General features: G+C 43.8%; 4 protein-coding genes and 3 long non-coding RNA genes across 8 annotated transcripts; 3 read left to right on the top strand and 4 right to left on the bottom strand.

Annotated features, from left to right (window-relative positions):
- Positions 1 to 31709: 31709 nt before the first annotated feature.
- Positions 31710 to 37116, top strand: LOC100383280 (uncharacterized). Its single transcript, NM_001367237.1, is given in 4 exon segments — positions 31710 to 32618; positions 34436 to 34617; positions 35974 to 36320; positions 36493 to 37116. Coding segments are annotated over 4 exon segments (1623 nt in total). The 5' UTR covers positions 31710 to 31770; the 3' UTR covers positions 36739 to 37116.
- A 9739-nt stretch (positions 37117 to 46855) lies between these two features.
- Positions 46856 to 47458, bottom strand: LOC103653990 (uncharacterized). The gene is made up of 3 exons (XR_565854.2): positions 47392 to 47458; positions 47096 to 47210; positions 46856 to 46986 (listed from the first exon to the last, which is right to left on the bottom strand). It is a non-coding gene; the product is annotated as an uncharacterized lncRNA (long non-coding RNA).
- Positions 47459 to 47508: 50 nt separating this feature from the next.
- Positions 47509 to 49813, bottom strand: LOC103655653 (UDP-N-acetylglucosamine diphosphorylase 1). Its single transcript, XM_008682369.2, has 8 exons — positions 49709 to 49813; positions 48986 to 49022; positions 48672 to 48898; positions 48295 to 48369; positions 48099 to 48138; positions 47923 to 48005; positions 47765 to 47842; positions 47509 to 47671 (listed from the first exon to the last, which is right to left on the bottom strand). Exons 1-8 carry the CDS (start codon positions 49811 to 49813, stop codon positions 47522 to 47524), a joined length of 795 nt encoding a protein of 264 aa, XP_008680591.2. The 3' UTR covers positions 47509 to 47521.
- Positions 49814 to 50183: 370 nt separating this feature from the next.
- LOC103653988 (uncharacterized) lies at positions 50184 to 51087 on the top strand. The gene is made up of 3 exons (XR_565852.2): positions 50184 to 50307; positions 50487 to 50584; positions 50689 to 51087. It is a non-coding gene; the product is annotated as an uncharacterized lncRNA (long non-coding RNA).
- Positions 51088 to 51308: 221 nt separating this feature from the next.
- On the bottom strand, positions 51309 to 53765 carry LOC103653987 (fructose-bisphosphate aldolase 3, chloroplastic). Its single transcript, XM_020552221.2, has 7 exons — positions 53659 to 53765; positions 53479 to 53570; positions 53317 to 53360; positions 53198 to 53233; positions 52937 to 53017; positions 51776 to 52051; positions 51309 to 51679 (listed from the first exon to the last, which is right to left on the bottom strand). The coding sequence occupies exons 1-7, from the start codon at positions 53763 to 53765 to the stop codon at positions 51500 to 51502; spliced, it is 816 nt and encodes a 271-aa protein (XP_020407810.1). The 3' UTR covers positions 51309 to 51499.
- Positions 53766 to 62234: 8469 nt separating this feature from the next.
- Positions 62235 to 64544, top strand: LOC100384452 (AT-hook motif nuclear-localized protein 29). The gene is made up of 2 exons (NM_001322106.1): positions 62235 to 62665; positions 62945 to 64544. The coding sequence occupies exon 2, from the start codon at positions 63129 to 63131 to the stop codon at positions 64080 to 64082; it is 954 nt and encodes a 317-aa protein (NP_001309035.1). The 5' UTR covers positions 62235 to 62665; positions 62945 to 63128; the 3' UTR covers positions 64083 to 64544.
- Positions 64545 to 66270: 1726 nt separating this feature from the next.
- Positions 66271 to 69134, bottom strand: LOC103653985 (uncharacterized). 2 transcript variants are annotated; one of them, XR_004857868.1, is made up of 7 exons: positions 68947 to 69134; positions 68618 to 68854; positions 68304 to 68412; positions 67695 to 68218; positions 67495 to 67621; positions 66906 to 67420; positions 66271 to 66809 (listed from the first exon to the last, which is right to left on the bottom strand). It is a non-coding gene; the product is annotated as an uncharacterized lncRNA (long non-coding RNA). The 2 variants fall into 2 exon arrangements; XR_002268820.2 differs by having other exon boundaries at positions 68618 to 68851.
- Between the last annotated feature and the right edge of the window lie 2208 nt (positions 69135 to 71342).

Genomic DNA, 71342 nt, shown 5'->3' with positions numbered 1-71342 from the left:
AACGGCTCGCGCAAGAGCCGAGGGGTTGTGAGGTTTATCTAAACTCACTCAACTAACTAGGATTCACCTAGAGCAAGCGCTAAAGCGGTCTAACTAACCTAAGCACTTCGCAAAGCACCTACGCTAATCACCGAGTGATTCTATTAAGCACTTGGGTGTTTGAGCACTTGGAGATATGCACTATGTGTATTGGAATGTTGCTTGGGCTCTCACACAAGAGAATGGCCGGTTGGGGTGGTATTTATAGCCTCCACACCCTCAACTAGCCGTTGGACAGAAAGCAGCAGCTTTCTGTCGTCGGGTGCACCGGACAGTCCGGTGCACCACCGGACACTGAACAGTAGATGTCCGGTGCACGCCACGTCAGCCGACCGTTGGCGCCTGTAGCAGTCGACCGTTGGATCCGACCGTTGCCTTTGTGCCCGTTGGCACACCGGACAGTCCGGTGCACACCGGACAGTCCGGTGCACACCGGACAGTCCGGTGCTACAGCCAGAGAGCGCCTTTCTGCGGCCTCTCTGCGCAGACTGTCCGGTGCCTCACCGGACAGTCCGGTGCACACCGGACACCGATGTCCGGTGCGCCACCAGGCGCTGGCTGACAGCCCTTTGTCTTGGATTTCTTTGCTGATTTCTTCGGGCTTCTTTGTTCTTGAGTCTTGGACTTCTATGCATCTTTTTATGTCTTCTTTTGAGGTGTTGCATCCTCATTGCCTTGGTCCAATTCTCTTCGCATCCTGTGAACACAAACACTAGAAAGCTTATTAGTTCACGGATTGTGTTGTTCATCAAACACCAAAACTCAATTAGCCAAAAGGCCCGGGGTCCATTTTCCTTACAATCTCCCCCTTTTTGGTGATTGATGACAACACAACCAAAGCAAGCAAATAATACAAGTATTTGAATTAAAATGTGCAATCTACTTGCTAGGATGCATGATTGTCCCCACAATGTGACATTATGGACTTAAGCCTCCCCCTAACTCCATAATTCACTTACTTCCTATTTTTGGACCAAATAACCAAAACCACTTAAAAAGCCATTTGTAGATCTAAAAATTTTAAATTGGTGGTGTTTGGTGTTTGATATAGTTTTCATTGCTTTGGCCCCTAAACTTCTCCCCCTTTGGCATCAACCACCGAAAAGGAAGACATTAAAAGCATGTAGGAAGTAAATAAAGGCTTGCCCTCAACAAATGATATCACTAGAAGGATATTAAATTAAGCCATGAAAGATACCACTTGTAGACCATGAAAGATACCATGTATAGGAGTTCCTCAAAAGATTATTTCCCCTAAATGAGTATTCTCTTTTAGAAAGAGTTTTTCTCCCCCTTTAGAGATGAAGAAATACTCCCCCTGACAGAGATCCTCTACTTAGGAAAAAGCATGTGAAAATTAGAGGTGCAAGACATGATTTGAAAAGACTAACTTCCTTTATGCATAGGTAACAGAGTATGAGTTAACCACTTATGCATTTTTAGCAACAAGGAAGTATATGATATGAAATATAGTCTAATCAAATATTGGAGAAGACATGTAAATGATACTAAATGTAGTCTCAAAAGATACCAATTGAAGACCAATTGTAGGTCAATGGCGAGCTTGAGAGACATGAGAGATCTTGGAGATTTTGAAGTGGAAGATTGTTGTCTTTCTCCGGGGACTTCATTTTCCTTACAATGAGACTATCACATGAAATAGACTTGAAAAGGTGTTAGTCTCAAAGTGTTAGATTATAGAGTAACCTCCCCCTAAAGGTGTGCATACAAGTTTTGAATACTTGTAGGAGACATGCACTTTGATTTGATATCAAGCGGGGCAAATTATCCATAATCCAGACTTTGGCACATATAAGATAAATGATACACTTTATAGAAATCAAAATTTTCAATTGATGCATCATTTACTATGGAGTGATATAGAAGCTATGTGCCGTGCTTAAATAAACATTTTAAGCCATGTAGGTTTGCTTAGGTATATGAATTAAAAACAAGCAATCCTACCATATGATTTACCTAGTATGCATGATTTTGAACAAAAGTACATAACAAATGTAATACTAGGCAAGAAAGGTAAACTAGATAAAAGATGAATAGATACCAATTGTAAAAACACAGAATACAATAAAACTAGTTACCTTAGTCATGGGTGGGAAATTTGGGTCCAAAGTTTTCACTAACCCACTTGGCAATAAACTTGATCCAATATGATATATCCCATGATATACATCCCAACTTTGCCAAGTCTCCAAATTTCCCGATGACCTTCGGTCCACTCACTTCCCTTTCGGGATCCAAACCTTCTTGGTCCTTTTCATGGTTGAAATTATTTCCTTTGGCACCCAGATGCGTTTGGCCCCCTTTCCTTTGTTGGCTTGCTTGTTGGCCTTGATTGCTATCACCTTTCCATTCTTTTTCTTCTTGATCAAATATGGTGTAGCATCCTTTTTGTTCACCTTTTTGATGTAGGTGCTGGAGATTTTGCTTGATGGCTTTTGCTTGAGCTTTTGCCTTTGTTTATCCCCGGTCATCGCCTTGCATTGGAAAGACTTGTGGCCTTCCTTGTGGCATAGCCTACAAATCACAGTTTCTCCCTCTACAGGCTTGTTCACTCCCGCAGTGGTGTTATCCTGTGGAGGTCGGATTTGTTTGGCTTTGCCTTTCTTGTCATACAAAGCCTTGCCAAGACGAGCCACTTCTTGCTTTAATTGTTCATTTTCCTTTGCAACCTCATCCGAACATGTCTCTACAACAATATTCTCAACAACAACTTGGTTGCAAGGGTTAGAATCATCAATTAAATCAAAGCAGGAAGTAGAAGCATCTTTCTTAATTATTTCAGGCATTTCAATTAAAGATGCTGCTGGGGTGCTACCAATGTTTTCTAGCTTAGTAGTTAGCTCATTATTGTGTATGCTAAGAATTTCCATTTTCTCTAGCAAATTTTCAATAGCTTCTTGGGAGCTAGCTAACTTAGCCTTAAGTTTTTCATTCTTTTTGATAAGGCTATCATCGGTAGCAGTGGATGGAGCACTAGATTCTAATAGCTCAATTTTAGTTGATAGCTCACTATTTAAGTTTGCAAAAGTTTCAAATTTTTCTAGCAAACCTTTGTAATCATTTTGGGAGCTAACCAACTTATTTTTCAAAGTTTTAAGTTGAGCTTTTTGCTTAGTGCAAACATCCTGGAAAAAATTAACGGCTTCCGCAAGCTCTTCTAGAGAGGCCTTTCCCTCACCTTCATCATCACTACTACTTTCATCACTAGAGGATGGAATGCTTTTGTTACCTCTTGCCACAAGGCATTTATGTGATGACCGTGATGATCGTGACGAGGACCGGTGGCTGCGCGTCCTTGGAGGTTCATCTTCACTTGAAGAATCATCCCAAGTTCTAACACTCGTTAGCGCCTTTCCTTTGCTCCTCTCCTTTTTGGGTTTGGCCATATTTGGACAGTTGTCCCTGAAGTGGCCCTTCTCCCCACATGCGAAGCATCCTCTCTTCCTTTGCTTTTTCCTGTCAATGTTAAAGAGAAGATCCTCGACATGCAGGGGCACACCCATTAGATTAATCTTGCGGATCATCCTCATTACCTTTCCGACGCGTCGGATTGTTTCTTCGTCCTCGGAGGATGATGTGCATGGTTGATTATCTTCATCATCATCACTTTCTTCTTCTTCCTCCTCTTCTTCGCTTGAGGAACTTGGAGTGGGAGCCTTCTTTTTGCCCTTCCTTTCATCACATGCAAAAGCATATGGTCTTGAGGTAGTTGGCTCCTCTCCCCGACTCATTTTTCGCGACATCTCAAAGGCCGCGATTTTCCCAATCACAATGGTCGGGGTCATGTTGCTCAAGTCCTCCATGTTGTGAAGAATGGTGATGATGCTCCCATATTTTTGTTGTGGTAGCAGGGAGATAATCTTCCTCACAATGTCCGCATCACCTAGCTTATTAATGCCAATAGAGTTGAGCTCATTGATTATTAGATTCAAACGAGAATACATGTCTCTAACAAGCTCATCATCTTTCATAGCAAAAGAATTATACTCATTTAAGACTAGGCAATGTTTTTGCTCACGGACATTGGATGTGCCGTCATGGAGCTCATGCAATTTTAGCCAAATCTCATTAGCAGTTTTCAAGGTAAATACTTGATTGAAAATATCCATGCTAAGAGATTCATACAATCAATTTTTGGCTCTAGCATTCAAATGAATTTCTTTTTCCTCACTCGTGGTGGGTTTCTCGGGATTCTTGAGGGGTTTCATCCCGTCACGAGTGACTCTCCAAACACCTAGATCAACGGCCTCTAGGTAACAAGCCATTCTAGCACTATAATATGGGAAGTTAGTGCCGTCGAAGTGTGGTGGCCTATGGGTATCCATCCCTTCCTCTAAAAAGTGTCGGCTCTTTTAGCGGTGAAGCTAAAGCGTTTCAAATGAGCCAAACCGGGCTCTGATACCAATTGTAGGAAACGGGTGACGCCTAAGAGGGGGGGGGTGAATTAGGACTTCTAAAACTTTTACTAAACTAGGCCACAATTAAAACCCTAGAGCAAAACCTATGCAAGTAATCAAATCTAGAATGTGCAAACTAGGTTTTGTCTAGGTGTTGCTATCTCTACCGCAAAAGGCTAAGTTCCAATCTACACTAAATAAGTATGACTACAAGATTGAAACTTAAATGCTTAATATAAATGCGGAATGTAAAGAGCTAAGTAGAGAAGCAAACTCTCGTGGATGACGCCGGTATTTTTACCGAGGTATCCGGAACCGCGCAAGGTCCCGACTAATCCTCGTTGGTGCCCCTACGCAAAGGGAAGCCCACACGAGGGCCAAGCACCACGGTCGAGTAACTCCGTAGAGAGCCGCGGGCCTTCTCCACACGCAAGTGGTGCTCCGCTTCCGGCTCCTCTCGGACGCTCCCCGCCGTCTCCACTATCGAGCTTCCGGCCGAAACGCCGCGGGCCTCGTTCCCTCCGGTACACGGTGGCGGCCGTGACACAAACGCGGTTGTCACGGTCTCGCAAGACTCTCGCCCCACTCGGTACAATTACAACGGCTCGCGCAAGAGCCGAGGGGTTGTGAGGTTTATCTAAACTCACTCAACTAACTAGGATTCACCTAGAGCAAGCGCTAAAGCGGTCTAACTAACCTAAGCACTTCGCAAAGCACCTACGCTAATCACCGAGTGATTCTATTAAGCACTTGGGTGTTTGAGCACTTGGAGATATGCACTATGTGTATTGGAATGTTGCTTGGGCTCTCACACAAGAGAATGGCCGGTTGGGGTGGTATTTATAGCCTCCACACCCTCAACTAGTCGTTGGACAGAAAGCAGCAGCTTTCTGTCGTCGGGTGCACCGGACAGTCCGGTGCACCACCGGACACTGAACAGTAGATGTCCGGTGCACGCCACGTCAGCCGACCGTTGGCGCCTGTAGCAGTCGACCGTTGGATCCGACCGTTGCCTTTGTGCCCGTTGGCACACCGGACAGTCCGGTGCACACCGGACAGTCCGGTGCTACAGCCAGAGAGCGCCTTTCTGCGGCCTCTCTGCGCAGACTGTCCGGTGCCTCACCGGACAGTCCGGTGCACACCGGACACCGATGTCCGGTGCGCCACCAGGCGCTGGCTGACAGCCCTTTGTCTTGGATTTCTTTGCTGATTTCTTCGGGCTTCTTTGTTCTTGAGTCTTGGACTTCTATGCATCTTTTTATGTCTTCTTTTGAGGTGTTGCATCCTCATTGCCTTGGTCCAATTCTCTTCGCATCCTGTGAACACAAACACTAGAAAGCTTATTAGTTCACGGATTGTGTTGTTCATCAAACACCAAAACTCAATTAGCCAAAAGGCCCGGGGTCCATTTTCCTTACAATCTCCCCCTTTTTGGTGATTGATGACAACACAACCAAAGCAAGCAAATAATACAAGTATTTGAATTAAAATGTGCAATCTACTTGCTAGGATGCATGATTGTCCCCACAATGTGACATTATGGACTTAAGCCTCCCCCTAACTCCATAATTCACTTACTTCCTATTTTTGGACCAAATAACCAAAACCACTTAAAAAGCCATTTGTAGATCTAAAAATTTTAAATTGGTGGTGTTTGGTGTTTGATATAGTTTTCATTGCTTTGGCCCCTAAACTTCTCCCCCTTTGGCATCAACCACCGAAAAGGAAGACATTAAAAGCATGTAGGAAGTAAATAAAGGCTTGCCCTCAACAAATGATATCACTAGAAGGATATTAAATTAAGCCATGAAAGATACCACTTGTAGACCATGAAAGATACCATGTATAGGAGTTCCTCAAAAGATTATTTCCCCTAAATGAGTATTCTCTTTTAGAAAGAGTTTTTCTCCCCCTTTAGAGATGAAGAAATACTCCCCCTGACAGAGATCCTCTACTTAGGAAAAAGCATGTGAAAATTAGAGGTGCAAGACATGATTTGAAAAGACTAACTTCCTTTATGCATAGGTAACAGAGTACGAGTTAACCACTTATGCATTTTTAGCAACAAGGAAGTATATGATATGAAATATAGTCTAATCAAATATTGGAGAAGACATGTAAATGATACTAAATGTAGTCTCAAAAGATACCAATTGAAGACCAATTGTAGGTCAATGGCGAGCTTGAGAGACATGAGAGATCTTGGAGATTTTGAAGTGGAAGATTGTTGTCTTTCTCCGGGGACTTCATTTTCCTTACAATGAGACTATCACATGAAATAGACTTGAAAAGGTGTTAGTCTCAAAGTGTTTGATTATAGATACTTAGGCACCAAGGTTAGCTAATAAATACTTAGGCACCCAAATGGCCTTTGTGCTAGTTTTAGGTGAACTACTTACCTTTCTAGCACAAGTGTCATTTTTGGGTCTCCTAAGTGAATATGAATGAATTGACATGGTAGACTTAGGATACTTACTCATGGGACAATCCTTGCAAAGGTGTCCCTTTCTTCGGCAAGTGTAGCAAATATGATTTTTAATTTTGCAAGACTCCTTCTTGCCTTGCTTCTTGTTTGCTACATGGTTAGTGAGCCTCTTTCTTTCCAAAGTTAAACCACTATCTTTTATGTAAGGACATGACTTAATCTCATGTCCCTTCTCATGACATTGATAACACTTTCTAGTGCATCTTCTCTTATTTGGAAGAGTGGCTTGTTTGTTACCTTGTGTGGAGCATGTGGAGGCATGGTTGAGGCACTTGTCATGAGCTTTGGCATTCTTCTCTTGATGTTTGCTCATGCCTTTCTTAGGGAACTTAGCATTATTTTGATGCGGGTTTGTGCATGCTACGGTTGTCCCCTTCTCAAGCTTCTTCACCATGTTATCACGGTTATCGTGAGAAGGTTGAGCATGGCACTTTCCCTTCAAAAGAGTTAAGCTCCTTCTTAGCCTTCCAACTTCTTCCTTGAGCTCTTTATTTTCTTGTGTGATAAAAATATCACTAATTCCTGAAATTTCTAGCTCAATGGAAGATTGGCTTGCTTGATAACAACAATTGTTAGCACATGGTAATATAGTTTCAATTTCAACACATGTGCACATGTGAGGTTGGTATGATTTCAAATTAGTTAACACAACCTCATGAGCCATTTCTAACATGATATGTGAATCCAAAAATTTATTATGGGAGCATACAAGCATATCATGTTTTTCTTGCAAAGCTAGATTTTCAATGTTTAGCTTTTCTACCGTGTTCTTGAGCATAGCATTTTTATTTTCTAATTGAGCAATATATGATGAATGATTAATAGCTTTAATTTGCTCAATTGAAATGTCTTCATACCTTTGGACCAAATCATCATGAGAGCACTTTAGCTTCTCATGCTCTTTGGTCAACTTCTCCAAGTCTTTGATTTTTTCGATGAGGATATCTTCTTGCTTATGAAGCATTTCCTTTTGTTCTTCCGCTCTTTTCATGAGTTTGAGCAAGCTCATCCGGTTCTTCTTACTTAGTTGAGCGAAGAATTTTTGAAGATCATCCTCATCTTCACTATCACTTTCATGCTCCTCCTCATCCTCACTTTCGCTTTCACTGTCACTCTCATTAGCAACAAAGCACATATGAGAAGTGGATTTGAAAGACGAACCTTGTGAAGAGGTGGATTCGTCGTTTGGTCTCCATCGATCATTTTCTTCTTCTTCAATAATGTTCTTCGCCTCATCTTCCTTCATTTTGAGGAACATCCTTTCGACGATTCTCATGGCAAGGTCTATTGCCCTAGAATCAACATCTGCACCAAAAGATGAAGTCGAGGCAACCTCAACTTTTTCAAGCTTAGAAGCACTTTCGTTTCTTAGTCCCCCCGACATGATCTTTCCTCACGCGGTTAAGCGTTAGAACGAGGATTAGGCTCCGATACCAATTAAAAGTTGCCTAGAGGGGGGGTGAATAGGCAAGTTAAAACTTTTTTGACAAAAACTAGAAGCAAAACTGGGTAAAACTGAATTGATCTCGAAATTCACCCAGTTAACTTTGGAAATGAGATGTTCTAAATGATCCACAGGGTTCAAAGTAGTAGATCTGAGAAGGGCACTTCTCAAAATCCACACAACAAAAAGATATGAACAAATCTTCCACGGAAGGGTGAGAGAACGAAAAACACAAACAAACACAATGAGCAAGAACACAAGAGACACAAGATTTATCCCGAGGTTCGGTCACACCACCAAGGTGCCCTACTTCCTCGTTGAGGCGCCCACAAAGAGCCGGGTCTCTTTCAACCCTAATCCTCCCTTTGCCGACCACAAAGGTCAAGCCCACACACTAATCTTTGCTCAAACGAGCGGGTAATACAAACTTTCTTGTGGTCTTCCACAAGATTTGGAGACTCACAAGAGACACCTAGTCGTCTAGGAGCTAGAAGCTCCAAGAGTAATGAATCCACAAAGAACTCGATGTAGTACCAAAGCTCGAATGAAGAAGAGCGAGAGAGATTTAGAGATGAAGCACAAAAACCGCAGCTCTCAAGCTCACTCAAAGATTTCTCTCTAAAGATTTGAAATGGGAGAGGCAAGAGATGTGTGAGAGAGAGTGGGAGGTGTTTCTCAAGTTGGAAATGGAGTTCAAATTGTGCTCACTGCTTTGGGGTGAGAGGTAGGAGTGAGTATATATAGGTGGAGCTCAAAACTAGTCGTTGGGCAGATTTTTCTGCCTGAGACCGGTTGAACCGCCCCCTAGGGCGGTTGAACCGCCCCTGGCAGGCCTGGCAGACTGACGCGTAGACTGACCTGCAGACTGGTCAAGTTGACCAAGACCAGTTGAACCGCCCAGGGGGGGCGGTTGAACCGCCCCTGACAGCTCCTGGCGACCTGTTTGCCAGTCTGACTGGCAGACTGCAGATTAGAGGTCAGAGGGGTCAGAGACCAGCTGAACTGCCCCTCAGGACCAGTTCAACCGGTCTTGACCAGTGAGTTTAGGAGAGAAAACCCCAGCTCAACTGCCCGGAGGCAAGTTCAGCTGGTGTATGGTCAAAGAGGTTCACAGCTAAAGTTGAGTTCAGCTGAAGTTGAGAAAGCTCAACTCAGCTGAAGTTCAGCTCAGCTGAAAAGCTCAGCTGCAGCTGAAGAAGCTCAACTCAGCTGAAGTCAAGTTCAGCTGGAAAGCTCAGCTGCAGTTGAAGAAGCTCAGCTGCTTTTCAGCAAGAACACTCTAGGTTTCTCAACCCTAACCACGGTCAACCATAGAACGTTAAAGAGATTTTTGCTTTTCAAAAATAGCTTTTGAATAGAGAGGTTTGAGCTTTGGCAAACACCAACCTTCTTTTTGGATCCTCCTTTATAGTACGACGATTCCTATACTCAAGTTAAATAAAATAAAATGAAGTAAACTCCTTGAGTCATTGGTGTCTCATGTGTGATTTCTCCATGGTGTTGCTTCATAAGGATCACAAACATCTTTGTCTCACCTTTTGAAGTAAACACAAATCAAACCCTGTGACTTGTACCATATCACCTTATATGAGTTCAAATCATGGCTTCAAGTCACCTTACTGATGCATCAACATGTTATAACTCTTCATAGCTGATTAGTTCATCGACTTAGTGCAAGTACTCTCTTCTTCACCTTAGCCATGGTACCTCGGTCTACAAGTCGTCGCTTGGCCTTCACCTTCGCTTAGTTCCTCGAAGCCCTTTCCTTGCTATCTTCACCCTATCAAGCCATTCTTGAGTCATATCATATTGAGCATCCATTGAGAGAATCATTTCTTCAATATTGTGAACCTTGCTTGAATGTCTTCTAGATATAACTGTCAAGATCAATCAAGCTCTAGTTTGATTCTCATAGAAGCATATATGGACTGACAGTAATATGGTCAAGCCAATTCACGATTCCTCATATCTTATTCACTTTGGCTTGACCAATCCTCTTAATCACTTCAACCTCTATTATGATCATATTTATGCATAGTGATTTCTGAGGATTTGTCCATATATTCAAACCAATATAGAGATCATATTATATCCATTTGCATTGTCTCATTAGTTATTTAACCTCGTGTTGAACCTTTGTTCACTGATCATTATACACTATTCAAGTATGTTCATTATACTTAATTTCCTGTTCAACACTTAGCAAACTTGTTAGACCTTTAAATGTGTTGTTATCCAAATCACCAAAACTCACAAAAAGGGATGAATGCACTTTCAATGCAATATGGGATATAATTGTCTATTCACAAATGTAGATGTGTCTGTCTTTAGAAGGTGTGATGGTTCACTAGCTTTTAAGGGTGTACTAGACGACAAACTTTATTTGGTTGATTTTGCAAAGGAAGAGGCCGGTCTAGATGCATGCCTAATTGCTAAGACTTGCATGGGCTGGCTGTGGCATCGCCGCTTAGCACATGTGGTGATGAAGAACCTCCACAAGCTTCTAAAGGGAGAACACGTGATAGGTCTAACTAATGTGCATTTCAAAAAAGATAGACCTTGTGCAGCTTGTCAAGCAGGGAAACAAGTGGGAAGCTCTCATCACACCAAAAATGTGATGACCACATCAAGACCCTTGGAGATGCTTCATATGGACCTCTTCGGACCCGTCGCCTATCTAAGCATAGGAGGAAGTAAGTATGGTCTTGTTATAGTTGATGATTTTTCCCGCTTCACTTGGGTATTCTTTTTGCAGGACAAATCTGAAACCCAAGGGACCCTCAAGCGCTTCCTAAGGAGAGCTCAAAATGAGTTTGAGCTCAAGGTGAAGAAGATAAGGAGCGACAACGGGTCCGAGTTCAAGAACCTTCAAGTGGAGGAGTTCCTTGAGGAGGAGGGGATCAAGCACGAGTTCTCCGCTCCCTACACACCACAACAAAATGGTGTGGTAGAGAGGAAGAACAGGACGCTCATCGATATGGCGAGGACTATGCTTGGAGAGTTCAAGACCCCCGAGCGCTTTTGGTCGGAAGCCGTGAACACGGCTTGCCACGCCATCAATCGGGTCTACCTTCACCGCCTCCTCAAGAAGACTTCGTATGAGCTGCTAACTGGTAACAAACCCAATGTGTCTTATTTTCGTGTATTTGGGAGCAAGTGTTATATTCTTGTGAAGAAAGGTAGAACTTCTAAATTTGCTCCTAAAGCAGTAGAAGGGTTTTTATTAGGTTATGATTCAAATACAAAGGCGTATAGGGTCTTCAACAAATCATCGGGTTTGGTTGAAGTCTCTAGCGACATTGTATTTGATGAGACTAATGGCTCTCCAAGAGAGCAAGTTGTTGATCTTGATGATGTAGATGAAGAAGACGTTCGAACGACTGCTATACGCACCATGGCGATTGGCGATGTACGACCACAGGAACAATTGGAGCAAGATCAACCTTCTTCCTCAACAATGGTGCATCCCCCAACCCAAGATGACGAACAGGTACCTCAAGTGGAGGCGCATGATCAAGGGGGAGCACAGGATGTTCAAGTTGAAGAGGAAGAAGCACCTCAGGCACCTCCAACCCAAGTTCGAGCAATGATTCAAAGGAATCATCCCGTCGACCAAATATTGGGTGATATTAGCAAGGGAGTAACTACTTGTTCTAGATTAGTTAATTTTTGTGAACATTACTCCTTTGTCTCTTCTATTGAGCCTTTCAGAGTAGAAGAGGCCTTGCTAGATCCGGACTGGGTGTTGGCCATGCAGGAGGAGCTCAACAACTTCAAGCGTAATGAAGTTTGGACACTGGTGCCTCGTCCCAAGCAAAATGTTGTGGGAACCAAGTGGGTGTTCCGCAACAAACAGGACGAGCACGGGGTGGTGACGAGGAACAAGGCTCGACTTGTGGCAAAAGGTTATGCCCAAGTCGCAGGTTTGGACTTTGAGGAGACTTTCGCTCCTGTGGCTAGGCTAGAATCAATTCGTATTTTGCTAGCATATGCCGCTCACCATTCTTTCAGGTTGTTCCAAATGGATGTGAAGAGCGCTTTCCTCAACAGGCCAATCAAGGAGGAGGTGTACGTGGAGCAACCCCCTGGCTTCGAGGATGAACGGTACCCCGACCACGTGTGTAAGCTCTCTAAGGCGCTCTATGGACTTAAGCAAGCCCCAAGAGCATGGTATGAATGCCTTAGAGACTTTCTAATTGCTAATGCTTTCAAGGTTGGGAAAGCCGATCCAACTCTTTTTACTAAGACTTGTGATGGTGATCTTTTTGTGTGCCAAATTTATGTCGATGACATAATATTTGGTTCTACTAATCAAAAGTCTTGTGAAGAGTTTAGCAGGGTGATGACGCAAAAATTCGAGATGTCAATGATGGGCAAGTTGAACTACTTCCTTGGATTCCAAGTGAAGCAACTCAAGGACGGCACCTTCATCTCCCAAACGAAGTACACGCAAGACTTGCTAAAGCGGTTTGGGATGAAGGACGCCAGGCCCGCAAAGACTCCGATGGGAACCGACGGACACACCGACCTCAACAAAGGAGGTAAGTCCGTTGATCAAAAGGCATACCGGTCTATGATAGGGTCTTTACTTTATTTGTGTGCTAGTAGACCGGATATTATGCTTAGTGTATGCATGTGTGCTAGATTTCAATCCGATCCAAGGGAGTGTCACTTAGTGGCCGTGAAGCGAATTCTTAGATATTTATTCGCTACGCCTTGCTTCAGGATCTGGTATCCAAAGGAGTCTAACTTTGACTTAATTGGATATTCAGACTCCGACTATGCTGGATGTAAAGTCGATAGGAAGAGTACATCGGGGACGTGCCAATTCTTAGGAAGGTCCCTGGTGTCGTGGAACTCTAAGAAACAAACTTCCGTTGCCCTATCCACCCCTGAGGCCGAGTATGTTGCCGTAGGACAGTGTTGCGCGCAACTACTTTGGATGAGGCAAACCCTCCGGGACTTTGGCTACAATCTGAGCAAAGTCCCACTCCTATGTGATAATGAGAGTGCTATCCGAATAGCGGAAAATCCTGTTGAGCACAGTCGTACAAAGCACATTGACATCTGGCATCACTTTTTGAGAGACCACCAGCAAAAGGGAGATTTCGAAGTGTTTCATGTTAGCACCGAGAACCAGCTAGCCGATATCTTTACCAAGCCTTTAGATGAGAAGACCTTTTGCAGGCTGCGTAGTGAGCTAAATGTCTTAGATTCGCGGAACTTGGATTGATTTATAGCATACATGTGTTTATGCCTTGATCATGTTCCTTATGCATTTCGTTGCTTCCTTGTGGTGCTCAAGTTGTACAATCACTCCCCGGACCTCACAAGTCCTTTTGCAAGTGATGCACATATTTAGGGGGAGTTGTGTTACAACTTGACCCTTTGAGACTAACCATGTGCTTGAGTTTGCTGGATTTAGTCTCAAAGGAGGTTTGAAAGGGAAAAGGTGGACTTGGATCATGAAAGACTTCCACTGCACTCCGATGAGAGGGTAACTTATTCCAAGTTCATCTCATGTACTCCTACTGCCTTTGTATTCTTATTTGAAGATTTTGGTGAGGCAATGGGGTTAGTGGGCCAAGATTGATCCCGTTTTGGTGCTTGATGCCAAAGGGGGAGAAAATAAAGGCCAAAGCAATAAATGGATCAGCTACCACTTGAGAAATTTTGAAAATAGTAGAATAGAGCTTTTGGTTTGTCAAAACTCTTTTATTGTCTCTTTTGTCAAAAGTTGGCCTCTTGTGGGGAGAAGTGTTGATTATGGGAAAAAGGGGGAGTTTTTGAAATCATTGATCAATTTCTTTTGGAATACCTCTCTTTATGTCTCTACAAGTGAATTTGACTTAGAGATAGGAAATTGAGTTAGATTTGCAAAAACAAACCAAGTGGTGGCAAAGAGTGATCCATATATGCCAAATTTGATTCAAAACAACTTTGGGTTTTCATTTGCATTGATATTGCACTTGTTCTAGTTGCTTTATGTTGTGTTGGCATAAATCACCAAAAAGGGGGAGATTGAAAGGGAAATGTGCCCTTGGGCCATTTCTAAGTATTTTGGTGATTGATTGCCAACACAAGTGCTTTTGTGTTAATCTATGCAAAGTGGTGGACAAAGTGCAAATCATGTCAAAAGGTATGTTTATAGACTTAGCACATTGTTTTATGAACTAATGTATTGTGTCTAAGTGCTGGAAACAGGAAAAATCAAGTTGGAAAAGAGATGGCTCTGTTCAGCCAAAGTCTGCTCAGTCTGGGTGCACCGGACTGTCCGGTGGTGCACCGGACAGTGTCCGGTGCGCCAGACCGGCTCTGGCGAACTTGCTGCTCTCGGGAGTTCGACGGCGGTGTACGGCTATAATTCACCGGACTGTCCGGTGGTGCACCGGACTGTCCGGTGAGCCGTTCACAGGCGAACTCGTCGCTCTCGGGAGATGATTAACGGCGTACGGCTAAAATTCACCGGACTGTCCGGTGGTGCACCGGACTGTCCGGTGGTGCACTGGACTGTCCGGTGAGCCAACGGTCGACCGGGCCAACGGTCGGCCGCGTGATCTGCGCGGGACACGTGGCCGAGCCAACGGCTAGAAGGAGGCACCGGACTGTCCGGTGTGCACCGGACAGTGTCCGGTGCACCAACGGCTCTCAAACCCCAACGGTCGGCTTCGCCAAATAACGAAGGATATCCGCACCGGACAGTGTCCGGTGGTGCACCGGACTGTCCGGTGCGCCAGGCGACAGAAGGCAAGATCAGCCTTCCTGGAATGCTCTCAACGGCTCCTAGCTGCCTTAGGGCTATAAAAGGGACCCCTAGGCGCATGGAGGAAAACACCAAGCATACTCAAAGCATTCCTAAGCACCAAGACTTCGATTCCACGCATTTGTTTCTTCGTGATAGCATCTAGAGCTCTAGTTGAGTTGTGAACTCGTCGGGTTGTGTTGCGAGCTCTTGTTGCGACTTGTGTGCGTGTTGACATTCTGATTTTGTGTCTTGTGTGCGTTGCTCATCCCTCCCTTACTCCGTGCTTCTTTGTGAACTTCAAGTGTAAGGGCGAGAGGCTCCAAGTTGTGGAGATTCCTCGCAAACGGGATATAGTAAAGCAAGCAAAACACCGTGGTATTCAAGTGGGTCTTTGGACCGCTTGAGAGGGGTTGATTGCAACCCTCGTCCGTTGGGACGCCACAACATGGAGTAGGCAAGCGTTGGTCTTGGCCGAACCACGGGATAAACCATTGTGCCATCTTTGTGATTGATCTCTTGTGGTTATTGTGTTTTGTTGAGACTCCTCTCTAGCCACTTGGCGATTATTGTGCTAACGCTTAACCAAGTTTTTGTGGCTTAAGTTTCAAGTTTTACAGGATCACCTATTCACCCCCCCCCTCTAGGTGCTCTCAATGGAGAGGAAAATACTATAAACAATAGTATTGAAATTGAAGTAAACATTTATTTTTGAATGATCTTTTATGAACGATCAACATCTCTCGCATCCCTTTTAGAATTGTTGTTGTAAATATTGCATGAACTAGAAACTCATAAAGAGTAGACCTATTTGGCAAATAATTGCCAACTCTTGAAGAAAAGGCCACATTTTTCTCATCGGCATATATGAGTCTTTATTTAGTATATATTTTAAAGTATGACCGATATTTGTTTCCCCTTTAAGAAACCTTGCTTTTATTTGATTGCTATGGAACATGAAAGTAACATAGAAGCATATGTGTCATATCTTGAATACTATGAAAAGTATCCGATTGATATAAAACGTCGAAAGAGATATCAACACACAAAAAAAGAATTTTAAGAAGAGCACTGTTGGGGGCCTTCGGCTTCCGAAGGTCCTCAAAAACATAGTTTGACAATGTTTTCCAAGTTTAATATGTGAACAGGCACCTTCGGAACAGGCACCTTCGGAGTCAGGTCGTAAATATACAAGAGCATGGTTAAGACGAAGCTTGACTGGAATGAAAAACAATCATGATGAAGGATAAGACGATCACGAAGCTATGTGCAGAAAAGCTTCGGCATAATGACAGAAAAGAGGAACCGACTTAAAGATGAAAAGCCAAATTGGACCTCGAAGAATTACTATAGAATTATTGATAAATGTAGAGGGCATCAATGTAATTTTACATGGGCTGCGTCCCGTGCCTATAAATAGGTGAACAGTACTCCCGTACTGTTCACGCTGACTTGGCATACGCTTTTTTACATCACGTCTGTACCTCTTCTTTACATCAATCTGAAGGTACATTTGTAATTCTATTTTATGAATTTAATGATAGAAATACATTAGTAATAATATTGGTATTATTACTCGCGTATTATATATGGTTGCCTTGTTTTACCATTTGACAACCTTACGAAGGTCTTTTCTTTTGTAACCTTCGTCCGAGATTCATTATATCCGAAGGGATATATTGTTTTTAAGGACGAAGGAGTTTAACATTTAACACTTTTATGTTGTCTTGTTCTTAATTCAATAGCATTTGAGAACAAGCCCCCAACATTGGCGCCCACCTCCGGTGAACTCACTTCCACTTTTTGAGTTTTGAAAACCTTCGGCAAGCATCACCTTCGTCATGCCGCCGAAAAAAGCTTCAGCGACAGGGGCTGCCACTCTGCAGCCGCTGGACCCCAATCAGGATGTCGTTTCTCTTAGGGAAGCCCGAAGCCAGAAGAGGAAAGCCACCAGTCCAACGCCTCCGGAAGACGACTTGGACCAAGAAATCCAAAAAATGGAGGTGCTCCATCAACAGGTTCAACGGAAGAAGGAGAAGATGGCTCGTCTAGCTGATCTTCAAAGGCAGATAGATGAAGCCTCTGAAGAGCTTCGACACCTTGCTCAAGATGACCAGAATCAAAGGCCCCCGCGCAGAGAGCTTCATCAAGAGGGTTTCTACAACGAGGACGACTGGTATGAAGATTTCCATCATGGAAATTTTGCTTTTGATGATACTTCTCCTCTGTCAACAGAACTGCACGCTACACCTTGGCCACAGTCTTATAAGCCACCTCAGCTCCCCATGTATGACGGTCATTCAGACCCGAAGCAATTTTTGATGAGCTATGAGGCAACTATATCTTCGTATGGTGGCAACACAGCGGTCATGGCAAAGTCCTTTGTCATGGCTGTCAGAAGCGTGGCACAAACCTGGTACTCCTCCCTTAGGCCAGGAACAATTACCTCATGGCAAAAGCTGAAGGATATGTTGATAACTAGCTTCCAAGGCTTTCAGACGAAGCCAGTCACTGCTCAAGCTTTATTCCAGTGCACCCAGGATCACGAAGAATACCTTCAGCCATATGTCCGAAGGTTCCTATGTCTGAGGGCACAGGCACCAACAGTGCCCAATGAAATTGTCATTGAGGCCATGATTAGCCCTGGGCATAAAAACCGAAACCGAAGACCGAAACCGAGAAAAACCGAGACCGAAACCAAAAATCCCGAAACCTGAAGCCCAAATACAATTTTTGGGTATGTAATGTGAAATCCCGATCAAATTTCGGATCTTTTCGGGTACCAGATCCCGGTACCCGATTCTCCTGAATACCCGAAATACTTACGGGGTCACTGGGTGCCTGACAACCTTAGCTATCAATTCTCACGGACCCGGTCCCGGTCCCGATCCCAGCCCAACTCTGACTCCCTCGGGTCTGGGCGTCTGGCCTTGATGAGTCTTGCTTGCCCACAGGCTACAGCGGTACAGCCCAGCCCGGCAGCCCCAAGATCATCTCTCCTCAAGTCTCAACCGGTCAACCCTAGCTAACACGGGAGCGATAGCGAAGTCTGGCGACGCACCGCCGCCAACTGCAAGCTATGGCTGGCAAGCGGCTGCCACAGCACCACCCCCACGCATCCTAGGCGACCAAGCGGCGACACGGATAAGGCACGGCCAGCAACAACCGACGACCAAGACGACATGTGAGTCCTTATCAAACTTCTGCTTCCTGCTTGCTTGCTTGCCTACTTCGTTGTTCGTTCCCTTCTAAAACTAGTAGAGAATGGTCCATATACTTGAATAATTGAATATACACCGTCAATGCACTTGTAAATGGTGATTTTTATTCGATGCAAAAAATAGTATTAGCTTATCTATGGACTTTGGAATTTTTGTGCGTGTGCTACAGCAGTACAGCTATACGGCTATTTTTGTGCGTGTGCTACAGCTATATGGCTTTGGTATTTTTATTCGATGCAAAAAATGATAGCCGATCAGGCTGAAAAAAGCTACGTCCAGGAATTTACCCTTTTCAAATATTGGAGCTAGAGTGAAGGGCACACATGTTTTTCAATTGTAGAGGCACACATGCTGTTGTTAAATGTTCTATACTTCTATCAAAAAGTTGTTGTTAACTGCTCTATCAAAAGCTGCTGTTAAATGTTAATAGCCTGAATAGATATGATTGTTCTGTCTAATTATCCTTTTGGGGTTTTTTCATATAGATGGCAAAACCTAATTCGCGCACGGAGATGGAGGTTGAATCACTACCAGTGGGTACTCAGACATCGTGGATTAATCAAAATTCAGAGAGGTTAGTTATTGAACAAGATGTTGTTGAGTTGGACAAGGATGGAGATCTGAGTGGAAGGAAGGCGATGGCACCAAGGTCTGAGATGTGGAAGCACTTCATTAAGATCAAAGATGATAAAAATATTCTTAAGAGTGCTAAGTGCAAATATTGCCATCGTATCATGAAGGCAGATGCAAAGGCAAATGGTACATCTTCCTTAAAGAGACACTTCAATGTATGTAAGCGCAATCCACACAAGTTTAATCAAGATCCAACACAAGGTACTCTACAAGCATTTCAAGGTGAAGCCATTAGCACGTGGAGGTTTGATCAAAATGAACTTAGGGCTGCTTTTGCTGAGATGGTGATAGAAGATGAGCAACCTTTTTGCTTTGGTGAGAAACCAGGATTGAGAAAATTTATGGCCAAAGCTTGCCCATGTTTTCAACTTCCATCTCGAAGAACATGTACTAGAGATGTTGTGCGTTGTTTCTTCCAAGAGAAAGCCAAGCTAAAGAAATTTTTTAAAGATTCTTGTCAAAGGGTTTGCTTAACAACAGATGGTTGGACTTCTCAACAGCTAGATAGCTATATGACAGTGACTGCTAGCTTTATTGATGATAATTGGAGATTTCATAAGAAAGTTATTGGCTTTTTCATGGTGAAGGGGCACAAAGGTGATGACATTGGAAAAAATGTGATGAGATGCATGGCTGAATCGGGAATAGAGAGAGTAATGATTGTAACAGTCGACAATGCAAGTGCCAATGACACTAGTATTGGTTATTTGAGGAGGCATTTGAGCGGAAATAATATAGCTAATGGCAAGTACTTGCATATGAGGTGTGCAGCACACATTGTTAATCTCATTGTGCATGATGGCCTAAAAGAAGTCGACCTCTCTATGAAGCGTGTTAGAGCTGCTGTTAGATATATTAGAAATGGTGGTTCGAGAATAGTGAAATTTAAGGAAATTGTAGAGGAAGAGAAGTTGACCAACAAGCCATTTTTGAAGCTTGATGTCCCAACAAGATGGAACTCCACATTTCTAATGCTTAAAGTTGCGCTTGTTTATGAGAAAGTTTTCACTAGGTTGGCTGATGAAGACATGAGTTATGTTATTGATCTATCAGAAGGAAGAGATGGATTTGGTCATCCGGATGAATTAGATTGGCAAAATGCCAAGAAGATGGCAGATTTTCTAGAGCACTTCCATGATCTTACAGTTCGTATTTCTACTACACTTCAGATCACGTCCCATACATTCTTTCATGAGATTGGAGAAGTGCATTTATTAATTCAATCTTGGTTGAACAGTACAGATGATTTGCAATGTGCTATGGGTATGAGAATGAAAGATAAATTTGATAAATATTGGGGACTTTGGCACACTAGCAGTGGAAATGAGAATGATCGGGGGAGAGGTAAGGGAAAAGAGAAGGAGAACCTTAACTTGCTGATTTTTGTTGCTGGCTGTCTTGATCCAAGATATAAGTTATCTATGTATACAAAGATCACAGTCGAAGAGATATTTGGTGAGGCAAGGGGACAATTAGTTTGGGAAGCAATTAAAACTTGTGTTCATGAGTTGTTTGATGAATATAGGAAGATATATGCTCCAAGTGAGGAGACAACTGATATAAGTGATCCAATAGCGACACAAGGAGGTAGAGGAGGCAAACTGAAAGAAGTTATTGCTAAGAGGATGAAGTTGGGACATGGGTCAAGCATCAATTCTAAGTCTGAACTTGACAAATATCTTTCTGAAGAAACTGAAGATACAGAAATGAAGATTGATCTTTTAGTATGGTGGAAGGCCTCCGAGCAAAGGTTTCCAGTTCTCTCTCGCTTGGCTCGTGATGTGCTTGCTATACCTATTTCAACAGTAGCTTCAGAATATGCATTTAGCACAAGTGGACGTATTCTAGATGACTTTCGAAGCTCTCTTACTCCATTCATGCTTGAAGCACTAGTATGTACACAAGATTGGCTTAGATGGTCTGTACCTGTGGACATCATAGAGAATATTGAGGAATTAACGATGCTAGAAAAAGGTACAAGTACAACCTTTCTTCATTTATTTATTTTTCTTCATTATTTCACTGCTCACTTCAAATTTGACTTGTTGCAGAATTATTGGAAGAATTTGGTGCCAAAGGGAAGGGGAAAGAACAAGCTTCCACTTCAGTTTCACATGCAACAGCAACAGGAAGCAATTCACTGGAACATGGAATATCCAAGTCCTAAGCATTGCTTAATTGTGTCAGGCTTCTTCTACTTTGTCTTTTGTTCACTACTTCACTCATTTGGAAACCATATGCTGCTGTCACGTGCTAGAATTTTAGTCTGTAATGTTGTCCAATTGGACTGAATTGACTCTGGTATAATGTTTTCCAGTTGGACTTGGACTGCTGTAATGTTGGCACGTTGCTGTAATGCTGTCCAGTTGGACATGGACTGAACATGTGATGTTTTGGGGGGCTGTATTCTGAGCAGAAATGATGTCAAAACTGCTGTAAAATGTGCTGCCATATTGTTCGGTCTGAGTATTAATATGCATGAGCTGCTCCTGTCTTGCTAAATTGTTGCGTGTATTGAATGGGTTATGGATATGACTATATGCTTGCAGTCTTGCACTGATTTTTTGTTGTTTCGTTGGAAGATTACATGGTTTGGTGTGCACTGAAATTGGGTAAAATGGGTTACCCGATACCCAAACCCGAATTTTTGGGTACCCGAAATGTTGGGTACCCGTAATTTTGGATATAATTTCGGGTACCATTTTTAGAAACCCGAATTATAAAAAACCCGAATAACCCGACCCGAAACTTCGGGTAATCCCGAACGCCCAGGGCTAGCCATGATCAAGGGGCTTCGGCCAGGACCTTCAGCTCAGTACTTCGCTAGGAAGCCTCCTCAAACTTTGGAGAAGCTGCTCCAGAAGATGGACGAATATATTCGAGCCGACAATGATTTTCGCCAAAGAAGGGAGGAAGCTCTCAGGTTCTCTGAAATGACTAGGGGCTTCGGAGGAAGGTTTTATCCGAGGCATGTCAGGTCAATTCACAATTCTACTCAAAATGATGACAAAGGGAGTCAGCAGCAAAGGCCACAGTATTCCTCGCAAGCTTCGGGACAACAGCAAAGCTCTTTTCGGCCGCCAGCGCCAAGAGGCAGAGGCGCCAGGGGCTTCGGAGGAAGATTTGGAGACCAACCAAGAAAAATTTACTGCTTATTCTGCGGTGAGGGCAAGGGCCATACCACCAGAATGTGCCATATTACCATTCAAAAGCAAAAGGAACTAGCAGAGGCTGCAGCGCAACAGAGCCAGCCGAAGCAGGTTATGCATACTGCTTCGTACCATTCGCCTTACATTCCAGAATATGTAGGCAATCACCCTGCAGCCTCTATTGCTTCGGCAAGCCAACCCCAAGCTTCCTGGCAACAGCTTCCACCGCCACCACCAATACAACGAGCTCCGCAGCCAGAAGGGAGCCAGCACCCTCACCCCCAGAGGGACTTCAGAGAAGAATCCGAAGCTCGCACAGTCAATAGCACTGTGCCAGAGTCGAAGCACATTTACTGACAAAATATCCTACCTCAACACCAGCTTTTTGCACTTTCGCGTTCAGTTTTACTTTCTTCGTAGTAAAGAACAATTATGGGAAGTTTAAGTGTTTTTTGTCGTTTTCAAATTCTTGTAACAGTTTAGCTTATTATCATAATGAAAATATATCTTCTCCATAGGCTTGAGTTGCCGAAGCATAAGAATCTATGGTGGCACGGAGAACCTTCGAATTATCAAAAAATTGTTCTAAGGAACGCAGTGCAATTTCTTCAAAGTAGTAAAAAAAAAGTCGTTCCTAAGGGAGCGCAGTGTAAGTTTTCTGCTCAAAAGTCGTTCCGAAGGGAATGCAGAGCTTACAGCGAAAAATAAACGATGATTCCGCTGAAAGTAAAAGGCGAAGAAGCTCCTAAGGGAGGCTTACAGTGAAAAATAAACGCTGATTCCGCTGAAAGTAAAAGGCGAAGAAGCTCCTAAGGGAGGCTTACAGCGAAAAATAAACGCTGATTCCGCTGAAAGTAAAAGGCGAAGAAGCTCCTAAGGGAGGCTTACAGCGAAAAGTCAGCGCTGAGATAAAAAGATTATGTGCTCTGTTGCAGAGATGTGTGTATCTTCAGCATAAATATCATTTTGCATAGCATAACATCATCCCACCATTTTGCATAAGCATCATACATCATATTGCATGAAAAACGAGAAGGGGACACAGTATTAATCTTCGAAGAATGTTTCGAAGAATGTATTAAGAAGAAGTATAGATTCGTCAGAGAGGCAACATAAAACTTTTTTATAGCTTCGACGAATGTTTGCACGAAGCTTGGATATTCTTCATCAGGAGAAGTATGAAAATTATTATGATACGTAAAAGATTTTTCTTCACGAAGCATGAAAAGAAGGGAAGGCGTTTTTTTCGCCGAAGGCTCAAAAGCGGTATGTATGTAAAATTTCATGCATCGTAAAGAATTGAGCCGTAAGTAGATTATATATTACATTCAAAGTTGCAAAGTTTTACACATGTCATGTTCCAAGTGTTTTTTTACATTAACACTTAATCTTCCCTAAGAACTACTTCTGCAGCTTCGTTTAATAGCTGATTGACAACTTTGTCCATAATGGCTTCGGCCATTTGTCTAATTTCGTCGTCCCCCTTCGGGGGGGGGGGGGGGGTCCGGAGCTGCCCCAACAGATTCTGAGGGAGGAGAGGATACAACTATATTACTATTACAGAATCGCGAACAAAGCTTAAAAATAAAAAATCACAACAAAATAAAAACCACTAACTAATACCTATTTGCCCTTCGGGCCCTGTGTCTTCTTCAACAGCCTCCGCTACCTTTCTAGCATCATGGATGCCTTTTTCGCTTCTCTGAATAATTTCTTGAGCCATTTCTCGACCGCCATTGTCCCAAATGTCTGTGAAAAATTTTCCACCGACCTGGCTTGCTTCGGCTGAAGGGTCTTTGATATCTTCAGAGGATAAAGCAGTTCCAGACTGTGCTAAAGATTTCACATGTTCGCATCCCTTCTTTTCCAAAATAGTAACAATTCCTCTGGCGCCTGAAAAAGCACAAATGTCCCTGCGACTATTCAAGATTTCCTCGAAGGCCTCAGCTTCGCGACTGATCCATTCAATCGGGCCTTCTGGATTCCCTCTTGTGAAATTTTCTTCACTAGAAAATGCGCCGACACTGGCGAAGCTGGATTTTATCTTTTTAACACACTCTATGGATTTATCATAGCACCTTTTCTTCGAAGCACGAAGCTCTTCGACATTTATTTCCAAATGATTTGCCCATTGATCGCTTAGTTCTCTCTTTGTTTCTTCAAGAATGCGTTCTTCTTTAGCTCGGGCTAATTGTTTCCGAAGATCTTCGATTTCCCGCTTCTGAGCTTCGGTTTGAGTTTTAGAGCTAGCTTCGTTTTCCTTCATTTTATCCACCAATGTAACTAGAATCTTGTCCTTTTCCATGGCTTCGTTTCTTAGCCTTATAACCTCTGTGCGGAGGTTGTTAAGAGCAATAGTGCAGCTCTCGTCTTCAGCATTCTTTTGTGCCCTTAAGGCATTGCTAAGTATTAAGCCCTATTCAAAAGAATGAATGGATTAACACAACAGTAAAGGACTCATTCAAAATTCACAAAATTCAAAATTTACAATCTTTGTACCTTCAGACTATTATATGCAAGACTATCCGCAAGATCCTCCTTCGACATGGCGCAAAGGCCAGCTTCAAGCTTCGGGAATCCCATGCTCCTAGCCATCTCCCGGCAAACAGATAGTTCTTTATTGTCTGGGAGGCAATACAAGAAGTCATCTTCGTCTGTCCCATTAAACACTACGGCCCCCTTCAGATACTTCAGTTCTCGGGCATAGTGATTAGCTTCAAAGATCTCTTCTTCAGATAATTTCTTTCCCGAAGCATGTCGTACAATATAATCGCGTATTTTGGAAGATGCTTCGGGAATGGTAGTGTCAATTTCCTCGACCAAAATTGGCTCTGTCATTTTTGTTTTTTCAGTTTCCAAAGTTGCCTCTGTCAATTTTACCTCTTCAGCTTTCAAATGTTTTACCTTGGTGGGCTCTGAAGGCCCAACTTCAGTTACAAATTGTTGCTTCAAAGCTTCACCAACAAAGGCTTCAGTAGATACTTCAGAAGCTTTAGCAGTTTTCTTCGGAGTTATGCTCGAAGATTTAATTGTTTCCAAAACATCCAGCACATTAACCATCCTTTTTCTTTTCGGGGTTGCTGCTGGCCCCTTTTGGCCTTTAGCCGCCTCAACTTTTGATGAAGGACTCAAAATTTTTAGTGTTTTTCCTTTTTCAGTTCTTGGTTTTTCCGTTTTCTCTATCGCTGTTGCTTCAGCCATTTCTTCGGGTTTTGGCATTAGAGGTGGCTCTTCGGCTTCGGTGGCCGAAGGAGCCTCACCAATAAATTCAGGCACTGTGGCTGGCTCAATATAGCGTGGAGGGTGTGTAAGCACCTTTACCTTCTTCGGCGCTGGCTCTCTAGGAGCAGCTGAAGCAATTTCCTTTGCAGGAGAAATATTTCTCCTTTTTTGGCTTCGCACTGGATAATAGTAGTCGGGGTAAACAAACTCAATTGCATCAAATACTCGGTTGAGTCTTTTCTTTTTTTCGGCCTCCGAAGGCTGCGGATAATGCAGTATTTTTGGCCTTTGAGTATACCCCAAGCAATTCATCACTTACATTCTCAATGCTTTTTAGCCAATCATCATTTGGTTCAACGAATTTATCTCCATACTTGAATGTATATTTTAGCCTGATTAGTCCACCTTCGTCAGTTTCTTTAACGGTCTCCTTCGGCATTTCCCAGTTATCTGCAAGTGGCCACACTCTGAAGGCAATGTGCTCTTGCAATAAATCCCTGGTCCCAATAAAAGAGCAGACTACGCCGAAGGCTCTCTGACATTCTTCAGCTGCTTCGTCCATTTCTACCTTTGGCTTCCGGAGTCCGAAGCGCTGCCAGATAGGGCGCATAATGATATCTTTAATATCTTCTCGAACCTTCAAATCATTTTTCACATAGAACCATTCCTTCATCCACTCCCCGGGCCATCTTTTCCGAAAAGTTGGCACGGGACAGCTTGACCCAGAGCGGGCACCAAAGCTATAGCAGCCAAAATTATTATGATATTGCTCCTTACCCCAGGGCTTCGTCTCGTACACTAACTCGTGTATATTGCAAAAGCTTTCTGCACTTGGCTCCAGGCCCTGGCTCTTCACGGCCCAGACGAAGACTCCCAGTCTTATCACTGCTTCAGGAGTAAGTTGATGAAGGTAAACTTGATATATTTTCAGAACTTCTACTACAAATCTGCTTAGAGGGAATCGTAGCCCAGCTTTTAAAAAGCTTCGGAAGATCACGACTTCATTATCTTCGGGAGTCGGCGTAGTTTTCTCTCCGTCATCTGCCCTCACGATGGATATATCTCGGAAATATCTCCCCCTCATATTTTCAAGGTGACTCTGCTTTATAGTTGATTTTCCGAAATTTGAGTGACTGGGCCGCCACGGGCGATCTTCGGAATCCTCCCCACCACTATCCACATCATAACTATCACTGTCGCCAGTATCTTCAGATAGACCCTCTAAAGTCTCCTTGACAATCTTCTCCGTATTGGTCTTCGACATTGATTCAAGAAAGCCCAGGTGCATTTCCTCAGAAAGGCTTAACTTCGAAGCACCAACAACTTTCTTGTCCTCAGACATCTTCGCGAATGCTGGCAAACCAGACTTGAAACCGAAGCTTAAAAATTTAAAACCGAGCAAATGCTGTTGCGCGCAGGCTGAAAAGCTGGGTGAGTAAAAAGCAGATGGCAAAAGAGCGTGCCAAATAAACTCGTGGTGAGCTTGTATTTATATGCCCAGTATGTCAAAAACTGGAGGGCCCCGCTTGTCAATGACTGTTGCTATTCTAGCAAAAGGAAGATGTTTTTTCGGACCTTCGGCTTAAAGCCTTCATCCATGTCGCAATATGAATTTATCTTTACAGTAAATTGATATTGCGAGGGGCTACTGTTGGGGGCCTTCGGCTCCCGAAGGTCCTCAAAAACATAGTTTGACAATGTTTTCCAAATGTAATATGTGAACAGGCACCTTCGGAACAGGCACCTTCGGAGTCAGGTCGCAAATATACAAGAGCATGGTTAAGACGAAGCTTGACTGGAATGAAAAACGATCATGATGAAGGATAAGACGATCACGAAGCTATGTGCAGAAAAGCTTCGGCATAATGACAGAAAAGAGGAACCGACTTAAAGATGAAAAGCCAAATTGGACCTCGAAGAATTACTATAGAATTATTGATAAATGTAGAGGGCATCAATGTAATTTTACATGGGCTGCGTCCCGTGCCTATAAATAGGTGAACAGTACTCCCGTACTGTTCACGCTGACTTGGCATACACTTTTTTACATCACGTCTGTACCTCTTCTTTACATCAATCTGAAGGTACATTTGTAATTCTATTTTATGAATTTAATGATAGAAATACATTAGTAATAATATTGGTATTATTACTCGCGTATTATATATGGTTGCCCTGTTTTACCATTTGACAACCTTACGAAGGTCTTTTCTTTTGTAACCTTCGTCCGAGATTCATTATATCCGAAGGGATATATTGTTTTTAAGGACGAAGGAGTTTAACATTTAACACTTTTATGTTGTCTTGTTCTTAATTCAATAGCATTTGAGAACAAGCCCCCAACAAGCACATCCAAGTGAACCACAAAGGTTACCCACTATAATGTCATTCTTCGAGCATTTATTTTACAATATATGCATAGAATGAAAAATGTGATATTATATCAGCACTTGAAGAAGCATGATCATACGAAGCATCGTACTTGTAATAATCTCTCAAGTTTAAGAGAGATCTATAAGAATTTGTTTCAAGAGGAAACAATGAATATAGTATGTTCCCTATGAATTGTTAAGGAACATGGATGTTTTCCATATGAAGTGTCAAGAAAGATTGGATGTGAAAATTATTTATGAAAAAAAATCCTTTTGTTTTGAACATCAATTCCATTCTATTAGAATATTTACACTTGAATTATCAATTTGTTATTTGGATAAAGAGTTTAAAAGCTCATATATCCTCTTCCTTTGCATAATAGAAGTCACAATTATGTTCGCAAATAATGAGAAGCAATCAAATTGCATGACCACCACATGAGTATCCCCTCAATCAAGAAGATTCATATGAGCACTCTTTGAGCCATGCAGGAAACTTATAATGCAATATTCTCTTACGAAAAGTGCAGTTTAAAGAATACTTCTTACCTAAAATGGATCTAGGAGATATCCATGGCCATATAGAAACCCTCATTAGGGATTTTAAGAAATTATATGTGTCTAAATATGCTTCACCGAAGTGGTCAAAAGTGAGTGCGCTCCTTAGAAAACCACATACCAATTAAGTTGATAGCATTGCTCATAAGAATTATGGATATATTGGTTAATCGTCACTATGACGTCTAGCAATGTGAAGGAAGATGCCAAATGAAATAAGGACGCACTTGGAAAATATGGTTGTACTAGAAGAATTACCCCTTTTTCAATAAAAGGACATGAAGTCCATAATTTCTAAAGAAATAAAACGTCATATAGTCCTATTGCATATGACTAATGCAAATGGTCATAAGAACAACTCCTCAACTTCAAATCTATGGTATATGTACTTACCACAATAATGCCTAATGATCTATTCCACGGCATTAGGGGGAGGAAAATAATACTTGAAATAAGAATGCCGGGAAATCGCTCGAAAAGCCAAAAAGATCCCCGTGCAAGACCCACACTAATAAGAAAACTAGAAAATCAAGAAGCCAAGAATTCACATAGAATATTCTCGTGCAATACCAATAAGTAAATTGGATGTCAAGAAGACATTGAAATAAAGTATTGAACTGCCATTTTGTTTTGTGATTTGTAGAGCGTGATCAAGTAGCGCTATTGTTTAGTGCACTAGAGAGGACTTAAGTACCATGCATGGTATTCCTCATCCTATTCTGAGGCCTCAAAGAAAAGGATAGGAAATCTAGTTACTCTAATCCCAAGTACCCGGGGACGCCTGGAGAAAAATGGATAAGAGAGCTTGTCACGGTCCATTCATAAAACACCTCAGTGAAATAATGGGGAACTAGTTGAGAGCTAGTAACTGGAGAGCAGCCTGCTAGCGAGGCGCCTTCAGGGTATGAATATACCAGTAAATGTAAAGGAATAGAAAGCTAAAAGAAATATGAGCTCATCGGCTATTAATAAAGGAGCTTGCTACTGTATTGAGAAATATTAGAGTAAAGCAAGTTAAAGTGCATAAAGCACCCCCATGACAAACATCCGTGAATTATGAAAGTAAAGGTATACTTGAACAAGAGCAATAGTCATTATGTATCTATCATGAAATACAGACTATCTTGAAAAGAAGGCAATTACTGCAGTAAGGATACAATGACAACTAATCATGGACACTATCTCCTTTGTATGAATGTATATCTCATTGGCAAAAATCAACTTGAAGTTGAATACAAGGATGGTGAAATATAGAAAGGATCTAGATTTGGGCTTTATATATTCATATGTGCATGGAATTGTTATTGCCCATATCCTAGGAAAGGCAAATAGAATCAAGCATAGTGTAACTTCGAAAAGTTACCATAAGCATTGAAAGAATGATGAAAAGAAAGCAAATATACTTGAAGTATGAGCAAGCCTCAGCCTAAGCATATAGCTTGAGGCATACTTGAATGAATGTTCGAAACCTACCTTATCATGCTGAAAGAGTTTCAATATAGAAATGTGTATAATGAAAATACCATTGATTGATCGGTCACTTATGTAGATCTAGATCCATTAGCACCTAAGGATGAGGGGGAGGAAGTATAGTGTCGATATACTATGAAGATAACATGAAAGGTAGACACTATATGTGTCATTATGTTGGATCGGTAATGGCACAAAGTATAAATAAATACCATGTATATGAATCATGAATATTCTCCAATATATCCAAAGGGCTAAGAAATTTTGGATTGAAGATCAAGACATGCACCTAAATGTGAATATGAATCCCTTTGTTGTACATTAAGGTCACATGGAAGTCAGAAAGTGGACCTTTGTGTCAACAATGACAAACTCATATGGGAACCAAAGTCTAGCATAAAGATTTTGTGAAGATGTGTACTTTGAATAAGAAACACTCCATAATAAAAGTAATGTGGTTTAAGGAATCCCCACTACCAACTTATGAAATAAAGAAGCTTGTGTTGCATAAGTATTGATGGGATATGTGCTATGTATGAAAATCCCATTAATGTATGATCAAGAAGGCATATGATGAACTACGTTAGAGTCTTGCATAATAAGGCGCAAGAGGATCTTGTAAATCTACATTTAAGCATTGCACCCATCATTGAAAGGATGGACTTGAAGCAATTATAAAAGACTTAAAAGTGTGGTTCTCAGGGGAAGAAATTTGCATACTCCTAAATTGAATTTTGAGCATGAAGTTCAAATACCTAATTATAGTCTTAAGATTAAATGAAGAAAAAGGTGATTTGTACTCTTTTCCCCTTAAGTGTGTTTTCAATAGAAGTTTCTCACGTAAGGTTTTTAATGAGACAAATCATGCAACACAGCAAGCGTGAGTCATGTACTCTTTCTCTAAATCTTTCCCACCGGGTTTTTATGGAGTTTTGGGACATGTGCATCTCGCGGCAAGAGGGCCAAGGGGAGTGTTAAGAAACCACTTTGGGCCCCGAAGGCCCATGTGGCCCATCTAGTCGAAACCCTAACTTTGCACTATATATAGAGGAGAACACTACCATTTGTTGTAACTAGGGAGCAGAATAGATAAATGAGAATAACAGTGTCCCATATATCTTTGTGTCTCATGTGTTTATGAGTTAAGGAGCCTTTAGACTACACTCGGTAGCAAAGGGTTCTTAACAGGAAGCTCAACCCCGGACGGGGAATTTGACGTTGCCACCTCTACTTTCATCCTCTTAAAGTTGTACGAAAATTACCCACTATGTCAATGGTTATATAACATATCACTTCGGTTCTTTCGCACGAAATATCAAGAGATGTTTTATGAAATATCAAGAGATGTTTTATGATAAATCTGGAACACTAAGGCTACAATTGTTCAAACAAAGCTCTCCCAAATATACCCTTAAATTTATAATTATACTATATTTAATATTTATATAATAAACAAACACTCCTCCCCGGTTCCCTCAGTCATGCGTTTAGCGCTCAGACGGCTCCCCAACACGTGTCATGGTCGCCGCAACTCACAGCTACAAACAACGCATCGTCATGACGGCAAAGGGCAAAAGCAAAACTGACAAGTCTGACCAAACCTGCCCGACAGTCGGGTCGCCGAGGGCCGAGGCGGCGGCGCGGGCCCCGTGCCCGGTCCCTGTCCGCTCGTTTGCCCGATTGCCCGTCACGCTGCCCCGCCCCTTCCGCCGCTGCGGCCTTGCGGGTTCCGTGCACATCAGTGATCAGTGCGAGAAACCCCCGCGGCCACTCCGCGTGACCGCGTCCGTCCGATCATCGTCAACGAACCGAGCACCCCCCGCAGGCCGCACAGCGTTGAGCGTTGGTCCCGCACGGCATGCTATGCTACGCGCCTACGCACCCTACCCTCCTGGCCTCCTGCACGACCAGGCACCAGCAGCACGCACGAGTCACGACACACAATCGTCGAGCGCACGCGCAGACGCGCTCCGCTTGACACCGCTGACGGTGGCCGGTTAAGCCCGAGCGGTGGTGGATGGACGTGCGCCGGCTCGGAGGCCGCATCGCGGCGGCGCTGAGGGCGCTCGCCGCGGGGGGCTCGCTGCCCATCCCGGCGTGGATCACCAACGGCCTGGCGATGATCTCGCTCGTGCTCTCCTCCTGCGACCTGCTCCGCCTCTGCAGCGACAGAGACCGACGTCTCCGGTTCCCGCTCGGTGGCCGCGAGTTCGTTACCGTGGTCTGCCAGCTGGCCTCCATCGTGTACCTCTTCAGCCCTTGCGGTACTGGTATCCCATCTGCGAACCCCGAGACCCCCGCCTGCCGCGACCAGGGCGGCTCCGCCGACCAAACGCGCGCCGCCGCCGCCGACGCGCCGGAGGCATTGCATGGCGGGGCGGAGGGCGAGGACGAGGAGATCGTCGCCGCTGTGGTGTCCGGGGCGCTGCCGTCGCACCACCTCGAGTCGCGCCTCGGAGACTGCCGCCGCGCTGCCAGGCTGCGGCGGGAGGCGCTACGGCGGATGACGGGGCGGGGCGTTGAGGGGCTCCCGCTCGACGGGATGGACTACCAGGCCATCCTGGGACAATGCTGCGAGATGCCCGTTGGGTACGTGCAGATGCCGGTCGGGGTCGCCGGGCCGCTGCTCCTGGATGGGAAACAGTACCATGTTCCCATGGCTACCACCGAGGGATGTCTCGTGGCCAGCGTCAACCGCGGCTGCAGAGCCATCGCTGCGTCTGGGGGCGCCTTCAGCGTGCTGCTCCGGGATGCAATGTCTCGTGCGCCTGTCGTCAAGTTGCCATCGATCAAGAGGGCTGCGGAGCTCAAGGCGTTCGTCGAGACACACACCAATTTCGAGACTCTGGCTGCTGTCTTCAATAGGTAGACATCCTTTTCCAATTGCCTACCTGAAGATTGCATGCTTACTTAAAATGGGATATGAGTCTACTTAGATGATAGTGCGGAGATACACTGATAGTAGTTAAAAATGCATTCCTTTGGTACATCTTTTAAGTTTCTCTTGTGCCGTTTGACTATTGTCATGATGTTGACGGCTAGAATGACATGGTATTTGTATTTTATAAGGTCAGGTGATTGACCACAAGCAAGTGTCCTTTTCTTATTTGGGTGATGGTGATAGGATGCACTATGCAGCTTATTAGCGTATTCCAAATTCAACATGCTCTAGTTGAGGCAACAACAATTACCTCACATTGTACTATCAGTAGCATTATGTACTTATGTTTCCTTATTTTCTGGGATTCATTATTGGTCATTTTGGAATTCGGATGATTACTGTTTATACTCTCTGAAAAGTCGTCCTTGAATTGTTCTTGTTCGTATTGCGTTTATCCAGCCACAGGATATTTACAAATGATACCAATTTATACTTCTGAAGTGTTGCCCTTGAATTGTCCTGTTGTGTTTGTTGAAACCACAGGGAATGTCAATGGCTTACTCATGGCATGTGGGCTTACTATCATATGGTTTTCGTACTCCCTAGTAACTGTGGGCATATGTTCTTAGAAAGAAGGGCAGTTGATCCTAGTAACTGGTTTTGTTACTTCCTAAACCTAAATTAATGTTGGTTTCTGTAAGTTACGGAAGAGCTTTAAACATTTGTTCTATTGTGTTGTTTGGAAGCTCTGGTTACTTGCCGTTTCATCTCACTAGAAGCTTTTGATTCTGTTGTTTTTTTAGGCTTGATAAGCTTTAGGTTATTTTTGGTTCACACTAGTCCGTTATTTAGGGCATGGTTATGTTGTGTTTCTCTGTTGTAAAATATTAAGAATATATGGAGTCTATTTTCTCAGGTTTCTTTTTTCAAATTCATGGTCATGTGCACATCAGCACATGGTATCGACACTTTCTTCATTACTACTAGTTGTATGCATAAGAATTCATGGGTACTCTAGCATTTCTATTAGCATTTAGTAATTAGCTTCTTAGGAATGTTGTGCTCTAGCATTTAAATCTCTGCACATCTAATTAAGAACGTATCTCACTCTTTTTATTGTTCTTCCTCACTTTGATTTATGCCTAATATGTTATTTCACTGCTATGAAACTTTTTATCAGTCCGTTACAATTTCCTCCACTTCTCTATATATATTGACTGTTGGCCTTCAGTTTTTCAAACATAGTCATCATGACACATTTTTTTCACTCTTTCAAAGTACTATATACTGAGACGATTCATTGCTGGTTTGCACCTTTTGAAGATAATATATTAAAAAGTCGCAGGCAATTTTATCATTCAAGCTGTGCATCTGAGACTTAGTGTTACAATATTATTTGTGGTCATAGCGATTGGCAGACAATCTGTTTGGATAACATGGTTGTTCCTATATGGCATTTGCTGATTTGATACTTCCTTTAGAAGACTAGTTTTACTATGAAGCTTAGCTGCTGTTATTTCCTGTCAGCAGTATTGCATATCTCATCATACTAATTTTCATTTCAGACTTCCAGTTAGACATGTATCATATGCATGCTTGTATGACGGACACATTTCTTGGTCAGTGTTTTCATAAAGAAACAGGAGACAGTTAGTTTGCTCTTTAATTGTGCACACTTGGTTTGCATCTTTGCAATTTTATGTCTCACTGATTGTTTTCTTATTAAATTTAATACAATTTATAGAAAAAACTATATGCTTTATCTGTTAGAGGTGTCATCCAAATTATTTCATGTCTACAGATCCAGCAGATTTGGGAAGCTTCAAGGCATTCATTGTGCACTAGCAGGACGGAACCTTTACATGAGGTTCACTTGTAGTACTGGAGATGCTATGGGAATGAATATGGTGTCAAAAGGTGTTGAGGATGTCTTGGGCTACTTGCAGAATGATTTCCCCGACATGGATCTCATCAGCCTATCTGGTTTGGTTCTTCCCTTCGATCTGTTACACTCCCTCCGTTCTTTTTTATTTGCCGCGTTTTAGTTCAAAAACGAACTAGCGGGCGACAAATATTTGAGAACGGAGGTAGTAGCAAAGAAAAGCTAAATTTGCACTCTTTCTATAAAACTAGGATGTTATTTTATCAGACAACTGTTTGATAACAAAATATCAGACAACTAAACACAATGTAAGTTTGAACTCTTTACTTGCTAGTGATTTCACACATGAACTGCTGAAGGAACTGTTTTACTGAGGCATAGAAATGCACACTTTTTATTGGTTCTGTGCTAGTGTTACCAAAGGAAAGCGTGTGTACCACATCCTTTCAATAAAACTAGCATGTTTAGTTTATCAGACAACTATTCGAGGAAAAAAACTATCAGACCACTGAACACAATGTAAGTTTGAACTCTTTACTTGCTAGTAATTTTACACATGAATTGCTGAAGGAACTGTTTCACCTAGGCATGGAAAATGCATCCTTTTTATTGGTCCTGTGCCAGTGTTACCCAAGGAAAGTGTATGTACCAGATTGTTTGATATGCTCTCATTTGGCTCTCCATACTCGAGCTCAAAGTGTTGAGTAAAAGCTGCTCTTCTCATAACGCATGATTTGCCACCTTTTCTCACTCATAATTGTAACTGTAACCTGAGGAAAGTATGTCTCCATATCAAATTATGCTGAATCTGGGATCCTCATGTTGCTATCTATAGGCCCTGTTTGGTGCTGCTCCAGCTCCAAAAAAGTTGGTAGAGCAAGTCATTAGGTGCTCCAGAAGAAAAGTTGGTGGAGCAAGTAATTAGGTGCTCCAGAAAATTATGGAGCTAGAGTTGTGAACCTTTAGAAGATATTTAGGGGGTGTTTGGTTTGAAAATCACTACATAAAAATGAGGTGGTGCATCATAGGGCCATTACTCAAATTTGTTACGATAACCTCATTCATCGTATTAGTACTAACTAACTATGAGCAATGAGGTACTGATAGATCAACTCATTCCATTTTACAAACCAAATAAAAGAATTAGGAGTAAGAAGATGATAGAATAGCTCATTCCTCAAATCAAACACCCTATTAGAGAAGTCATTTTATTTATGGAGTTGGAACCTGGAGCAGTCCCAAACACCCGTATTATTTTATCACTCTCAAGAGAGGAACTGCTTTTGTTATAAAAACAGCAGTGAGATAGTGAATTTACTGGTTGGTTTCCATTTGACATGGAGCAAATTCGTTGTAACAGTTATTAAGCGTTATTGTTCAAAAAAGAAACAATCATCAGCATTCCTCCCTCCCCAGCCATGGTATGCACGTTGACTTTCTTTTTATATATATGCCAGGTAACTATTGTTCAGACAAGAAGGCTGCAGCCGTAAACTGGATAGAAGGTCGTGGGAAATCTGTTGTTTGTGAGGCCAGAGTCAAAGGGGGAGTTGTGCAGAGCGTTCTTAAGACCACCGTGCAAAAACTCGTCGAGCTTAACATCGTAAAGAATCTCGCTGGATCAGCTGTGGCCGGAGCTCTTGGAGGTTTCAATGCCCATGCAAGCAATATCGTTACCGCCCTGTTCATTGCTACGGGGCAGGATCCTGCCCAGAACGTTGAAAGCTCACAGTGCATCACCATGATGGAGGCAGTGAATGACGGAGGCGATCTTCACATCTCTGTGACCATGCCTTCCATTGAGGTAAGGCTTATAGGCATACTGATACAGTTAGTATTATAAAGTTTTGTTGGAATTATAAAACCAATAGCCCATTATCCTTCCAGATTATTTGCTCATTCCTCGTGCTTTTATTTCTCCCATTTGATCGAATGCGTATTTCGTGTCAATAATAATTTGTCCACTCCATTCTCAGGTAGGCACTGTCGGGGGTGGCACCTGTCTTGCTTCACAGGCCGCATGCCTGAACCTGCTTGGCGTCAGGGGTCCGAACCGTGACTCGCCTGGGGCAAATGCTAGGATTCTTGCAACCATTGTCGCCGGCAGCGTGCTCGCAGGCGAGCTCTCTCTCCTGGCAGCCCTTGCCGCTGGCCAACTCGTGAAGAGCCACATGAAGTACAACCGATCGAGCAAAGACGTGCCAGGTGCTTCTGCTTCTTGAGTATATATATATATATATATATATATATATATATATATATATATATATATATATATATATATACAGCAGCTCGTCGGGCACTCCAAGGCTCCAAGCGACATGTTTGGGCAGCAGTGGCCCAGGCGAGACCGACGCCAAACAAACGAGACAAGCAGAGACCGACTGTACAGAGTGTGCTAAGGCGAGCAGGGCCCTGCTTGACTGTTTTGTTCTGTGGACGTTATGCTAGCGACGTACAGCGCCTAACAGATCATGCAACTTCTGACTGTAGTAACCTCCTCTTTGTTCTTATGTGAGCCTTCGTATATTTAATGTTCGCTTATAACCGTCCGTTCGAACTCAATCATCTCTTTGCTTTGGATAGCAGAAGATCAGATTATATTTTTTGCTCCTTTTGTGCGGTGTAGTGATTTGCCTATTACGTACCATGCTTATATCGTGAAGAGCCTGAGAATCGGTGTGCATTCTCTTGCCGATATCTGCACCCCCCCCCCCCCCCCCCCCCCCCCCCCCCCCCCCCCCCCCCCTCTCAATCCCTGATTCTCAAGCTTCCGGTCGCTGTTTTCCTGGAATAAGATGCTTATGTTACTGGATTCCGAGATTCAGAACAGAAGTGACTTCTGTTGGCACTTGCTCTCCGCGACAAGCTGGACATGCTCCCGTAGTCCCGTTACCTTAGCAGACGGATTCCAATAGAAGAAAAAAAAAGTGGTCTTGTTCATTCTGCCCACAGAATTCAAAAGGAATTTCTTAATTACTTCTTGTTAAAAGACGCTGGAGTTTGGGACGCTCCCCGCGCTTCACGCGTCCGGAGAGTTCGGCCTGCCGACGCGTGCTCAACTGCCCATTCACGGACCCGAGATATTTTCTTCAATTCTTTGGAGCCGTTCGCGTCTACGTCCGCTCCCCCGTATCCGATCGATCCACTGCACCTCGCGAGCGATAGGGCAACTCCCCTGCACGAATCCACTGCTCCTCGTCCCTGCGCCGCCGCCGCTCGACGGAGCCGACCTCATCGCCGCTCGAAATCAAGTCTCCCCCCCCCCCCCAACGCACACACATGCTCGCCAGATCCCCTCCGTCTCCACCGCCGTGGTCGAGCAAGTGGGTCAAGTCGCTGGTGGCCCTCAAGGTGGCCGAGAAGGCGGCGTAACATAAGGGTGGCCATAGGTACCATCTCAGGTGGAGCTAGCCGGTCGTGCCCACGGCGAGCGCTAGCGAGCGCAGTGCCGCTGGCGTCCGAGGCTTCTGCGGCTTCGACTGACTCGTTCAGGGTGGCGTCGGCCAGAGGGTTTTGCGCGGCGGCGGGCTAAGACAACGAGGCGCGGGACGCGCAAGCGAGCTCGGGCGAGCGCAACAGGCGAGCTCGGGCGCTCGCGACAGGCAGCACGGTTGGACCATTGGCCCTTCCATCCTTCCCCTCCCCCTTCCACTTTGCAGACATTCCCCAAGCCCACTCTTCGTCAGGTCCACGTCGTCTTGCTTCTCCGCCACCCGACGCTCTCCTGCTTCACGCCTCCATAGGCGCCACTGCCCACTGGCCTCTTTGCTTGCCTCTGCGGCCACTGCTCGACTCTGCGGCTATTTACCCACCGCCTTTTTGTTTCTGGACCAAGGCCTGGTCAAGGAATCATAGCAGATCGGGGGAGGGAGGGCCAACGGCGGCAGGTATGATTCACCCATGGTGGCACAGCTCCTCATGGTGAAGGTTGGGTCGTTGCGGGATCTGGCGATGCGCAGTCGGAAGGGGAAGCCATGAAGGTACCATGATTCGATGAAGTGGAAGCTCCACTCTCCATTGCTCCCAGTAGGCAGGAAAGCAATCAGGTAATCACGCCACATGGGAAAGCAATCAGGTAATCACAATGCATGAACTAGGTGCCCTGCTATAGTGGTTCTGAATTTATAGTTGCTACTTGCTACCAGTTGCAACTCCTCGTGGTTTGTTGTGATAGGTACCCGGGAAATTTCACATTTAGTTGTTTTAGTTGTGATTGAGGGTCAAACCCGTGAGCTAGAACCATACGGAATTTGTATTCTTTCGTGTTGGACTCTTGGTCCATTAGCATCTTTCCTAGAACATGTTACAATTCAAATACACTAGCAGATGGCACAATGCTTTACTATTATTTTATTGCAACGAGCTTATAATTGCTTTACTTTGCATCCTTCCCTTCGTCATACGCCTTCTGAATTTCTTTGATTATCAAGTCTGCAGAGTACTTATAGATGTTTCTTATATCCGTGCGTTTCAGGTCAAGAAGCTTATCAAGGAGAAAAATGAGGGTGCTGGAATTTCTGAATATATCGATATAAATAAAGAGCTTCAAGAGGTGAGTTAATTTCTTATTTTATCTTGTAATGCGATCCCTCATGCTCGTGTAGGTACACGTTAGATACGTTGGATTAATGATACTCACAAATGATATAAATAAAGAGCTTCAAGTATCAATCTGTATTTCCATAGTCAATTAGAGTTACTAAATCTTCTATATAATTGCCTTGTATATTTGTTATGTTTTGTTTGTGCAGATTTGGCGCATGAGTGATTTTAAATATACCCTGGTGTCACTGACTCTATTTAAGTGCCTTTAGCTTTCTCAGTATTTAATTGCTTATAAATATTAGCTTTATGTTTGTCTCCATTTGGTAGATTTTGGCATGGCCTATATGTAGACATCAAATACTTAACAGAAGCTGCTTATGTTTCAGGCAAGGAATCATCTGCATCTCCATTCTCCAAGAATGTGTAGTCGCATAACCAGTTTGAATATTGTTAGGGTTGGCATGAAGGTAAACCTACAACATCATACAAAATTGATCGGTTTCTATTATGTTAAAAAATATAAGAGAAAAATCTTTGCTTAAAGATTATAGCTTACAATTTATTTGACCGTCATAGGGAATATTAATGTGCTCCCAAGCTAAACCAATCGATTTCCTGCAGGTACCACCTCTTTCTTGCAATATTGTAAACAAATGATTTTATAGGACAAATATCAATCTGTATTTCCATAGTCAATTAGAGTTACTAAATCTTCTATATAATTGCCTTGTATATTTGTTATGTTTTGTTTGTGCAGATTTGGCGCATGAGTGATTTTAAATATACCCTGGTGTCACTAACTCTATTTAAGTGCCTTTAGCTTTCGTAGCATGATGCACCTTTACCTTCTGCTCTTTTAGCCAATAGCAGCTAATAGAGAATGGTGTCGATCCTTTTTTTTCTTTTAGCTCATGTATTTCTGTGTTCAATGCACTTTCACCTCAAATGTGTGTAGGAACATGTTTGCATGAATTTTGTTTTGCACCTAGCTGTAGTTGGGAAATTTAGAATAATATAGGTTCATTAGGAGAATCTACTTCATACCTGGTTTATCTAACCACTTGTCTTTATTTGGCCTTGCTAAAGCATTTTCCCCTGCAGCAAGGACCCTTCAGTGGCATTTGGTTTCCGAGAAGATATTTAGAACCAGTATACCAGACCATTCTGAATTTGCGTAAGGCAGACATGTTTGTGATTCAGTCATGCTACATGGGGCGTTTGCTCCCCTAAAACTTCTCTTTGTGTGACATCATTGTCATGTGCTTTGTTGCGGCCTAGGAGAGACAAAAACTACTAAGCCTTCATCGAGTTGTTCCTGGCTTCTCAGTATTTAATTGCTTATAAATATTAGCTTTATGTTTGTCTCCATTTGGTAGATTTTGGCATGACCTATATGTAGACATCAGATACTTAACAAAAGCTGCTTATGTTTCAGGCAAGGAATCATCTGCATCTCCATTCTCCAAGAATGTGTAGTCGCATAACCAGTTTGAATATTGTTAGGGTTGGTATGAAGGTAAACCTACAACATCATACAAAATTGATCGGTTTCCATTATGTTAAAAAATATAAGAGAAAAATCTTTGCTTAAAGATTATAGCTTACAATTTATTTGATCGTCATAGGGAATATTAATGTGCTCCCAAGCTAAACCAATCGATTTCCTGCATTTCTAGGTTCTGCCCACGACTAGGCTCCACATGTTTGTCATCACTCAGTTCTTTGGAGTTTGGACAACCCTCGAGGGCACTAGATCCAGGAGGCTCTACACAATTATAGAGGAGGTGGCTTCCTTCGGTGCTTACCTGGATCTGAGGTCCTCTAATGCGTGTTTATCTCAAATAATCCGTTAGTGATTTTCAACATATATTGATCATACTTTTTTCATGATGGTTCCTATGTAATCTTAATCCATTTCCAGTTGGATTTAGTTCTGGGATATGAATAATCCACTAGTCGTTTACCTTTCTTTTTCTTTTTCAGCTCTTAAGTCTTATTTCCTTACCTGTAGGCTTAACCGCTCTGCAGTTAATCTGATGAAATTTGTTAACAAATTACTGCTATACCAAGGTCCTCTGCAGTTAGTCTTGGCATGGCAATGGCCTCGTAGCTCGTGGCTCTCTAATAGGAATAATTTTACTCAAAATGAAGCTATAGTGTCATGCTATCTTAGGTTGTTTGGACAGTTCCTTAGGATACTGAAACTGTCTTAGATAATGGAGATGATGTTCACTCAAACATATCTCCCGATAGATATACAATTGTAATTACACCAGAACTGTACTTACAATTAAGAACAACATCAGCTGTAACATTAGTAGTAAGAAACAGTTCAGATAGTGTGAAGAAGTTCATCTATTGGCCTGCTATTTCAGGTACTTTCACATCTAGGAAAAAATGATTTCTAATGTTATCTTGATGGAGTTCTTATTTGCCTCAATAATTGTGTGGATACTGTGTGTGTTCCTGAAACTTCATGGAGACTTCCATATCTCCACCAGGCACATCAAAGCAGTCAGCTGTCCGCAAACCTTCTCCTGGAAGCTCTCTTAAGGATCTGTGCCTTGTTTCCAAACAAGGGTCAATAGCTGAAGTAGAATCTACTTTGGCCTTGTTGAAAAAAAAGTGGTGGGAACATTGATGGTAGAAATGCATTTGGTCTTAGTGCCCTCCACCTTGCAACATGGAGAAATCATCTACCCATTGTGAGGCGACTCCTAGATGCTGGCGCTGATCCAGATGCAAGGGTATGCACTATTTCTTTTAGGATGCTTCCTCTGTTTATCTTTGCTTTGAAAATTATTTTCTTTTACCTATAATCCCAGTAACAGCCTCAGCTGTATCAAACCACTATAGTAATAACAACAACAAAAAACTAAAATGTGGTTTTGTACAGAACATCATGCAGATAAACTTATTTTGATTATCAAAATTTTCTTTAGTTTGGTGCTGCTTGATTTTGCTTATTGACCTTTCAGTTGTGTGTAAATTCTCACTAAAATTTTCACTGTTGCAGGATGGAGAATCTGGCTGGAGTAGCCTGCATAGAGCACTTCATTTTGGTCACCTATGTATTGCTGGTGTTCTTTTACAGTTTGGCGCTTCCCTCGCTTTGGAGGACACTAAGGGTCGTACACCTGTTGACCTTATCTCCTGTCCAGTATCACAGGCCAATGGAGATTTTCCAGATGCAGGTAGCTTTCTTCTGCCCCAGGAAATGGTTCTCTTATATCGCGCTCTTGGCAATTTGGCTTGCTTTATGGAAGTTTTTTTCATTTTAGTTGCAACGGAAGTCTTCAGTTGGGGAAGTGGGACAAATTATCAGCTTGGAACTGGCAACGTCCACATACAAAAACTACCATGCAAAGTAGAAGCTTTGCATGGATCATATATCAAAACAGTTGCTGCATCAAAGTTTCACAGTGTAGCAGTTAGTTCTAATGGTGAACTATACACATGGGGATTTGGTCGAGGTGGTCGTCTTGGTCATCCAGATATTCATAGGTTAGCGATTGCATGATGTTAAAATGAGTTGTTTCTAGATCAGAAAATTGTTTCCTCAATGCTTTTGTTAGTACTTATGGATTAGCTACTCCTTCCGGTCACAGAAACATGTTGCTTAGGATAAGATTTGGTCAAACCCTAAAAACTACAGACAGTAATATCTTTTAAATTGTTTACTTTGAAAACATGTTGTATGTGTAGAGTTGCATCGAAAAATACTTGCAGATTTTCATAAATTTAAAGAATATACTCTAGAAAAAATAGCGGCGAAAGAAATACACCAAATATTTGAAGCTGTTCAAAATCAAATGTAATGACTACTAATGAAAACTAAATTGGCTTAATTGTAAGCCAAAGTAGTTGAGCGTGTAAAATTTTCTTCATCGTTGAGTAAGTTTATGAAACCTATCATTCTGTTACAGTGGACAGACAACTGCTGTGATTACCCCTCACCTGGTGACAGTAGGATTAGGCCGTAAACGAGTTAGTGTTGTGGCTGCAGCCAAACATCATACTGTGATTGCTACAGAGCTGGGGAATTGTTTACCTGGGGATCAAATAGAGGTACGTGTGATGCATTTTAAATGTATTTTTAGGCAACATGAACCTTGGACACATATTTTATGTTCTTTTTCTCCTTACTAATATTATTTTCTCCTGTGGGAGCTCTGGCACTGGGTCTGCACTTTTATGGTCTATAACAAAGTCCTCTGAATGATGCAGAGGGTCAGCTTGGTTACCCTTCTGTTCATACCCAACCAACACCAAGGCGTGTTGGTTCGCTCAAGCAAAGGATAATTTCAGTAGCTGCTGCAAACAAGCACTCCGCTGCAGTTGCTGATACTGGCGAAGTATTAACCTGTGGTTGCAATAAGGAGGGCCAACTAGGATATAGCACTTCCAACTCAGCATCAAACTGTATCCCAAGAATGGTGGAGTACTCGAAAGGAAAAGTACTTAGAGGTGTTTCTGCAGCAAAGTATCATACAATAGTGTTAGGAGCTGATGGAGAGGTATTCTTTGAATCTTGATTTTTACACATTGTTCTTGCATTATGAGAATTGAACACATCTATTGATTTAATCCTTTTTTTAAGGTGTTCACTTGGGGCCATCGCCTTGTCACCCCACGGCGTGTCGTAGTAGCTCGATGCCTTATGAAGGGTGGAAATACAAATCTGAAGTTTCATCGTATGGAACGACTTCAAGTGATTTCAGTGGCTGCTGGAACAACGCACAGTACTGCTTTAACAGCTGATGGTGCTCTTTTCTACTGGGTTTCATCATATCCTGATATAAAATGCCAGCAGGTTTGGTTTCTTACCTGCTAAGTTGTATGTGGGTCTGTTAGTCGAACTGTGATATACACACATTAGCTAATAGATCAACTTTGTATTCTCTTAGCTTCTATGGCCTATGGGTTAACACATGTACTTTATTTGTGTGTTCTCAGATTTCCACGTGTAATTTGTTTTTGTTTATTAAGTAGTTCCGTTCTTAGATAAATAGGCGTATATTTCATCTGCTTAGTATTTGATTATTCTTTGCAAAATGGTTATCATCTCACTGAGTGTATTGTTTAGCTGACAAAGCATTGTGGCCACCGCAGCCTGTTCCAGGCAGCTCACTCAAATGTTCGATTCTAGACACCTGGTGCTGGATCTGCTGCCTGGCCGGCATAGCATGACCTAGGTTCTGATCCAATCACAACCTTGGTAACAAGTGTCCATTATAAACAATCAACTATACTACATATGCATGATGAGAGGCTTCGTAGATGAAAAACAAAACCCTCCTCTCTATGCCTCAACCTACCATGCAGATGAATATTTAGATCCTATTGCAGTTGTTTGGGCAAAGGCAAAGCGCAAGGCAAATAAACCCAGTTGTTTCTCATCCAAATACCAGTGGAGACAAAGATGTGACTTGGGATAACAAATCTCAGCATGAATCTTCAGAATTACCTCCTAGAGCTGAATTTATTGTCAACAAACAAATGACAGTAGAAGGGTACAAGGCGCATCCTGGACATGTTAATTACATCCTAGGAAGAGCAAAAAGAATATGTGATTGTTGAAGGAGCGCATCTAATCCTTAACTTTGTGGTACATATTAGCCAAGTAATAGTGCAGGAGTATTTCATAAAATTGTAAGGCGCCCGCAATGTTCTAGTTATCTGCATTTCGATGCTTCCTGTCTCCGTCAAGGAAGGAATGGGCTCCCCACTTCTCAGTGTCTGTGTTCATTATCAAGCAGTCTCTCGTTTTTTTTTTCCTTTAAAAGGAGAAGAACGATAAAAGTGGCCAGCAGGAGTCTGCGTAACATCAAACAGCACCGAAAGGCAGAAGGCTCCGTCGGATCGGATCCATCCGCTGGCGAGAATTTTGATTCCCTTCTAGAAGCAAGCATGCTCATCCTTCAGGGATTATAGGCCAGTGCCCGTGCGTTGCCACGGAAGTGAAAAAAATAGTATGATACATATATACGGACGGCAAATATTATTATAATAGGTATGTGCTCGTAAGTTAAATTAGTATAAAATATAGATACGAAACGACAAACATCACGATGATATATAAAATCTAGGTCGTTGTGTGATGTTTTCCATATGGCATAACAATATAGTTACATGGCAAAATGAGTTTTCGATCAATCCTCTAAAATAAAATGAAGTTATATTCCAAAAAGACACTACAATGGCTAATGTACTGAACATATAATCGGGTTAAGTGTACAAAACCTCGAACCAGACACCACTCTCTCAGAGATCAATCGAAGTTCTCAATCTTGATTGGAGTAATATCGTCTGCCACCTTAAATTACCAAACTAATATTGCAAAGAACATATGTTGCTCCAATGTGAATTTGATGTTCTTGGCCTGTTCAAAATCAAGGGAGAAGTCACAAATCCATGCAGGTTGACGGTAGGAATAGCAACAGATCAGATTAGAATCGAGTATGTTTCATACCCACCCACAACCATACTCATTCATACCCACTCGTGGCTGTACCCATGGATAAAAATTTATACCCGTGCTCGTACTCGTCGGGTATCGAATACCCACAGGTACATATATCAAAAAGCTTAACAGCAATGATAATCATGTAATACAAGCAACTAAGTTCACAAAGCAGCAATTGTAATACATACGATACAAAAGGAGTAGTTCTACTCATCGCTGAAAACTGAAATGGACGTGAGGAAATGACTTGAACGTGTGCAGCAATCATAACAAGCAACTTTAGTTCACAAAAATTCCAGAAACTGCAACTGAGTTGACACCACACAACAATAGTCTAATTAAGAATACAGGCATACAACCAAGCGCCCAAGCCAACACGACAATAGTACCCATGACTTCACTTGCGAACAGTAACAGGCGAATAGGAAGTACCCCAGTACCCCACACAGACAAGAACATGCGAACAGGAACAGACAACACCCATGACTAATACAGAGCCAACAGGTTAAGGCAGCACCAAACAACAAGGCGCTAGCAACACTTCACTTGCACAAGCGCCAGCAACACTTCACTTGCACAACAGCTTCACACTTAAATACTTGATCTTGTCACTTGATAGACAACACCACACACCACTTGGCCACCAGACAACAAAGCAAAGAAATTAAGAAAATATAAGTATTTAGTAGTTAATCAAAGTAAAGAAAATGATACTAAAAATCATTATTACCTTGGTTCGACATCAAGCCATCAACTTCAAAACTATCAACTTATCAACAATCTGGTTCATCCTAAAAAATAGTGAAATATAAGTATTCAGTCAAAGGAAAGGAAATGAATGCTAAAAAATTCACTATTACCATTTGTTCCTCCTCATCCTCCAAAATTCAAACATATAGGTATATGCCCGTGCGTTGCTACGAAATTAATATGATAGAATATATTGATATGCAAAAGCACTAATTGTTATTCTATAGTCTTATTAGCATGTTAAGGATGTTTTCATCGAGAGGTGATTCATTATCAACCTCTGCATGCTCGTCAACTTGTACTTCGTTTTTCTCCTTCGAAGAATCCATTTTGGCACCATTGTAATATTGAATTCCTACGTTAATGAATTTGTTACAATAAAAGCAATATTTTTTTGAACTATTGCGAATACATGATGAAACATTAAAAGAACTGATAAGAATTTGGTATTGCACACATAGAAGACACCAATTCCCTAAGCGGCACAAAATTATTGCTGCCTTTCTGATTATATGTTCAAACTGTGGACAAACCAGCATACACATATACCTGTCATATACAAGGGTACAGAATGAGTCAAGAAGCCACCTGTAGCAACCACCCAGCGGCTATGTAGCCGAAGCAGCATTAATCTGGCACTGTCAGGAGTGTCATAAGTTGCACCATTAGCATTCTTCACTGGCGCAAATTCCTCCTCACGCAAAACCTGTAAGTTTAGGTAAAATATTTTCAAGCGATAACTACTACACGCTTTCAGAAATGAGATGAAGAACAAAACGGCTTTATTTTGAGCAATAATTCATAGGAAATCAAACCTCAAAAAGACCTGTTGAAGGAGAATAGTTGAATACATCAAATATAAATTATTCAAGCTTTAATCCTGATGTGTACCCATGGACTGAAGGAATTCTCTTCTCGGCTAGATGGTAACTGTGCATAAATGATGGACAAAATTGTAAGCCAATATTCTATTATTAATTATTAGTTTAAGATCAATAGAAGTTATAGGTCCTCCAGAAAAAATGCAGCAATTACATTATATATTAAATAAAGGGTTAAATGCAACATGAATGGATAAAGTGCAAGAATAAGGAAAGAAAAAAATACTCACATGCTATCCTTTTCAAGACTGTTTGTCACTTGGTTCAGAAAATCCAAAGTGAACATATGCAAGCAGACCTATGACACAAAAGAAATACACAATTGTTAATGCCTATATAGGGGGGAGGCAGGTGTAGGAATTATACATTGCTCCAGCAATAACGAAGGCGGCCAGTAGTTTGATTGATTTCAGTTGTCATAGCTGCATCCATTTCACTGTATTCAACTACAGAGAGGGGTCCACCCTTTCCACGCTGAACAAATACTCCAACTTTCTCTTGTGGATATGCCTGAACAGCACAGAACATAATGTAAACACTCTTGAGACACATAGTTCAATAAAAAACTGCCAATCTATTAGTATGGGAAATCTATGGCCCTACCTTCCTGACAACCTTAGCAACAGCAGATACACCTCTGTCAATGAAGTATCCTAGGAATGTTGGATCTGCAACACGGACCTGTATCAAATAAATTAAATATTTAATGACGACAAAAAAGGAAGGCTCCATGAAATGAACAGCATAAAGAACGTATTTACCAATACATTATCAACTCCATAGCAATCTACATAGTTAACACCTTTTGCAGCCATATCATCGAGCAACCTTTTAGATTTTAGAGTTGGGTACAACCAAAGAAAAAAACAAGCAGAAAGTCATGACTAACATTAATAGCATACATTTATAATTTACCGCATCACAATTTAGAGATTACCAGCATATACTCCGCCATTGCCATCGGGAGCCTTTGCTACCTGGTTTTCAGCATAATGTTAGAAAAGAAATATGGCATTACTACAGAGATCCACAATCTGGAATCGATGCTAGCTCAAACCATTCAGTGTAATGGATTATGCCATAACATTACACTCTAAATTAATTTCTCTTAAATAAACAGAAGCAAGAAGTACCTTATATGGTGTCTCCATAATAAATCTTCCATCATGACATACACATGGAATAGTACCCTGTTGGAAAAATGTCACCTGCGAAGACAAGAATAAAAGTAAAGCTCAAAATGGAAAGACCATGCATAATGCTCATATTTAATTCTCCGTGCTCTACTGTCTTGGGTATAACTCTCAACACACACCTAGTCCTATATATCAACCCTTCTAAGCATGCTATTAAGATCTCATGCTGCTAATATTTTTATCTACTCTTGATGCACAAATATGTGTAAAACCAAAATTGTCAATATTATGAACCATTCTGGGATTACATTAAAAGAAAAGAGCAGCAATCCTCGAATCAATGACAAGAAACAGGATTTTGCAGCTAAGCCTACCTCCACTTCACCGAAGAGAAGAAAGGTTTTGAAGACATCCATAGATGAGACTATGAGAGGGGAAGGGAAGGTAGTTTTACTGAACTCTATAAAAGACACTGGGCATATCCAGTAGGGTGCAGGCCTAGAATGAACTGCAGGTGCTGGTGGTCGACATTCTTTCATAACTTCCTCCTTCTGATTAAGTGCAGGCTCTGCCACCTGGCACTCGGGCTGCGGCGAAGCATCTATAGACAAAGAAAGAAAAGCAGTTCAAACACATGATTCAGATCACACCAACGAAACAATTTCAAAGATGTTACACTTCTACACACCATAGTGATGTTCGTCGAGAAGCCGTCGTTGAGAAGCCTATCAGCGAATAAACCACTGTAACTTACAGAGCTTTGCATTTATTTTCTTTTTACAAATAAATCATACATGTATATGTAAGCCATTCACATGTAAGAAGTGTTGTAATCTGTTCACATGTAAACAGAGGTAGTAAGAAAAATTGATTAATCTCACTCAAAACTGTGATCTAAAAAGATCATGCTGCTGCAAGTACACAACCAGCTTTTGTAAGACACACAACAAACATTTAGGAAGATGAATAAACATATTTATCCTTTCTCCGACTCAGTCTTTTGGCGGCACCGAACATCCTCAAGAATTTTTTGTATTCCATTTTTTTGTAGGCCATATACTCCGAGTACGAGGAAACCCCTAAAAGATGAATCAATCCAGTGATTCTGCAATTGGCGCCCCAAAATCTTAGCATCGCATGAACCCTAATCCTAGCTATTACTGACGCTAAACCTGCCATCCAAACCACAATACACAGTCAGCTGTCAGCCAGTCCCCCCACCCACCCAACGAATCATCGATCACCATTCCCGCCTCCACCAAACAGGTGTGCATCAACCATCAGGAAACCCATCAACGAACCATAAAATACACGATGAAGACCCAGAAATTTACCCAAAAATTGGAATGAGAAAACCCCAACGCAACCTGTACAGGAGCGGTAAACGCGCCCGCGGTTGATCCCAGCGAACCGGGCAGGAGGTGGAGTCACACCTCCCGGAGGGGCTGGGGAGTAGTGTCGGCTTCGAGAATGCGACGCCGACCTCGAGGTCCCGGATCCGGTCGGCCAGGGGCATGAAGCGATCGGGCGGCACAGCGGGGCGGAACGCCGGCTGCTCCTTCAGGAACCGCCGGAGCCCGAACGTCGTCGGCGCTCAACCGCACGGCGGCAAGGAGGAGGAGCGGAGCAGTGGCCCGGGGTTTAGGGATTTGATTTGGGAGGAGGATCGATCTCGACCCATGGAGGGGGAGGCGGGGCGGCGGCGACTCACGCGGGGTGGGGGAGGGGGACGAACGTGGGCGTGGGCGTGTGGACGGTGTAGATTTACCGAAGCGAGCGGACGGTACAGATTCATCGAAGGCAGAACCAGGGGAGGCAGCCTACCCCTTACAACATTAATAGTAGTAAAGATTATCTGACACTGGACTTTCCGAGTAATATCCTCTTACTGGATAGGTTCATGCATTCTCTGTTTGTGATGACCCTGAATACTTCTATGACTATGTCCAAGGCCTGATTGATGGACTTAATTCTGGTTTGGATTCACGTGATATAGTTAGCATCGAAAATGTAAATGCACTTCAGAATTTTCATTATTTATAGTAAATCATTTTGGTGTGCTAACTCCAAAAGGTTCATCTGCAGTGCCTTGTCTCAACTTGTTTTTACATATATTAACTACATTTCATAATGAAAAATTGTGAACAGTACATTAGCATTTGGCATTCTCTTCAACTTCTCCTTGACAGGCTAAGGGGTTAGGCTATGCCATGAACACAGCCGAGGAGCTTAAGTTTGTCAAAGACATAGCTGCATCAACAGGCATTGTCCTTGATCCAGTCTACAGGTGCAACTATGTCTGAATCAATGAAATAGATTTGGCACGTGGATCTATGTTTTGGTCTTTGTTAGTCATAAACTGAAAAAAATGCATGCTTCATTTTAATGCAGTGGGAAGGCGGTTTATGGATTGCTAAAAGACATGGCTGGCAATCCAGCCAAATGGAAAGGTCGAAAAGTTCTATTTATCCACACAGGTGGTCTTCTTGGGTTGTATGATAAGGCTGACCAGTTGTCATCTTTGGTTGGGAGCTGGCGTAGAATGGATCTTGAAGATTCTGTTCCACGCAAAGATGGCACTGGTAAGATGTTCTGATCAGTATGGTCCATGTGATTCCATGATGGATCATTCTTGCAAACATTGTATCCATTACAGAGTTATTACTCTTACATTTGTGCAAGAAAATGCAGAATAGATGGTTGATGGTTCACATTGTATAGAGCACTGATGCAATTTAAGAATAAAGCACATCTTTTTTGCCATTTGGAAATAAATATTTTTTATGTGGAGGTTTGTGTGTCATTTCTGCCAAATAGCTTTATTCTATAAAAACCTGCCTGTCAGTAGGTCTTTAGGGCCCTCAACAAAGCAGCTACCAAGTGCCAACCTGTAGGGTCCCCTAATTTCTTGACTTCCAGTTAAGAACCAAAATAACTTGTACAGTAGGGGAAGCCTTGTCATGCGCATAGATAAAAGCAGACTCACCAGTGACATAGTCATATATATAGTATGTAGAAATTTTCTTACATAATTTCACAAAGAAAAGCATAAATATATGTAGATAAGATTTAATAGATGAAATTCACAGATATCACAACTGGACAACAGATGTCAAGTAATAACACCGAAGCTAATTACCAGAGCTAACACTGACACACCATCCTCACAAACGACATCAACCCAGCTGTACTAAGTCGATAATCATAGCAACTTTAGAAAGGAAGCACAAATAAGATTAGTTGACACATGAATAAGGGAAGTATGAACAGACCACTTTGCGAAGCGCGCCCCCTGCTTATAGTACTCAGCACACCTTGAAGCCAAACCATCAAGACCTTGGCACCATGATTCATTGTTGGATCCAGGCAATGGAACCAAACCCTGATTCATGAAACCAAAGCAATCAGGCAGTGAGAATCATAATGATAGAAGCAATTTGTGGGCTAACATGATGTTATAAGATCATGGCATGCATACCTTGTCAACCTTGATGCCAGACATGATATTCTGATCCTTCAAGCAGTCAACAAACTTCTTGCCATCTGTAGTTGATTTATAAAGGGTCTCCTCGAAAAGAATAGCACCAGAAATATATTCGCCAAGACCAACAGTTGTCAGCAAAAGCTGCCTGTAAGCCTGGCGGTTCACTTCTGTGTTGTCCAAACCAATAGATGATAACCTCTTTCCACATGTTGCATTTGACTCATCAATTGCCAGAATACCACGCCCAGGGGAAGCAACAGATTTCTGTCGACGAAAGTTACAACCATTAGATTAGCATTCACAAAAACCAACAGAAAAATGCATCACAGTGAAGAAAGAAGAAATAGTGGAAAAGGAGAATGACTTCAAACTTAGAAGAACATATTACCATACCCAGGTTCAACCAATCAAACAATGACGAGTGTCAGTTCCAATAGCTGAACACATAACTCAAAATATGGTTCACATGCTTGCACCAACTTACTATCAACAAACACAAATAAAGAAGCATTACAGTTAATATCGCATAAGCTCTAACATATCCACAGTATACAGAGAAGGTACCAAATTCACGCTTTAGCACTTCTTGTAAAGTTTGCACATGGTAGATCCTTGCATTGAAAAATTAATCAGAAATTAGATGCAGAGAATCACACATCAGTATTTTGGTAACCGGTAACCCTAGCAGTTTCATATTGTATTGCCCTTAAACAGTTAAACCAATTTGGTAACAGTTAACCCTAGCAGTTTCATATTGTTTTCAGATCAACATTCATATGAAGAGATGGATTACAGGTGGCGGATGAGGGAGAATCCACAGTCAGAGTTTGGGGATTATGAAGGGGATATGAGTACAGTGGGTGCAAATTGCTGATCTACTTACTGAAGGTTCTAGAGCGGGAGCTTCTTCTTGCAAGAGTCCAGGACGTCCCAGAGCTTCTTCACCCCATCATCGCTGCTACAAGTGGAGGTCGCCTGAGCCAGGGAAGACAAGAAGGGCGCAGCGGGAGGGATGTCATGAGAGGGAGGATAGGGTCACATCGGCAGGCCCAGCGACTCGAGGCACTCGATCCACGACAGTAGCTTGTCCTCCAAGGCTTATTTAGTGCCACAATTTTACATATAATAACTTGGATAAAGAGTGCATAACATTACCTCCCAAATTTCTTGTTGGCCACATATTAGATAGTCAAGTTCTTGAGGTGAAAATATGAGGATGGATGACATGCCAAACACCTATGAAAACATTAAAATACACAAGAATTATTGGAGTTAACTGAACAAAACAAAATCAGAACAAGTGGAACTAATATAGATTGTATTAAAGCAATGCCAATGAGGTTGTACCTGATTAAACCCTGATCTAAATGCCTCAACCTGTCACTTTATCCCTGCCTAAACTGTAGCATCCACTACCAAAGTAATATATGCTTCTAAATTATAAATATTGACCTGCAAATGATACTAATAGATTAAAAAATACAAAATGAAATCATCAAGATAAATACACGCTAATATGGAACTTCATCACTTACAATTGTGCCTCCTTCACCCTCTTTAAGCACATAATCAGGATAACCTGGAAACACAAATCTTCAATACAAGTGTCACGGAAACACAAATCTGCAACTTATAGCTAGTTGACAGATAATACAGACTTCGTAGTATTCTGGAAAATACAAAATTAATAAACCCACCAATTTCTGCCTTAATCCATTTGTATCCTGGAATCAGCATCAGAATAGCGATTAGCAAACCCAACCGCGCCTCTGCTACCCTAGCAAGCATTCTAGATCAGAAGTGCATCAAGAAAACAAAATATGACCACAACAAATATCAGCAAAATTGATCTCAGTTTTTATTATTCTAGTTTCTACGGGTGTCCCTTCCTCCTGTCCACGTCCATCGCCATAGCGACGCCCATGCCAGCCACCAGCGCGAATGTGTTCAGGTGCTGCTCCATGTATAGCGGCAACGATACCATGGGCACCCTGAACCATAGGTTCTCCAGGATGGAGTTCTACCTGTAGTGCGTGACGAAACCACCCATGGCCACGTGCACGAGGACCTCCTTCTGTGGCGTCGCTGCCGGTGGCCGCACCAGCTCCCTGTCGCTCGTCCTCTTGACGAAGCCCTCTAGGAGCAGCTCCGCCAGGTCCGCGTCTACGGGGCTCCACGTGCGGTGCGTCGGTGGGCCGTGCAGCACTCGCCCCTTCCAGGCGAGAGGACACCAAATCCGAGGAAGGTAGGACTGGATCCGCACACCGCGGCCTGAGGGACATGTCTAGGACGACGCGATGACCCGGTTGGAGCAGAGTAGGCCCCTCGCCGTCGCGCACCTGGAACACGTGATGTCCGTGCCGCCCAGGTCCGATCTCGCGCTCTTCCTCCTCGTCCATGGTCGGCTTGATGGAGTCATAGTTCGCGCTATGTAGAGTGAGGTTGTAGCGGCAGCACGGTTGTTGTATGGGCGGTTTCGTCACGCGGTAGCAGGGAGAGCTGGATGAGGAGGTCATGGAGACGGACGGGGGAGACGACGAGCGGGGGTGGGGATTGGGGGAGGGCCGGAGGGGGGGGGAGTCCGCTGAGGCGCTGACCCGAGAGAGAGCGGTTGCTACGATACTGGACCTTGGTCTGGGCCATAACAAGCAGATGGGCCTTGGTCTGGGCCATAACAAGCAGATGGGCCTCTCAGGACGCGTGTGCTTCGTATTTGCAAGCTAAATTTAGTACCACATCGGCCACTCAACTGTGTACACACCTGTTTATAAGTTGCAGTGCGTATACAACTTGTGTAGTCTTGGTTGGTCATGGCTGTGACCCCACACAGATAACTTTTTTTGGTAAAATTTGGTCATATACGCGGAGCGAAACAGAGAAGGAGAAGGTATGGGAATGGGAAACGCGGCACAGAGGTGTGGGAATGGGAAAACAGAGAAGAGGCCACAGTTGTGGGACCCGCCTGTCAGACGATACAGCAGCAGAGAAGGTATGGGAATGGGAAACGCGCACACAGGTGTGGGAATGAGAAACAGAGAAGAGGCCACGGTTGTGGGACCCACCTGTCAGACGATACATGGGAATGGGAATGGCAGAACTAGGAATGGGGCAGCCTACCCCTTAGAGTCTTAATAAGTAGTATAGATTTAGGAGCCAGATTACCAGAGGGCCTAAAATTATCTTGCTAAGGCGAAGTTAGAACTTGCATGACGGCCCATGTTTGGACTCACAACGGTTCCTGTTGCTCTCGGCTCGCAGCGACCTGGAGCAAGAAAGGGCCCAACAAGAAGCTCGCGCAATGTTTGCTGCGGCTTGCCGCAGCTTTAATCTGGCTACAGCTATAGCGTATACAGTATTTTGTATTGCAGCTGCAGCCGGACGCTGGCAAGCAACGCGATTGCAAGGTGTACAGTACAGGCTACAGCTGCTACTACTAGTTTGCGAATTCCGATTTCCGGCGCATTCCGGGATCGAAAGAATACATAATACCCTAGCACTTGGCCATCACAGGCACAGCCAGTTTTTCCGCACCACACGCCAGAGCAGGTGCAGTTGGTCCGAATGCGACGGCCGAACGGGTTCATCGCCGAAACAACGGAGGAAAACAGGCAGCGGTCACTTGACGCGACGGGGCGCGAGAGACTGCGGGCGCGGGACGGGAGGTCTCCCGGCACCGTCACGTGGCCGCGCGGGCCGCCTCGGCGCGTGGCTGGCCCACGGCCCATGCCAGCGGCACCAAAGATTCGACGCGACGTCTCCCGGGCAGGGCACGGGCACCAGAACAGAACAGGCCGGACGCCAACGCCAGTGCTGGATGCGGACGGCCCGCTCACCTTCCCACGTGGCCGGGCGCGGGACCTACCCACCTGCAACGCCAGTGCTGGTGCAGCCGACTGCTGCTCGTCTCCGATCGACACGTTTCCCCGTGGCGCATGCGCATCGTTGCATGTTCTTGTTAGGCTTGCAGGGTTGGGTGTAGAGATGTTAATGAGAATTCCCCACCAGGTTATAGCATTCTATATCCATCTCTATTATGTTTGATTCATCCTATACCCATCCTCATATCTATCATGGGTGCAAAACTCATCACATACTCATTCTCATTCGGGTTTCGGGTCCTCAATGGGTCTTCATCCCCAATTAAGCTAGGTATTAACAGGCACCACAAACAATCTATATTTCAGACATCACCATATCGGCAAGCACTCATCCATGAACCATGATCCATTCATCCATCCATCAGAAAAGAAATAAGTACTTCGAGACCGATAGAAGAAATGGAGAAATGGAGTTTGCTTACCTTCCTTGGTCACCATCTGAGTTTGTTGGCGCCTGAGAATCCATGGTCGTCACCGTTGTCTCGGCAGGGCGTAGCATATGACTGATTAATTTAGGGTTTTATTTTTTACTAGTCTGCTAGTTGCCTTGTCATGTTGTCTTGTTGGGCTAGGACCTGGGGTCTGGTGCGCTGTCGTGCTGGGCTTGGTGGCTGGCTTGGCCTCAACTCATTCATACAAACACGACAGGTGTACACGTATGAAATACACATGGGTAATCGGGTTCGGATTATTGCCTTCCAAACCCATACCTGTCTACCCAATGGGTGGAGATTTTGTCACATATCCATACTCATGGGCACAATTTTTGTCACATATCCGTACCCTAATAAAGGAATTCCCCACGTCTTGGTGGGTATCGGATCCCCATTTACATCTCTAGTTGGGTGCCCGAGGTACCCTCGATTTAATTTAGGCGGTACACAGTTTATGCGTGCATATATACATATATGGACTATAGTCTGCAATAAATAAAAGCCCAAGTCTTCAACAAGCAATATACAGTTGTACAATGTGACGCTACATTAACATTGACAGTTGAGGCGGAGAAAGCTCTTATAACAAATTAACAGCATACTATACTTTATGAAACGTACGCCCCTGAAAGAGGCTGCAAATGGGCTGCTAGACAAATGCCAAAGCACTACCACTAATAATCGCAGCAAGTTGCGAGATCGATGATATGCGGCCTCTGATTATTGCGTGCATGCAACTAGCTAGCTAGCCCCGATTAGGTCGCCGCAGATTAAGACCACCAGCTGCATGCCCGGCGGCAGACAACTAGTAGTAGCTAGGCGAGCGCGTCATGTCATCTCCTTTCGCGATGGAGTCCCATCCGATAAAGCAACGGACGGACGCCGCCTGCTAGCTAGCTAATTACGGCTGTGGGTCATTTATAATCAAATAATTACACTATCATAATCGTCAAAGTCAAACACGTACCCTCGAGAAAGAAAAGCTTATCCTGGCTGGCTATCACATCGACGCGCGAGCGAGGCCTGCCGGGCGGAGGCGGCCGGCGGCCAGAGCCGGAGCTGATCGATGAGCCCGCCCGTCGCCCGTCGCCCGTCGCCGTCGGTCGATGGAGCTGAGATCGCATGCAACGCGACAAGCGCGGGGGACGAGCACATGCACGGCGAAGAGACAGCGCGCCGCTCGGGGGTTATCTTAATCCCCAGCTAATCTAATATAGTAATCGCCTGCGCCAACCTGCACATGATGCGAGCAATGGCTACTTTAATCCGTCTTTATTAGCCCGCCACCGGTTTTAAATTAGCCGGCCGGCCATCGGATGCTTTGCTTCACTGTACCGTACGTACTCATCAATCAGCGCGCGGCCAAGCTGTAGTTAATTATTATTAGTAGTAGTAGTACTGAAACTAGCACTATGATAATAGTAATAATCACTTTGCTGGCCTGTTCCTTCGACCCGAGAGGCCAATGTGCACAGTAGTATATGAACGCACACACACAATGCGCCTCTCGTGTCGTCGCATCAAACAAAGCTTGCGGTTCTTTTTTTTTTGTTTGCGAAATATAGGAGTAATTAATTAATTAATGTTTATCCGTCGTCGGTGATGTCATATTATTGTCATTATTTTAGTTAGTGTCCATAGTAAACCAAAGCATTTCCAATTGCACATCTGGCACAGATTCAAGAGGCGGAATCTGGTGCCGGCCGGGAGAAAAAAAAAAAACACGACAGAACTTATACACAGAAGAGAAAGATATGAGTTTCGCCTTTCCGATCCGAAGATTATTGTTCCGCATCACAAAGCTGCTAGCTTCTATAGTGATCACTTTCTGGGCTGGCTGGCTTTCTTGATGTCTCCATGCATTATTATCGAGATTAGTATTACTCGATCAGTAGCTAGCGCTGCTTTATTATTAGCGACGCCGGCGAGGCACAGACAGTCTGTAAAGAATGAGCTTTTTCCCTGAGATTGAGGTCGTCGTAATCATATATATATATATACATCGGCATGACCTAACTGGGCAACATCCCAGTTATGGAATGCAGAGGTTATCTAAACTATAACCGTCGTCTGTGCATGTACGCACACGTACGTAGTAGTAAGATAGTAGTATATGCCAAATCTGAACTTGGAATGCGGATTATTGTCTAAACTAGCTAGAACCTGATCGATCCCCAGAAATAGCTAGTGTCGTTATTAATATATACGCACTTCAGATTATTCGATCTATTTCATCCACCAGCAACGAAGTTTTTATATACACATGTGTGTAACGAACTGTGCAATGCAAACTGCAGATTTGGAGATAGCTAGCTAGCTGTTCGGCCATGCCATACGCATGATGCATAGATAGATAGATTAATTGTGACCTTGATAAAGCAGCGCAAAAGCAATCATTCGCCAGGAGAAAGAAACTGGTGTGGCCCTGTGTTTTGAACAAACTGCAGGCGAGGTCGACACCCGCGTAGACCAAAATTATTAAGCACGTCACCAGTTAATAATTAGCTGCACGGCTACTGCATCAGCAGCTCTTATAATTAAAGGTACGGTGTCACCTTTGGCACATGCATGCCAGCTTGAACTGTTCACACGGCATCTGCTGTTGTAATAATCCTATAGCCCATGCGTACGTACACACATGTTGTTGTTGTTGTTGTTGAGTTGTTTTCTACTTGACCTAATGAATAAGCAGGGAAAGAACTTACCCAAAGCAAAAAAACATGAACCGCGCGTATACAATGCCAACAGCACTACCAACTGTACTGTACGTACAGCAAGGAGAATTATTAGGCCATGGCATGGAATGGACGGAATTAAAGGCATGTATAATTTGTCGCCACACGCCAGAGGCAGGCGCGCGCGTCACATCACATCAAGGGGTGTAGCTAGCCGATGGAATTGACCCATATGCATGCATCCTCTATCTCAGCTGATAGAGCACCAATAAAATCATATATAAACTCCCGTGGATAACATAATCATAGAGGTTTCAGCGCATAAACAAATGAGTATCTTAAATTAAGCTTGATTTGCAGGAACTGGCAACTGACCCTCAATGCGATATTTTACTGTGCTGGGGCGCCTGCAGCCCACAGGGTTGAAGATCGTTCCCACGATTTTGTCCACTCTCTCCGCGGGCGCGCAGGCAGGCAGGCCGGGGAGGGGGCAGGGTAGGTGCTTATCTTGCTGGCCGCATGCAGCAGCTTCTAGTTTGTGCTACAGTAAAAAGCTACAGCGAGCACACAGGCGGGGCGTCCGTCCGTAGCGCAGCGGTGGCGAGCGACGATGATATGATGTGATGCACGCGCGCGTTGCGTGGGTGCTGCGATCGATCGATAGGGGATCGAGAGACATGCCGGCATGGGCGGCGGAGCGGGCCGGCCGGGCGAGAGCTTTGAAAACGACACGCATGCGTGCGCCCGGGAGGTGCAGTGCAGTGCAGTGCAATCTATCGGAGAGAGAGAGAGAGAGAGAGAAGCGTCCACAGCTCCCAAATGGTAGCTGCTGTAGCTCGATCGACCGTGAGAGGAGAGGAGAGGAGAGGCGCGGCGGTCAGGTCCATTTGACCACTGACCGGACGTCCGGACCTCACCTCAAGCGTTGTTCAATAATCAGATCGTGCGGTGCGGTGCCGCGCGGCCTGAATGAAAGCAAGCAACGGGAGATGGTATATATACAGGAGCCACTGAGCCAGCAGCAGCGGCAGCGCAAGTGTACTGCATCGAGCTGCTGGCATGCATGCATGGGCCTGCGCGCGTGAGCGTGAATACCCGTATTCAACAGGCCCCGGCGGCCCGGCCCGGCCCGCCGTGTCTCGCGACCCCAACCAATCGGGGCCTAGTCATTCAAATTTGTTTCTCTCCGTGCGTCACATGACAGTGACTCGTAATTTAAAACACCCAAGTGTCAGCCTGACTGGCTGAGCAAGGCGCCAAGATAGGTCAGCCATGTGTCCACACCCATGAAAGCTTCATCACAAATTGCATGATCCCCTGCTTTTCTCGTTTGATGTTTGATGAGGCTGTCTCCAACAAAACCTTTTCTACAGGTGTACATCTAGGCTGTCTTGTAATAATCACGCCTCGTGCCAGACTGACCCATAAGCTCAACTCTTGGCCCACAGTCTGTCACGTAGTTGCTTACACGTGTTGAGCTCATTTCAACACCAAAATTCTTAATATCAAAAATAACAAAAGACAAGAAATAATTTGACCAAAATAAAACATAATGTTTTTATTATAGAGCTGACAAAGAAACATCAAGCTAGCATCACTACATATTCACGTATTTTTTTATTGAGAACATGGAAGTGTGGAATGGAGTGTGATCTTAATGAATATATGAGACTTTTGGTGTTTGTATACGAACCATTTTGTTTCTGCATAAATGGGTCATGCCCGTATAAGTGGCGGACGCAGGATAAAATTATAGGTGAGGCGATATTATAAAAGCTAATCACTATACTATATCACAACTCACAAGATAAAACTAGTTTTATGATGACACATAACAATTTTATGATGACTCACAAGATAAAACCAGTGTCAGAGCCCTCTTGAAAGTGGCTGGAAAAACCTTCTCGTTTGCTCTAAAAAATTATAAAAACATTATTTGATAACACACAACAATTGACCAGTTGTTAACTGAAATTCTATGGGCTAGTGCATTTCGTCGAACATCTTGCGTGAATCAGTTGTTAACTCTGCTTTGGTCCTTTAGTGCTACAGGAGTACAGGACGCCAAGTGCCAAGTCGCCGCGCCGGTGCTAGCAGAGACTGCAGAGTAGTAGTAGCAGCCACGCGGGATGGCGGGAGAGCGGCCGACCGCCGACAGGCCGAGCCGCCGAGGCATAGAGCGCAGCACGAACGCAAAGAAAGAAGAAGGGGCAGGGGAGGGGGTTTACCTGTGGCCTATGGCCTATGGGGCAGTACGGCGGTGGCGCGGTGGGATGTGGGGACTCGGGCGGCGGTCGACGGATTCACGGAAGACCTCCTGAGTCCTGAGAGCTGCCTCCTGGATGAACAGTAAATGGGCCATGGGCCGTGGCGGCTGGACGGGCGGCTCAATGGCTGGACGGAAGACCTCCCGTGAGCTGCCTCCTAAGACTCCTGCTCCCTCTAATCCTATATGGTATTATGAATATTTTAAAATTTGAGGTGGGGCCATGGCCCACGTTGCCCCCATTGTAGATCCGCCTCTGCCCGTATTCGCCCAAAGGCAGGGGCGAATTTAGGGGAGAGTTATCGGGTCATCCGACCCCAATAAATTTATAAATCCTTTAGCAAAACACGTAAGTCGTGACCTCGGTACAAGCAAGACCCGATATATCGGGTTGGATCGAACGAGCACTAAAATATTTCGTCTAGGCCATGTTTTTTGCATGCTTCGAGCCGCCCATCAGCCACGGTCCACATGTACAACTATAGTCGTCCGCTGCCCTACTCACAAGTAGGTCTAGGCAAAAAGCCCTAAACTCAAAACCCGGAAACTCGAAACCGAAATAAATGAAACTCAAAATTTATTCGGGGTAGCAACATGCAAGACCCGAATTATTGCGGGTTATCCGAATTAACCGAATTTCATGTGTCATGTACTAATGTCATTCTATTATTTTACGTATCTATAATTATGTGTAAATGTGCATGACCTGTGATGGCAGATGGCCTATGTTTTTATGCCCGTCTATATCATTATTAAAACTGTATTTGTGTACTGATTAAAATTAAAAGTGTGCATGTGTTTTTATGAAGCTAAAACAATATTTCGGGTAGTTCGAGAATAACTGAACCTGAATCTAAAATTTCAGGTACCTGAAATTTTAGGTATTTCTAAAAACCGTTGTAAATTCAGGTATTGATTTAAAAAACCGAAATTTAAATTACCTGAACGCCCTCCTCTACTCGCGAGTGGCGCATAGTCGCCCGCCATCATTTCCGTCCAAACTAGTACTCCTACACGGCGTGTTGCTTTTTTCGCGCGGGCTTCTCGGCGTCGGCGTTGGGTTTTCATTGCTCCTGGCTGGCTGGCTGGCCCGCCACCGCCTGGCCTACACGTTCGTACGCCCCCCGCCCGGCCTTCCTGGGAGCTCCCTTCGCTGAGTAAAAACGGGAGAGAGTTGGTGGGTGGGATGGGATCGTTGGACCCGGACCGGACTACCGGGAGGCGGTACTAGATAGAGAGAGGGTCAGAGAGGGAAAGGCAGGGATCTTATCAGCATTCAGCAGCGCCATCCCCATCCCCGGCCGCCGTTCCCCTCTCGACCTGCCTTTAATTCGGGGACCGCGCCCGCCGCACGCTCTCCCGTCCCGTCCGTCTCTCCGACTCCCTCCGCGCGTCGGTACGGTGGCTCTGCTGATCCGCCCCGTGCCTGCCATATAGCTGCACCCGCCGCCACGTCTAGACCCTTCTTCTCGCTCCCTCACTAGCCCGTCCCTGCACCTATAAGCGGCCTCTCCTTGCCTGCCCCCTCTCGCTTGCTGCTTGCTGCCTTTCACGCGGAGTGAGGCAGCCGACGGGGTTGCTAAAGGTAGAACGAAGCTTCCGCAGCACAGCGTCGTCGTCGAGGAGATAAGGTACGTAGCTCGCTTCTGCCGGAGGTAAAGAACAAGCTAGACTAGCCAGCCAGTACTCCTCTTTGCCGGCCGGTTAGCGCGCATCTGCAATTCGATCATCACTAGATTCCTGCCAAGACAAGTCAAAAAGGTTTGGAGTATCGGAAAGGAGAAGATCTATCGTTTCCTGTTAAGCTGATCATGCCTTGTTTGTCGCTTCTCGGCTTTGCGCTTCTGATGCACTGTGGCATGCAAATTAAGCTGCCTTATAAGAGCCGAATGCTTCCCTGCCGTGTCCAGGTCCAGACAGAGGTCTCTAGCCGTGCAGCGGTGCTGTCGTTGGTGGCGGCCGGCGACTTGGAGCTGTCGAGGTAAGCAAGCTGGTGTGGCGGCGATTGGAGCTGTCGACTGGAGCGCGCCCGATCCACCAGAGACCGTGAAGCTGGCGGCCGGCAAGTGGTGGGAGCGGCCAGATGACACGGGCATGCCCGGAATGGACCCAGGCGGGGGCGGCAGCTCGCGCTACTTCCACCAGCTGCTGCGGCCGCAGCAGCAGCAGCCCTCGCCGCTGTCGCCCAATTCCCACGTCAAGATGGAGCACCACAGGATGTCTCCAGACAAGAGCCCCGTCGTCGGCGAGGCCGACGCTGGCGGGAGCGGGGCCGGCGGCGACCAGCCGTCCTCGTCGGCCATGGTCCCAGTCGAGGGTGGGGGCAGCGGAACGGGCACGCCCACGCGGCGGCCGCGCGGCCGCCCGGCGGGCTCCAAGAACAAGCCCAAGCCGCCCATCATCGTGACGCGCGACAGCCCCAACGCGCTGCACTCGCACGTGCTGGAGGTGGCGGCGGGCGCCGACGTCGTGGACTGCGTCGCGGAGTTCGCGCGGCGCCGGGGCCGCGGCGTGTGCGTGCTCAGCGGCGGGGGCGCCGTCGCCAACGTGGCGCTCAGGCAGCCCGGCGCGTCGCCCCCCGGGAGCATGGTGGCCACGCTGAGGGGCCGGCTGGAGATCCTCTCCCTCACCGGCACGGTGCTGCCGCCGCCCGCTCCCCCCGGCGCCAGCGGCCTCACGGTGTTCCTCTCCGGCGGGCAGGGCCAGGTCGTCGGCGGGAGCGTGGTGGGCCCGCTGGTCGCCGCGGGCCCCGTCGTCCTGATGGCCGCGTCGTTCGCCAACGCCGTGTACGAGCGGCTCCCGCTGGAGGGGGAGGAGGAGGAGGATGAGACGGCGGCGGGCGCCGCCGGAGCCGAACCACAAGATCAGGTGGCACAGTCGTCGGCTGGACCACCGGGTCAGCAGCCGACGGCGTCCCAGTCCTCTGGTGTGACCGGAGGCGATGCCGGCATGTCACTCTACAACCTCGCCGGGAATGTAGGGGCATACCAGCTACCGGGAGACAGCTTGGGAGGCTGGAGTGGCGGCGGAGTCCGGCCACCGTTTTAGTCCAAAGTCCATGCCTTGAGAGATATCCGATTCGCATCATCCACACCATCCGAGAACCGGGAGTTGAAGCTACCCTGAGACATCATGTATATGCAATTATTGTATGCATGCTGGATCATTGTTGATAGGAGAGAAGGATCTTTCATCTGGGCGCCATACAATATAATGCATATGCGTTTACACACGTGGAGGATGCATTGCAAATCATGATGTGTTTTAAAGACGATTTATCAAATGCAAGAGGGGAAGAAGCTAGAGATTGGATGCATGCAAGAGCTAGCTCAATAAACTAAAGGTCAGTAGTAGTGAGATCCGATGTTTCGTGTTTCCAACTTTTCCTCTCTTTTTCCCTTTTTTTTTCATGTTCATTTGTATTTGTGTTAATTATATTCTGATTGTGTGTCTCTCGCAGTCAATCGCTGTAGAATGGTGTTTTCTGTTATAAACAATTTGGTCATCGCCTCCTCTACGATCGCTTTAATTAACCCATGCATGTTACAGCAACTCTTTCATGCATGGTCGCTCTCACATACATTTCCTTTTTTTTATTTTCTCGCACAATAATAATTTTCGGCCAAATATTGAGAAAGAGGTTCAACCTAGCTAGTCCGTGTTTCAAGTTTGAAGCGTTACCTAGCTAGGTCAAATACGTGAGCTTATTCCACTTTTTAAAACGTAGGCAGGTGGGTCTACTCTAGATTACAGATATCTTGGGCAGTTGGGCATGTGTTTGGACTTTGGAGATTGTGTGTTTTTTTTTTCTTCTCTCCAATGAATTACTGCAAGAAGAGCGCAGGGGGTACTGTACTGGTTCTTGTACTTGGTTGGGACTTGGGAGAGGACCGCAGCAGGATGAGCCTGGTCTGTCCCTCTCTGTCTATTTGTTTCACCTGCTGCAGTTTTAATACCTCTGGAGCCATGTGTCTGAAAGATTACACGTAGGAGTAGAGCCAGAAGACGATGGCTAGCTTTAGCTAGCTGTGGTCTGTGGGTAAAGAGAGATACGTACTAGGTCGTCTAGGATGCAAAAAAAGGTGGCAGTGATTCAGTGATGCCGCTGCAGAGCTGTACTACTGTATGAATTCAAGTGGGGGACACTGACCATACGACACCAGAGGACCAAAGTTGGTTGACGCTGCAGGAGTATACAACGATCCTAGGGCGTCTGCAATTCTGCATGCATCCTGCACCCCCTCCAAGTACAAATGCACAATTCTGGAAAGAGGGGGTACGTTTCCTCTTTCCTCCAAGGGCAGCTCCGTTGCTCCAATAAGGCAATAATAACAATTTATTTAACTAGAATAGTGTCTCATATATTTTAGTAGAAGAAAGAGAAAGTCCCAGCTCTTGATCAAGAGCAGCTAATACACACAGATTTCAAGATTGATAGGAGAATGTTATATTGTGACATGTGTGAGGCTATTCATGCATGTGACGAGATACGCACGTTTGTGGAGCCCGCGCGAAGAAAGCCTCCAGCTCTGGAACTTGCTCGTGTGGCTTTGTAAAAAAAAAAAAATTTGCCGCTGGAGAGATGGCAATAATGCACCTGACTACACCTGGTCAGAGTCAGAGGTGCTCTCGATCTCTCCTCAGACATGTCCACTTGTGGAGGAGCCGCTGCACTTCAGATGATCAGGTGTACTGTTCTGCTCATTCTGCAGCTATTTTTCTCGATCATATATATAAGAAAATGTGTTAATAAGATCTCCTAAACATATGACAGACTGAGTTTTTTTTATATAATTGAACTGGAGTCTGTTGGAATTAATTTATGTTGCCATTTCGTTCTTGTGATTACTATATCAGCTTGGTATTTAACTCGTTGACTATAATCCATTTTCTGACTTGTTTACATGCATGCAATATAATATATCAGTTTTCCGAGTAGTATTCTTATTGTTAGATTCTTCTCTGTGAAAAATGACATCCAAATAACATAAAGCGATAATGATTTAAATTGAGCTGAATGTTTACCTGACTAGGAAAAATATACACTTGATGCATGAACTGTTCGCGCTGCAGGAAAATGTTAACATGGCCTTTTGTCGTTGTTGACCGCGCGCGGCTGTCATATGCGAATCTAGTTAGTTTGACGCTATACCTACAACAACTGACAAAGTATGTTTTGCTTATATATATCAACTAGGTGAGTGCCCGTGCGTTGCAACGGGAATATATAATACAATAATAACTTATATACAAAATGTGTGTTACATTGTTATAGGAAAATATTTCATAATCTATACACAAAGATGAGATTTCTGCAAAGAATACCATGCCACATCACTAAAATACGAATGGCTCACTTATCCCTCATAACAGCAGCCTTGTCTCTGATTTAAGTTTAGGCACATTACAAATACTCAAACCGCTCAGCAAGTCCTTTTGTCGCTTCTTCAGAACACCAGATGTTATGGCATTCTACTTCTCTGCTACCTCATCACAGTGACAAGCCGACAGGTACCACCTCTTTGACTCGAGTGCCCATGCTCGTATGGCGTCGCCTCGCCGCACGCCTAACTCGCCTAGGCGTTTGGAAGGGGGTGGGTCGCCATGTCTCGCCTTAACGCCTTAATAACCTTGGTCGGGGGCGACACCAAGCCGGCGGCCATGCTGTGAGGCGAGAGGGTAGGTCCATAGGTGGGCGTGAGTTTCTTTCCATGAACTTAGTGGCCAGGTACTCACAAAACTCATTAAATCATTGCCCACCATAGCAGAGACAACCTATAATTGAAACAGTATAACAATAAACAATGGTGATTATGAAAATTACTTTGTACAAATAAATACAGATATTCAAAACCGAAAATAAAATGAAACCTTTAAGTAGGGTGAGATACTGTTCTTGAGATAATGATTTCTTGTGCTTTCCTAGAGAGCAGAACCACCGGCATGGGCTATAACCAAAGCATCAACCATACGATTAGAAGCAAGACACTGGTTAACTGCCCCTTTGTAGTCTCCAACCACCAACGCATGTTGAATGCTTTTGTCAATTGATGGATCTGATGGCACAGCATCTCCAGAAACTTCCTGTTCTATCTGTTGACCATTTGTAGAAACTGATTCTTCAGCCAAGCTAGCCTCTGAAGGTTGAGGATTGTTGAAAAAATCATCCCCATTATCAAAAAAACTGGGCATCCGCATTATCGGTTACTGCATCATGATCAATATTAAGTGTATCTGCCAATATTTGGCTCAATTCATCAGTTGAACTTGCAGGCGGTGCCTGAGGTGGTTCGAAGCCAAGATGAGCAAGCAATTTTGTCCTTGCAAAATCCCCGTCCTCAAACATAACCCTTAAGAAGCCCCAGGTTTCTCTCTCCTCGTCAGAACTGATCAAACATGCATCACATAAAGTTAGTCTCCATGCAAATATCAGTATTAGTTCTACTAAAGAAGCACCTACAAAGATTCTTGTGATTTTTTTCACACAGAGCACGTAGCGAACTTTTGTCGCCATTCTGAATAGCAGCTTCAAATTCAGTTGATCGGCTCACCAGACTTTGCTCAATCACCAAATTGTGCACATGTACCTATAAAAAACATAACATAAACACAGGAACTTGAAGAGGAGCAGAAAACAGAACACTGACAAAGAATAATTACCTCAGATGTAGATGTTTGCGCACCTTGGGTGGGTGCCACCGGATGGAAAGAAACAAGTTTACCACCGAAACCAAAAGATGCACCGGTGGGGCATTTCAACCATTTAATCTTGTACAGAGTTACGCACCATAATATAAGTATGAGTAAGGAAGCAACACACCGAATTTGAGAATTAACACTTTTAACCGCCTGTCGTTTTATTTCAGTTGGATCTAATAGAATGTTTTTCAATTAATAAAGTAGTGAAGCTGAACAGCAGGGAACCAATGTCCGTTTAAATTCTAATACTGTGATTACTAAATACTTTTGTTATATTTGCAAGAAGACTTGACTCGTGTATGCACTATTAAGACATTAGTGTAAGTTTAGAACAAAAATATACCATGCAGGTGTTCTCCTTCTAGATTTGTTATCATCACTTATGTACTTTTCTGAGTTAACCTTGTACTTACACGTTGGAGGAAAGTTGATGACCCCTTCGGTCCATCCTTCAAACAGATGCCCTTCTTCAGCTCTACTTTCAGCTATCATTAAATGGAATGGAAAGATGAGCTAGGACTTTTGAATAAAGGATAGTTTGCAATGTGACGATAAAACATAAAAGCCTACCTGGTCTTTCCCAAACAATTCGTTCCAATCCTGCTTGGATATGAGTTCGTGTGTCTTCTCATATGGTAAGTTGATCCTATAGTTGAGATCACCTAGCCATACATTCCTTCTAAAACAAGCTGAACTGCAATGCGTCACCAAATATAGCTACCATGAACTGAACTGGTAAACTATGAAAGCAAAAGTTCTAATAGCATTGCAATATTCAAGAATGACTAAAAATAATGCTTTGTTCCTTTACCTATTAAAATAAGTACAAAATGAACCACTAAAAAGTAGAGGTAACCAGAAACAATATATAATCTATTACTCACTCATGATCATATATCGTTTTAGGCATGTTGACTCTCGAAACTGGATTAAATATTGTCCTTCGGTGGATTTCTTGAACATCAGCATTCCTTTTTAGTTAATCTCCTTCCTTTTCTCCATAGGTCAGGTGACAACATATAAAGCAAAACTGTGTTTGGTATATGGACACTTTAATAGCTACCAAAAGTTGATGACCCCTTCAGTCCATCCTTCAAACAGATGCCCCTTCTTCAGCTCTACTTTCAGCTATCATTAAAGGGAATGGAAAGATGAGCTAGGACTTCTGAATAAAGGGTATTTTGCAATGTGACGATAAAACATAAAAGCCTACCTGGTCTTTCCCAAACAGTTCGTTACAGTCCTGCTTGGATATGAGTTCGTGTGTTTGGTATAAGGATTAATGACATGTGAGAACCGATTAAATCTCCAAAATTATTTCTGTTTGGTTGGCCCATATAAAGAAAAGAAAACCCTGAAAAGTTACTACTTCCCTAACAAAGTTTTTTTCCCTGTTTTACCAAAACAACACAAAAAAGTGGTGCAACAACATTTCACAGAGAAAAAATCACATCACTTCTGTGAAAAAATATTAAATGGGCTTCTGTTCAGGGAAAACAAAATGAACATGACAACCTAGTGCAAGCTATATCATTTCAGGCCAATGAAGCCCCCCACCCACTGTGGGATCAGAGACTACTAACAGTTTTTTTATTAAATGCCTATACGACATGAGAATGCAAACGGAGCAAGGAAGATACATTGCAGAGTCAGAAATGATGATCCTGGTAGAGACACCTGTGGTGGATATCTCAAAAAATAACATCTCCACAAAAACAAATTTTAAATTTGGTTAGCATTGGCATTTGACCACAAAATATGACTATGAAGGTGTGTCTGTCTACAATTAATGGCAAAGAAAACAGGTTACCTTTGCCTGCCTCTGCACAGCGTCCTGGGTGGCATCTTCTAGTACCTTCATCAGGAGAGCCCTGGACGCCTCATCTAACTGCACAAAAGAACAGAACAAAGCAATTGGTCCCATTACATTGGCAAACATATTTATCTACCACAAAAAAGCTTTAGACTAAAAACAAAATCTATCTTTGACTTTTTACAAGATACAATAGTGAAGCCATGAAAAAAATCCTTATATTTTCAGCTTCTGCACCCTTGTGAAGCCTCATGAGCGTCTGCATATCAGACGAAATTTGCCCTAGCTCCGCTTCTTCGGGCAATTCTATTTCAAAACATTTGTGAAGCGTTCAGAAGTATCAGGCATAGAACTTTCCTGCAGCTCAATAGAAGTATATGCAGTGGTAAGCATCACAAATTTGAAATATAAAAACATATCTAAATGCAATGGGACCTTTGCTTTAGCAATGGCGTCATCTACTTGTTTCCTGATTTCTTTCTCCATATCCTGAGAAGACAATAAGTGTATTAAATGATAGAATATGAACTGAACGAGCGCAGCCATGGTGGTGGCCGGGTAGAAAACAAGGGCAACAAAGATGTTGCGGACACAATTATGCACAATTGTACATTTGGACTGATATCTTGGAAAGCATTCACTGACTAATGAATACCAAATCGACCAACACATCTGTATAGAAGGCTTAAAGCTGAATTCTGTATATTCCAAACCTGAATAAAGGTTCTGAAAAAGAAACATTATAAAGACAATAACGCGCCTCATTTTGAACGCTGAAACTCTAAATAATAAAATCAAACTACCTGTTCTCCAAGTTTCTGACATAAAAATATATCTAAAACTAACTTGGAATCCAAGTTGGCTTGGACACAACAGGTTGTTTCTTAGCCCTGGCATAGTGGTCAGCTAAGGAAGTAGTAGTGCAATCGGCCTAGACGATTTGGGATAACAGAATTGCCTGGTATGCTCACAAACTGACCTCTCCGGTTTGATCAAGCAAACACTTGTCTCACTACAAATATTTGTCATGTTTTTTTGTTCCAACATCCAACATCTTCAGGATCACATGCTGTCTCACTACAAATATTTGTTAAATTTGATCATTGTATGATGATATAAAACTTGTGAAAGGGAATTAGGCTTACACCTAGTTCCTATATAATTTTGGTGGTTGAATTGCCCAACACAAATAATTGGACTAACTAGTTTGCCCAAGTGTATAGATTATACAGGTGTAAAAGGTTCACACTCAGCCAATAAAAAGACCAAGTTTTGGATTCAACAAAGGAGCAAAGGGGCAACCGAAGGCACTCCTGGTCTGGCGCACCGGACAGTCCGGTGTGCCACCGGACATGTCCGGTGCACCAGGGGAACTCAGACTCAAACTCTCCACCTTCGGGAATTCCCAGAGGCGACTCGGCTATAATTCACCGGACTGTCCGGTGTACACCGGACAGTGTCCGGTGCGCCAAGGGAGGTCGGCCTCAGGAACTCGCCAGCTTCGGGAAACTCCAACGGCTAGTCCACTATAATTCACCGGACTGTCCGGTGTGCACCGGACTGTCCGGTGCGACTCCGGAGCAACGGCTATCTCCGCGCCAACGGCTCTCTGCAGAGCAATAAATGCGCGCGCAGCGCGCACAGGAGTCAGAATCGCCCATGCTGGCACACCGGACAGCAAACAGTACATGTCCGGTGTGCACCGGACACCCTGGAGGGCCCACAAGTCAGAAGCTCCAACGGTCAGAATCCAACGGCAGTGATGACGTGGCAGGGGGCACCGGACTGTCCGGTGT

The sequence above is a fragment of the Zea mays genome, chromosome 4 (genome assembly GCF_902167145.1).
Source record: "Zea mays cultivar B73 chromosome 4, Zm-B73-REFERENCE-NAM-5.0, whole genome shotgun sequence".
NCBI classification, from domain to species: domain Eukaryota; kingdom Viridiplantae; phylum Streptophyta; class Magnoliopsida; order Poales; family Poaceae; genus Zea; species Zea mays.
Note: the sequence above shows the minus strand (reverse complement) of the source record. Positions and strands in the feature narration are given on the sequence as shown.

Coding starts and splice junctions, on each gene's coding strand:
- LOC103655653 (XM_008682369.2), bottom strand. CDS start 49,813: ATGCCCCTGGCCGACCGGATCCGGGACCTCGAGGTCGGCGTCGCATTC. Junction 48,370..48,671: donor TTCTCTTCGGTGAAGTGGAG/GTAGGCTTAGCT, acceptor TTGTCTTCGCAG/GTGACATTTTTCCAACAGGG. Junction 48,006..48,098: donor CAATGGCGGAGTATATGCTG/GTAATCTCTAAA, acceptor GGTTGTACCCAA/CTCTAAAATCTAAAAGGTTG.
- LOC103653987 (XM_020552221.2), bottom strand. CDS start 53,765: ATGGTATCGTTGCCGCTATACATGGAGCAGCACCTGAACACATTCGCG. Junction 53,234..53,316: donor AGGGTGAAGGAGGCACAATT/GTAAGTGATGAA, acceptor TATCATTTGCAG/GTCAATATTTATAATTTAGA. Junction 52,052..52,936: donor GCCAACAAGAAATTTGGGAG/GTAATGTTATGC, acceptor TGTAACTTTCGT/CGACAGAAATCTGTTGCTTC.
- LOC100384452 (NM_001322106.1), top strand. CDS start 63,129: ATGCCCGGAATGGACCCAGGCGGGGGCGGCAGCTCGCGCTACTTCCAC.